General features: G+C 46.5%; 1 protein-coding gene, 1 non-coding gene and 1 pseudogene across 4 annotated transcripts; all 3 read left to right on the top strand.

Moving 5' to 3' along the window:
- Positions 1 to 21332: 21332 nt before the first annotated feature.
- Positions 21333 to 44304, top strand: LOC129694947 (uncharacterized). 3 transcript variants are annotated; one of them, XM_055631688.1, is made up of 5 exons: positions 21333 to 21455; positions 25994 to 26050; positions 32950 to 33056; positions 36748 to 36880; positions 41029 to 44304. In XM_055631688.1, exons 4-5 carry the CDS (start codon positions 36822 to 36824, stop codon positions 42116 to 42118), a joined length of 1149 nt encoding a protein of 382 aa, XP_055487663.1. In that variant the 5' UTR covers positions 21333 to 21455; positions 25994 to 26050; positions 32950 to 33056; positions 36748 to 36821; the 3' UTR covers positions 42119 to 44304. The 3 variants fall into 3 exon arrangements, with proteins under 3 accessions (XP_055487663.1, XP_055487665.1, XP_055487664.1); XM_055631690.1 differs by lacking the exon at positions 32950 to 33056; XM_055631689.1 differs by lacking the exons at positions 21333 to 21455; positions 32950 to 33056 and having other exon boundaries at positions 25846 to 26050.
- Positions 44305 to 47200: 2896 nt separating this feature from the next.
- LOC129694948 (U1 spliceosomal RNA) lies at positions 47201 to 47364 on the top strand. Its single transcript, XR_008723087.1, has one exon. It is a non-coding gene; the product is annotated as a U1 spliceosomal RNA (small nuclear RNA).
- Positions 47365 to 66248: 18884 nt separating this feature from the next.
- Positions 66249 to 66352, top strand: LOC129694949 (U2 spliceosomal RNA; annotated as a pseudogene).
- The last annotated feature ends 1748 nt before the right edge of the window (positions 66353 to 68100 follow it).

Raw genomic sequence — 68100 nt, forward strand, 5'->3', positions numbered from 1 at the left:
GAGACAGATCCCATCTGTATTGCGAAGTGCCCGTCTGATGAGGCAGAAGGGAGGAAGGCAAAGCAGAAATTCCCCCTTCCAGCGTGTAGGCATCTATCGCTGCTGCCTCTAATCTGGTTCCTAAGTCACATACATAGGTTACTGGTGATTCCATCTTGTGCAACCAAATTGATATCTGGCTTTCAAACTGCTTAATACCTTTAGCAGATATTTTGGGTTTGACATCTATTCAATGTAATCATAAATTTTACCCCGTGACATGGTGTCTCCCACTGTGTTCTAGCTTCCTAGGACATAGGCAGCTGATAGTTAAAATGTCTTTTGACACACCATTGCCAGATTTGTTTGACCAATTTGTTGCACAATAATGATTATTATGCTCCCCATATGGTTGATGTAAGCCACCACCATAGTATTATCAATCCGTAACCACATATGTGCGTGCTGCATTTGAAATGCATATGCTTTTTAGCCCAATAGGCGATCACCAATCCCAAGTAGTTGATGCCCGGTATGTGTAGTAACGATGTTTGTGACTTGGTCCATCTGTTACCTGTGCTGGATATGGAGTTTAGTTGCTCCCCAGCCTAAAGTACTGGCATCGGTTTTTAATAACCAAGTTGGGATTGGTGATGATAATAGGGCTGAGAACTATGCCAAATATATGTCTGCCCACCACCTTAATTGTGATATAGCTTCAGTGGGTACATTCATGATTTGATTATAGTGACCCAAGTACCTTGGCAAAGTAACAGTCATATGGACGGAATTATTATTGAAGCCCAGATAATCCTTGGTAGTTAACGCTTCAATTCTGGTATATCTGGGCGTGGGATAAACCTCAGAGCTTTAGAGAGCTGTTTCGTAGCTAGAACTGCTCCCACAGCTAATTCCTTTGTTTCCCCTAATATGAGGATATCATCCAATATATGCCATGATTATGCTTGTTTTCTTAATATTTTCATGGCCATTTTTTAATATTTATAGTAGTTTAGGGCTGAGGTTAGACCATAGGGAATGCTCTATGCTCCCATGGTTGCCCTAACCGGGATATCCATTATCCAGGTAAAATTTTTTAGGTATCTATAATGATCCTAGTGTATGGGTATAAGATAGTTAGCATCTTCCATATCAATGCTCCCCATAGGTATCCTTGGGAGATCAGATGTCTGGCAGTGACAAAAACCCGTCTCCATCTTAAAGTGTATATACTCAACAGATTTATTTAGTGATATTAGATCAATGATGATGCTACATTCACCATCTTTTGTAGTTTTGGTGAATATATTCGATACAAATTCCAATGGTTCATGTTTACTCCCATGATCCGTTTAGTAATGAGCCTTTCTAGTTCAGCTTGACCTTCTCACTTCTCTTTTGTTAGAGGGAGAAAATGCCCTTTGGGCGCATTGCTGAACTGGCGGTAATATGCCCAATTTGAATTCGTTTTTATCCTCTAATACTGTTGAGTATATTTTTAGTTATTTGTGACAGCATCCCATGCTTTATCAACAAGTGTAAATGCCCCCCCCCCCGCAGTTAGTAGAACACCCTTATTTAGTGTAAACTGGGAGGAACCAGACTACCTACCTCCATGTTTATTGTTTTTTCATGAAGGCCTAGTTTGCTGGTATGCTGGTGCTGTCGGTGGGGCGGCGCATTTTCCCACGGCTCCGCTCTGGGCCCCTGTCTAAAAGAACTTTGGGGGTAATGTGAAGCGGTCGCCAGGCTTTCACCAGTCCTTGTTTGATATTGCTGGTGGATGCCGAGGGGTGCTGCCAGCTGGGTGTTGGATGCGATGTCCTGCTCGTTCCATGGCCTGCCCTCATGAGGCGCACAGGTTTAGCTGCCTCTCTTCCCGCAGCAGCGGTTTGCATAGCCCCGTATATTTGGGGTTGCGGGCAGGTCTATATGCACCATTGTTCAGTCGAGTATCCCAAATTTGGGAACATCTTAGGCGTCAGCACCCTGGTAGTGCAATCGGGATAGTCTCATCCTGGGAGAACCACCTTGGTGATCATGGCGTCTCGCCTGCCAGGTGAGTATGATCCGTGGAAAAACGAGCAAAGGCGGTAACATCTTACCCTTCTGTTAGGAGCTTCAGAATTCGCTGCTTGTCTGCGAGTCTGCTGACCCAGCTGCCTGCGGATTTGCCTCTAGAAAGGCCTGCTCCTGCAGGGCTTTGTTGGGAAGATGGTCGCGTGGAGGAGCCATGTAGTGGCCCACGACACCCAGTAGCTCTTCCTGATCCTGCTCCCCTGGCATACTGCTGTTCTCGTCCGCCTGCCCAGCGTTTAAGCCAGCCCAGCCCTGGCCTCCTTAGCTAGCCTCAAAAGAGGGAGCAAAAGGGTGTGCTATAAATTGGAGGAGGCATAGCTCAAACTCCGCTGTTGCATCAATCCCTCGTCCAGGGAGATGGCTAGTGCAATAGCACTGGGGTAGGAGTGTCAGCTCCCTTGGCATTCAGCCAGTGCCCCTTTTTTCCTGGAGGTGAACTCCATGACCTCCTCTGGCTTGGGGAGACAGACATACTTATTTTTGCTGTCTCCAACCTGTTCCAGTTTTGGAGGAAGTTGGCTCCTGTAGAACCTGTTAAATTGGGAAGATTTTTATCTTACCTGTATGTAGAGGCTGCCTGCCGTTTTTCAGGCGGCATTGTAGCGGTTCCCGGGCGGCGATTCTCCTTGTCAGGAGTCTGCAGGGCTGCCGGTCGGGTTTTTAAACTTCCCGCCGGTCTGCTGCTGTTCACCAAACAGCTGTTCAGCGGACCGGCATTAGCGCAGCTCCCTGCAGCGGTCCGCAGCGTTTGCGGTCCGGGTAGCGCCTTTCCCCCTCCACTGTCGGCTCCTTCGCTGGAGTCGAAACGGGGGCCGCTGCCTCTCTACTTTGCTCCCCCTGGAGCAAAAACCACAAGGCCCGATTAAGGTAAGTACTTACCTCACGTTCCTTGGATGCGGGAGCTGCCGACTCCCGCTGGCCGCGTTCTGCACAGCTGTGCGATTATGCCGCACATGCGCACTGCGCTGGGGTCTTCACGGAATCACTCACGTGACTCCGAAGTAAAATTGCCAGTCAATCTTGGCCAATTCACATCACATACCCTCATAGTTACCTTTCTTAAGTTCAGAACCATTGTTTCTGAATTAACAATGTCACTCTCCATCCTAATGAAGAACTCAACCATATTATGGTCACTCTTGCCCAAGGGGGCACGTACAACAAGACTGCTAACTAACCCTTCCTCATTACTCAATACCCAGTCTAAAATAGCCTGCTCTCTCGTTGGTTCCTCTACATGTTGGTTGAGAAAACTATCCCGCATACATTCCAATAAATCCTCTTCCTCAGCACCCCTGCCAATTTGATTCACCCAATCTATATGTAGATTGAAGTCACCCATTATAACTGTTTTGCCTTTGTCGTACGCATTTCTAATTTCCTGTTTGATACCATCTCCAACTCCGCTACTACTGTTAGGTGGCCTGTACACAACACCCACCAGCGTTTTCTGCCCCTTAGTGTTTCGCAGCTCTACCCATACCGATTCCACATCCTCCAAACTAATGTCCTTCCTTTCCATTGCGTTAATCTCCTCTGTAACCAGCAACGCTACCCCACCTCCTTTTAATTTCTGTCTATCCCCCCTGAATATTGAATATCCCTCGATGTTGAGCTCCCAGCCTTGGTCACCCTGGAGCCATGTCTCCGTGATCCCAACTATATCACAGTCATTAATAGTTATCTGCACATTCAACTCATCCACCTTATTACGAATGCTCCTTGCATTGAGACACAAAGACTTCAGGCTTGTTTTTACAACGCTCTTACCCCTTATACAATTATGTTGAAAAGTTGCCCTTTTTGATTTTTGCCTTGGATTTGTTTGCCTGCCACTTTTACTTTTCATCTTGCTAACTATTGCTTTTATCCCTATTTTACACCCCTCTGTCTCTCTGCTCACACATTTAAGAACCCCACCACCTCTTATTCTCTGTTTATTATTGTTTTCTTCTTTCCCCCTACATATTGGGTCTGAGTGCTTCCCTTCTCTGCCTCCTGCCTCACACACTGTCAACTAGCTTTCTCTATTTGACTCCGCCCCCCCAACTGTTCTAGTTCTAAATGGATGAAGGGGTGCCAGTGGATGTAGTGTATCTAGACTTTCAGAAACCCTTTGACAAGGTCCCGCACGGGAGACTGGTGACTAAGATTAAAGCACATGGTATTGGGGGTAGGGTGTTGACATGGATAGAAAATTGGTTGGCAGACAAGAAGCAAAGAGTAGAAGTGAACAGGTCCTTTTCAGAATGGCAGGCAGTGGCGATTTGAGTGCTGCAAGGCTCAATGTTGGGGCAGCAACTGTTTCCCATATATGTTAATTATTTGGAAGAGGGAATTAGGAGCAACACCAGCAAGTTTGCGGATGACTCAAAGCTGGGTGGCAGTGTGAACTGTGAAGCGGATGTTAGGAGGTTGCAGGGTGACCTGGACAGGTTGAGTGAGTGGGCAGATGCGTGGCTGATGCAGTATAATACAGATCAATGTGAGGCTATCCACTTTGACGGCAAAAACAAGGGGGCAGATTATTATATCAATGGGGTTAGGTTAGGTAAGGGGGAGGTACAGCGAGACCTGGGTGTCCTTGTACACCGGTCACTGAAAGTTGGCATGCAGGTACAGCAGGCAGTGAAGAAAGCTAATGGAATGTTGGCCTTCATAACAAGAGGATTTCAGTATAGGAGTAAAGAGGTTCTTCTGCAGTTGTATAGGGCTCTGGTGAGACCACATCTGGAGTATTGTGTACAGTTTTGGCCTCCTAATTTGAGGAAGGACATCCTTGTGATAGAGGCAGTGCAGTAGTAGGTTCACGAGATTGATCCCTGGGATGGTGGGACTGTCATATGAGGAAAGATTGAAAAGACTAGGCTTGTATTCACTGGAGTTTAGAAGGATGAGAGGGAATCTTATAGAAACATATAAAATTATAACAGGACTGGACAAGCTAGATGCAGGAAAAATGGTAGGATGGGGACCCATAGTCTCGTTTATATTAACGGGTCAATGGTGGAAAGGGTCAAGAGCTTCAAATTCCTGGGCGTGCACATCCCTGAAGATCTCTCCTGATCCGAGAACACTGATGCAATTATAAAGAAAGCTCATCGGAGAGTCGGTTTGTCAAGGAAGACTCTCTCGAACTTCTACAGGTGCACAGTAGAGAGCATGCTGACCGGTTGCATCGTGGCTTGGTTCGGCAACTTGAACGTCCAGGAGCGGAAAAAACTGCAAAAAGTAGTAAACACTGCCCAGTCCATCATCGGTTCTGACCTCCCTACCATCGAGGGGATTTATCGCAGTCGCTGCCTCAAAAAGGCTACCATCATCATCAAGGATCCACACCATCCTGGCCACTCACTCATCTCCCCGCTGTCTTCAGGTAGAAGGTACAGGAGCCTGAAATCTGCAACATCCAGGTTCAGGAACAGCTCCTTCCTCACAGACATCAGGTTATTAAACTCCTCAAACAAAACTCTGATCATTAATAGCCCATTGCCCTTTATCTGTTTATTTATGTGTGTGTATATATATATATTCATTGGTATATGGACACACTGATCTGTTCTGTTCTGTATTTATTTATGCCGACTATATTCTGTTGTGATGAAGCAAAGCAAGAATTTCATTGTCCTATCTGGGACACATGACAATAAACTCTCTTGATTCTTAATTCTTCTTCTTGTTCCCAATGTTGGGCGAGTCCAGAACCAGGGGCCACGGTCTTAGAATAAAGGGGAGGCCATTTAAGACTGAGGTGAGAAAAAACTTCTTCACCCAGAGAGTTGTGGATTTGTGGAATTCCCTGTCACAGAGGGCAGTGGAGGCCAAGTCACTGGATGGATTTAAGAGAGAGTTAGATAGAGCTGTAGGGGCTAGTGGAGTCAAGGGATATGGGGAGAAGGCAGGCACGAGTTATTGATTGGGAACAATCAGCCATGATCACAATGAAGGAGCAGTTTTGATCGATCGTCACCTACTCAGGGATTTTCAGCACGATCTTTGTCAGTAGACAAGTGTTAAAAACTTCCCAACATCCAACCCAGTGCAGCAAAATAGTAAGCTATCTGTCACACTATTCTGTATTTAGGCACGGCTACTGGAATAGAATGACATTTCCAGTTCTAGACACATGTCTTACAGCAACAATAAACAATCTTCAGGGCAGAAAGCACCGTCGAATCGGTAGTCAGGAAGGCAGATGCACTGCTAACATTTATTTTGAGAGGGCTAGAATGCAAAAACTATCTTTAATCAGACTTTACCTTGAACTAAATGTTATTCCCTTTAACCTGTATCTGTACACTGTGGACGGCTCGACTGTAATCATGTGTAGTCTTTCTGCTGACTGGATAGCACGCAACAAAAAAGCTTTTCACTGTACCTCGATGTGTGTGTGTCCTAACCTTGTACCTTGAGATCCCTCTGTTCCTCCACACTGTTCAATCTCTCCCTCCCTCCCTCTCTCCTTCTCCCCCCTCCCTCCTTCTCCCTCCCTCTCTTTCTCTCTCTCCTTCCCATCACTTCTCCGTCCCACCTTCTCTCAACCCTTTCCTCCTCCCCTCTTCCCACCATTATCTTTCTCTTCCTCCCCTCTCTTTCTCTCTCCATTCTCTCTCTATCTCTCTCCCTGTCTCTCTCCCCTTCTCTCCCTCACTGTACCCTTCCCTCTCTCCCCTACTGCTCTTTTCACTCTATCTCTCTACCGCTAGCTCTCGCCCTCTCTCTCCATATCTCTCATACACCCTCTATCTCTCCTTCCTCTCTCCTCCCTTTCTCCTTCCCCTCTATTCTCCCTACCTCCTGGCAACCCTTCCCTCTCCCCCTCACTCTCTCCCTCTCCCCCCCTCTCTCCCCCTCTCGCTGCTCTCCTGACCTCCCCCTCGCCCTTCTCCCTCCCCTCCCCTCTCCCCGTCTCTCTTTCTACCTCTCCCCCCTCTTTCTCTCTCCCTCCCTCCACCTACCTCCCCCTTCTCCCTCCCTTCCTCCCTCCACCTCTCTCCCACACAGACAGACACCAGACATTATTTTCATGATGCTGGGGAGGGGGGGGGAGGGAGGGAGGGCAGGGAACCCTCTCGTTACATTTTCCAGCAGGAACCCGAGTCACAGGTCAAGTCGGGGGTGAAGACGTCTTTTGGTTCACTGGTTCCTTCACGACACTCACAAACATGACCATCCAAATTTCTCCGCTAAACTGTGGAGAGACAAGACAGTCAGACCCTCTCTCTATCTCCCTCTGCCCCCCTCTCTCCCCTCTACACCCATCAACCCACCACTCCCTCTCTCTCCCCATCTCTCTCCCCCTCTTTCTCTCTCCCTACCTCTCTTTCTCCCTCTTTCTCTCCTCCTCTCCCTCCCTATCTCTCTCCCCTCCCTCTTCCCATCTTTCTCCCCACTTTCACCCTCTCCTCTCTCTCTCTTTCTTCTCCCTCTCTCCCTCCCCATTCTCCCTCTCTCAGACCCACTCATTCTCTTTCTCCTTCTCGCCCTCCCTCTTTCTCTCACTATCCTTCCCCCACAGCTCTTTGCTCTCTCTCTCTCTCTCTCTCCCTCCCCCTATTTATCCCACTCTCTCTCTCTCTCTATTAAAGCTCTCCTCCCCTCTCCCTTTATGGATTCAGAGAACGGTGTGGGGGAGAGAGATGGGCAGGGAAGGGGGGGGGGAGAGAGAGGGGGGGGGAGGGGGGAGAGAGGAGGAAAGGGGGAGAGGAAAAAGGGGAGGGGGCAAAGGGGGAGGGAGAAAATGCAATTGGGGAGAGAAGGGGAGAGAGAGGAGTGGGGGAGAGAGGGAGAGCGTGGAGAGAAAAAGGAGGGAGAATTAGAGGTGTGTCTGGAGGTGCGCCAGGCGAGATGAAGAATAGGGAAGAGAAAGGGAAGAAGATCGGGGGGAGGCAAGAGCAGGGAAGATAGAAGAGAGGAGAGGAGAGGAAGCGTGGAAGACGAGAGAAAAGATGAGCGAGAGAACCGAAGGAGCGGAGAAGAGCGTGAGAGCGGGAGAGCCCACAGAGAGCCCGTGTGGTGCATTAGAGAGCGTGGACGGGAGCGAGAGAGAAAGGAATAGAGTGAATGGGGAGAATGAAAGAGGAAGAGAGAGAAAAGGGGAGTGAGAGAAAGAGGGGGGAGAAGGAGCTGGGAAAGGTAGAGTGAGTGGGGAGTGTAAGAGAGAGAGAGAGGGTGGGGGAAGAGAATTACCAGCCGGGTCCAGGGTCATAGAAACATAGAAACATAGAAATTAGGTGCAGGAGTAGGCCATTCGGCCCTTCGAGCCTGCACCGCCATTCAATATGATCATGGCTGATCATCCAACTCAGTATCCCGTACCTGCCTTCTCTCCATACCCCCTGATCCATTTAGCCACAAGGGCCACATCTAACTCCCTCTTAAACATAGCCAATGAACTGGCCTCAACTACCCTCTGTGGCAGAGAGTTCCAGAGATTCACCACTCTCTGTGTGAAAAAAGTTCTCCTCATCTCGGTTTTAAAGGATTTCCCCCTTATCCTTAAGCTGTGACCCCTTGTCCTGGACTTCCCCAACATCGGGAACAATCTTCCTGCATCTAGCCTGTCCAACCCCTTAAGAATTTTGTAAGTTTCTATAAGATCCCCTCTCAATCTCCTAAATTCGAGAGAGTATAAACCAAGTAAATCCAGTCTTTCTTCATAAGACAGTCCTGACATCCCAGGAATCAGTCGGGTCCAGGGTCGGGTCCAGGGTCGGGTCCTGGGTCGGGTCCTGCATGGACAGTTCCCTGGGTCAGCAGTGTCGCTCCCACCACCACCAGTAGCAGCGCTCCCCACATCTTGTCCAGTCTCTGCTCAGTTTCTGGATCCTTCCGTCTGTGGCCACCGGGGTGGAGACAGTTCTGTGTCTGGGGACGGGACGGGAGTCGGTCTTTATATCCGTCCTAGTCCCAAATTCTCCCGCCCTCTCTCCCTCCTTCTCTCTCCCACCTGACTCACCTGACATTGTTCATCCCTCCAGGCCTGGGCAGAGTTTGAGCACTGTGCAAATTCCCCTCGAACTTTGAATAACGTTCGGGACCGGACTGCTGAGCAAGTCTGAGCTGTCTAACACTCGAGCACTTTCAGGGAACTGTGTACCTGTGCTCCAAGTTCCCTCTGCTCTACAACTCTCCCCAGAGCCCGACCATTCTCTGTGCAGGTTCTGCCCCTAAATACAACACCTCACATTTCTCTGTAGTAAATTCCATCCACCATTCCTCAGCCCACCCGCCCAACCAATCAAGATCAAGAGCAGAGTTGGGCCGAAAGGCCTGTTTCCGCACTGTATTAATCTATGACTCTATGACCCCATGAACCCGAGGGGAACCTTTTCATTCAGAGAGTGGTGGGTGTATAAACTAGTTGCCGGAGGAGGTGGTTGAGTCAGGGACTATCCCTCTCAATATACACGCTTAAGAAACAGTTCGACAGGTACATGGATAGTAGACACAAAATGCTGGAGTAACTCAGTGAGTCAGTCAGCATCTCTGCAGAGAAGGAATGGGTGATGTTCTCGCCAGAGATGCTGCCTGACCCGCTGAGTTACTCCAGCATTTTGTGTCTACCTTCGATTTAAACAAACATCTGAAGTACATCGATAGGACATGTTTGGAGGCATATGGACCGATTGCTGGCAGGTGGGACCAGTGTAGATGGGATATATTGGTTGTTGTGGGCAGGGAGTGTTGTAGAGCAGAGGGATCCAGGAGGGCTAGTACACAGTTCCCTAAAGGTGTTGTAGAGCAGAAGGATTTTGTTTAGTTTAGAGATGCAGCACGTAAACAGGCCCTTCGGCCGACCGAGTCAACACTGACCAGCGATTCCCGCACACTAACACTATCCTGCACACTGGGAACAATGTACAATGTTACCGGCCAATTAACCTACAAACCCGCACGTCTGTGGAGTGTGTGTGTGTGACTCCGATAAGTATGTGACGGGACGGTACTGATGTCCCTTATTACCCCACACCCCCTCCCCTCCATACATGCGGATGGAACAGAAGTGATCGCACTATCTCTGAATCATCTGAATTTGTTTATCCAGCAGTTCATGCCTCCAGGTGTTGGTAGAGTTTGAACGCTGTGCAAATCACCCTCGAACTTTGAATAATATTCGGGACAGCAAGTCTCACTGGGGGAGAGTGCGAGAGGTCATGGGGTTTGAGGATAGACACACGACACAGAGCATCACGATGGCACAGAGTTGCTGCATCACAGCACTAAGGATCTTGGTTCGATCGTGACTACGTGTGCTGTCTCTCGCTCTCGTTGTGTATCTATCCATCTCTCTCTCTTTCATAAAATTTAAAAAACTGACATTTCTTTATTTTTTCCTCTGGCTCGCAAAAATGTTGCAAATATATGACGTGGCCCTCATGCTGAAAGTATTGGAGGCCCCTGTTGTAGAGCAGAGACATCTTGGAGCGCAGGTACACAGTTCCCTGATAGTGGTGTCACAGGTGGGTAGGGTGGTCACAAAGGGTTTTGACACATTGGCCTTCATCAGTCAGAGTATTGAGGAGAGACGTTGGGAGGTCATGTTGCAGGTGTACAAGACGTGGGTGAGGCCACATCTAGAGTATTGTGTTCAGTTCTGGGCACCGTGTTTTCGGCAAGATATTGTCAAGCTGGGAAGGGTAATGAGAAGATTTAAGGTGAAGGGGAATAGACTTAATAGAATCTAATGGGTAACTTTTAACACAAAGGGTGGTAGTTGTATGGAATGAGCTGCCGGAGGTTTGGAGGAATATGCACCAGATGCAGGCAGGTGGGACTAGTGTAGTTGGGACCTATTGACCAATGTGGGCAATTTATATAATTTTACTTTGGAGTCACGTGAGTGACTACGTGAAGAAGGCCGTCAGCCCGCATGTGCATCATTACGTCGACGCAACGACTGGCTGGCAGGCGCGCTGCTCCTCCAGCGGTAAGTTTCAAATCCTAGAGGTAAGTTTAAACTTACTTTTCAGGTTATTTCATTGTTGCAGGAATCTCTGCTCGCAGAGTTTCCTGTTGGATATTGTATACAGGCAAAACCCGGTCGGACCGTGGAAAACCAATTGGACCGCGGGGATGCCGGCTACGGACTGCGGAATTGCGGATAGCGGGTGGCCGTCGGATTTACTGCTCGAGTCGCTGACAATGCGGTCACCGACTCCCGAGGGTTTTATAGTTCGGGCCGCGGGGTACTTCGGACCAAAGATCTTATAGCGGAGCAAGATGACCTACTCCTATGCAAAACACGTAGGACGGTCATGGGCAGATTCATGGATAATTATAGAACCCATTTTAGCAACCAGCCTCCGCCATCTTGCTTCCGCCATCTTTGCATCCGCCTCCGCTCTGGAATCCAAAGAATCTTCTCTTTGTCCGTGGCAGCATCCACATCTACTAGTGTTGCATTCTGCTCTGCTGTAAGTTGCTCCAAATATCAATGTAGGCGACCCGACTTGTCTTTCTTCAGGTTCCCTGTTAAGGAGGAATGGTAAGAAAACATTTATTACTTCCGTGGCATATTGAAAATTTTATTTAGTCTGTTCAATCTCTCACTGTTAGATCATTGAGCTCAGATAGTCGAGTCTCATTGCAACATCCTTGTAAAAATCTTCACCTCAAGAGCATTTTATTTCTACATCCGTTTTATTATATGCAGAATATGAACATATTGACTCTTTTTTTGTACTGGGAATTTTATTAAGTCTGCCCGAACTTTCACTATAGTTCAGATCTTAGAGCTGGGTGCTCCCCTTCGTCTCAGACACAGTCGAGGCCTCATGGCAACATCCTTGTACTGAGAATTTTATTAAGTCTGCCCAAACTCTCACTATAGTTCAGATCTTAGAGCTGAGTGCTCCCCTTTGTCTCAGGTACAGTCAAGTCAAGTCAAGTTTATTTGTCACATACACATACAAGATGTGCAGTGAAATGAAAAGTGGCAATGCTCGCGGACTTTGTGCAAAAAGACAAACAAACAAACAACCAAACAAACTATAAACACAATCACATATTCTTTTACATATTAAATGTTGTGGGTGGAAGGAAAAACGTTCAGTAGAGTTAGTCCCTGGTGAGATAGGAGTTTACAGTCCGAATGGCCTCTGGGTAGAAACTCCTTCTCAACCTCTCCGTTCTCACCGCATGGCAACGGAGGCGTTTGCCTGACCGTAGCAGCTGGAACAGTCCGTTGCAGGGGTGGAAGGGGTCTCCCATGATTTTATTGGCTCTGGAGTTGCACCTCCTGATGTATAGTTCCTGCAGGGGGCGAGTGAAGTTCCCATAGTGCGTTCGGCCGAACGCACTACTCTCTGCAGAGCCTTCTTGTCCTGGGCAGAGCAATTCCCAAACCAGATGGTAATATTTCCGGACAAGATGCTTTCCACAGCCACTGAGTAGAAGCACTGGAGGATCCTCGGAGACACTCTGAATATCCTCAATTGCTGAGGTGGTAAAGTGTTTCCTCGTCTCCGTTCTAAATGGCTTACTCCTTATTCTTAAACTGTGGCCCCTGGTTCTGGACTCCCCCAACATCAGGAACATGTTTCCTGCCTCTAGCGTGTCCAAGCCCTTAATAATCTTATATTTCAATAAGATGCCCTCTCATCCTTCTAAACTCCAGAGTGTACAAGCCCAGCTGCTCCATTACCTACATGCTTACTTTCATAGACTGATGTACAAGGAACCCCAGATCCCGTTGTATTACCCCTTTTGCCAACTTGACGCCATTTAGATAGTGCTGGAATAGGTGCAGGAGTACTAGTTGCCTCATGGCAACATCCTTGTAAAAATCTTCTCAAGAGCATTTTCTTTCTACCTCTCTGTTATTTAATGCAGAATAAGAACATATTGACTGCATGATATTTTCTGTAATTTCAAATGTCGACAGTGTCCAGAATACTCGCCGACATGATCTCCTACACTGAACTGCGGAGTATTTGTCAAATAACTGCCATCTTATGCACATTGTGTGAAATTGTGATTTGTTAGCTGCGCAAAATAATACAAATGGTGATTTATTTATTATTGTATCTACGTTGGACGATTGCTCTTTGGTGTAAGCAGGGGTGGGGCTATCATTGTGTTACATACGTATACATCAATTGTACATCACTTTCACTGGTTAGCTGATATGCTGATCACTGCAACCCTGTATATCTCACGCACAGAATAATGTGAATTATGTAAATATTACTATGTATGTCAGAAATAAAGTGTTAGCCATGTTAATGGATTTCTATTATGAATTATTTAAAATTGAGTGGGTTGGTGCAATATTGGTGCCATATGCTGCTAATGTGTCATTATCAGATATTCAGTGTAAAAAGAGAAATAAATCACAATAAAAGCGAAAAGATGTTCCTTCCACAGCGTGCGGGGAGTCTGGCCTGGATCAGCACTGCCGAGGCACCAAAGTTAAGTTGCGGGGCAGTTTAAAATGTTTTTTTATTTAATGTTGTCCCTTGTCTAGTCTGAAATAAAGTTCATCATTGGATATAAAAACCAGAAGAAATATAAATGTGTGTGTTATATTATTATATACATCTATAATCACATTCATATATGTGTGTTCTTTCCAGCACAATTTAATCAGTTGTATGCTCGCTGAATAAAACCACCCTTAAGTTATACATCATTTGTAAATCTTGCTCTCACTGAATTTAATTTTGTGAAATACTTAATTTAGATAGTGCAAACAGTATAGGGGGGTTGCACGAAAGGTCACTGGGTCATAGGGCTTGACGCACGGAGCCGCTAAATCCATCTGGAGGACATCCGTCACTTCCGGTATATGTTATTAATGCAAGAAACGCGTACTTTCCTACCTGTTAAAAACCGCCAAAATGTTGAAATGTTGAATCACTCCGGTGGGCGGCGCGACTCACATCGCAGCGGCCTCTGCAGTCCGTCTGTCTTTTTGTTATTTTTTGTCCCATTTTAATGTAGTTTTTATTTTTTTGATGGTGTGTGTGTGTGTGTGTGTGTGTGTGTGTGTGTGTGTGTGTGTGTGTGTGTGTGTGTGTGTGTGTGTGTGTGTGTGTGTGTGTGTGTGTGTGCGTGCGTGGGGGGGGTGGGGGGGGAAACTTTAAAAAATTTTCCCCTGCACGGAGAACCCGACCTTTCCCTGTCGGGTCTCCGTTGTCGTTGGGGCTGCACCGTGGAGAGGCCTCCAGCAGGAACGTCCTGGGGCTCCAGTCACGGAGCTGCGGAGCTACTCACCATCACGGAGCTGGCCGAGTCCGGAGCGGGAGGAGCGGTGGTGGCGCGCTGCTGCAACCCGACCCTCGGAGATTCGGAGGCTTACCGCAGGTCTGGTGGACAGTGATATCGGGAGCCCGCGGGTCCCTGCTGGGAGACCGCTTTTCGGGGCTTCCGCAACGGCGACTTCTCCTGCCCAAGTAGCGGGGTCGAGGAGTACCTGGAGCGGGGGCTTACATCATTGCCCGGCGTGGCTTCAACGGCTGCGGGACTTTGCTAGCGCCCGCCGGGGCTCCAACAACAAGACCCGGAGCGCGGCCTTGCATCACCCGGCGCAGCGTTAATGGCCGCGGGACAATTGTTATCGCCCGCCGGAGGCTCTGACTTTGACTCTGACATCGGGGGGGAGAGGGAAGTGCAGGGGAGAGATAAGTTTTTTTTGCCTTCCATCACAGCGAGGTGGAGATGTGCTGTGATGGATGTCTGTGTAAATTGTGTTGTGTCTTGGGTCTTTTTTTTCTTGTATGTATGACTGCAGAAACAACATTTCACTTGAGCCTCTATGAGGTTCAAGTGACAAATAAATTGTATTGTATTGTATTGTATTGTAATTTTTGCGCTGAAAAAATTGTGGAAGTCGGGGTAAGTGTGAGAGACATGTACCCATCTTCAGAATTCCAAAAGTGAAGCGAAATGAAGGTAAAGAGAAGCAAGAGCTGAAGGGACAACAGCAGCTAAAGTGCTTGGCAAACATTGGCTGTGCAGATATCGGAATTGAAAATATTGGGAATTATCACGTTTGCTCACTGCATTTCATCAACAGTAAAGCATTATTTGTGGTTTTTCTTGATTCCTTTGGTATCTAAAAAGTCTCAGAAGTGATAAATCTGGCTGTAAATTATTCTTCAGATGCGTTTTCATTTTGTATGTAAAAACCCACTTGAGAACCATGGGCGATTTACAGCCAGATTTATCACTTTTGAAACTTTTTAGATGCCAAAGGAATCAAGAAAAAACACAAATAATGCCTTAGTTGATGAAATGCAGTGAGCAAACGGCCAATGTTCGCCAAGCACTCTGGCTGTTGTTGTAATTGTAAATCTTTATTGTCATTTCCTGAGTATTACCTGATTGTCCCTGTTGTCCCTTCAGCTCACGCTTCTATCTACCGTCATTTCTCCTCACTTTTGGAATTCTGAAGTATGCTAAATGCAGTGGTGTAGTCTAGTTTTATGTAGTGGGTATACTGTGATGATTCCCTCCCAGCCTCTTCCACACCCGTCCTATAAACACCGCCACACTCACTGTCGCATGCAGTAGCCTACAACCACCATAAGTGATTGAGATTATTCAACACTCGACATTGTCATCAGTTTCTAGGACAATAAACAGTCAAATTAAAATCACCATTAGGCACTAGCATCAAATAAACTATAAAGCATCAATAAATAACTGTTGGCTATATAAACGCTGTACTACTGTATATGTAACCGGCCTGGCCTCAGTACTAACGTACTAAGGAGACGACGGGATACTTGAGTCTTTTGCACAGGACATTTATTGCTGCTGCTGCTGCTGCATGCTCTGTTTAGAGTTTTGAGACAAGAAAAAACAGAGTTAGTCATTTGTCAGAAACAATTGCAACTCAATAAAATAAAATACCATATATAAGAAACAATAAATGCAAAAAATACAAAATAAAAACATGTTACAGAGAAAGGTTGAACAAGTTAGGGCTTTATTCTTTGGAGCGCAAAAGGTTAAGGGGGGGACTTGATAGAGGTCTTTAAAATGATGAGAGGGATAGACAGAGTTGACGTGGATAAGCTTTTCCCACTGAGAGGAGGGAAGATGCAAACAAGGGGACATGACTTAAGAATTAAGGGACAGAAGTTTAGGGGTAACATGAGGGGGAACTTCTTTACTCAGAGAGTGGTGGCTGTGTGGAATGAGCTTCCAGTGAAGGTGGTGGAGGCAGGTTCGTTTTTATCATTTAAAAATAAATTGGATAGTTATATGGACGAGAAAGGAATGGAGGGTTATGGTCTGAGCGCAGGTATATGGGACTAGGGGAGAATACGTGTTCGGCACGGACTAGAAGGGTCGAGATGGCCTGTTTCCGTGCTGTAATTGTTATATAGTTATATGGTTATGTTCTTTAGAATTATGTTTCCCATAGAAAAATACTTAAATAATAAATTTAAATAAATAAAACATATCAGCAACTGTTCTAAGATGTCTCGCACTCATACTTAATACAGCAATCACACAGCATCACAAAATACACGTTTTCAATCACAGTAAGTCCTATGCAAATAACATCTGTTCAGTGTTTAACAGAGAAGAAAAACAGTACATCCGCAAAAACGACCAGCGGAGGGCGCACAACCCATGCAAAATAAAACAAACGCCACAATCCCTTCATTGTAAAAAAGTAACAAACAAAGGTGAATACACAGTTACATGAGGGATATTTAGTGGAATACAAACACTTTTCCATACTTGCTACTGTAGCAGGTATGGAAAAGTGTTTGTATTCCACTAAAAGGGATTTTGTCAACAATTGTTTTTCACTTTAAATGTAGCAGCCTGCTAGTTTACAAAACTTTCCAAATTTGCTTGTACTCAGGCATCTGAGGTGTGCTCTGCCTTCTTGCTTGCGTGGCAGAGCGATGGCTTCATAACCATGTTGATACATATTTGCTTGGCTCAAAAAGGCTTACAGGGGGCCCATTGATGCTGATCATCATCAAATTGCTGACACTAGACAACAACATTCTAGATCTTTGGTCTGTGTACACAATATTCATCAGACTGAAGCCCCTTTCACACTCTGCAATGCTGCAAGGGATGGTCTGCATGCAGTGGATGAGTGGTTTGAGGCATTCAGGTTCACTCTCTGGGTGCTCGATGAAATCTCTCATTCCATTGACAGCTTGCTCTTGACAAAGATTGAATCGCCTGCACAGTTGTTTTACCTGTGACTCACCGTGCCGTATGCCAGGTGTTGATGGCCAGGTGCTTGAATCCAGAATGCTGAGATCATGAAGAATTTCATCCTTAAATGAGAGCCGCTTCTCCATGTTGTTGATCAGACTTTGTAGGAACTGCTTTGTATTGATCGGCATGAGCTTAGCATTTGACTCCAGGGACACTGATCCAAACTGTCCCAAAGCCTGTGCTTTCAATGCTTCCTCCAATTTCTCTCCTGGAGACTCTTTAAATGATGCCAGCACTCGGATGGTGCGCTTCAGCAGCTGTTCTGCTCTTAAAAGTGTGATTGAATGGGCCTGTAATTGCTGGGACAGATTTGAAAGTTCAGATAGTGCATCATACATGAGTCCAAGGTCACAAAGAAATTCCTTGCTTTGCATACGACATGCCGGGCCTCTGTAGGTTTGCCTCTCTTTGCCGTTTCTTGTTTGGTCTCCTGCAGCATTCTCAAAGTGTCTGGTAAGTGCTTTGTATGACCTCCACACAGCCTTTACAGAACGGAAACTGCTGGCAACCCATCGGGTGTTTAAAACTCTGCCAATCTTCAGGACTTGTGAGCCCACTTCTTGTGCTGCTTCCATAAGTTCCCGTGAATTTTTATTGGACTGACTGTAGAGATTGTGGAGTTTGTCCATGAAAACTTTGAAGTGGTTGACTGCCTGAACCTCATCCACAGCATCATTTACAGCCAGTTCTGGACGGTGGTTCAAACAGTGCCATGTGAAGAGGTTAGGGTACCTTGCAGTCAGCCTGGTTGCCACACCAGAGTTTTTGCCTAACATAACACTGGCTCCATCAGAAACAAATGAGATCCAGTTGTTTTGAAGCCACCCTTCACTAAAGCCTGCAGTGTCCAAACAGTTTAATAGAGCTTCCTCCATAGACTCTGTCCTCTGGCTTTCCAGCTCCACCAGGTCAAAAAAACAAACAAATTCAGGAGTAGCTCCATCTAAAGAGGCCTTCACATTGACAATCATGGCGGATTTATGGCTGAGAGAAGTTGCCTCATCAATGAGAACAGACAGATGACACAATGCTGTCAACTATTTTTGCCTGCATCTTTTTTGCTATGTATTCCACAATTTTTGTTGAACTGAACCTTGAATGCAGACTTGTGCCCATGTTGACACCGTTTTTTTCCTGAAGCTCAATGAGATTGTCATGGTCAGAGAAAGGTCGGTTCATTTTGGCAAGATAATATGCTGTTCTGAATACAGCATTTATCTCAGCTAACACAGTGTCTGACACAGCTCTCACAAGATTCCCAAGTAAATCCTGTCCACCCTTTTCAGTGAGCTCCTGAGCTATTTCGTGTGCGATGGACATCTCATGCCGTCTGATCTTATTTCTCAAGGAGGCCAGGGCTGTTGGTCTGCTTGAGCCTGATGACTGGATCTTAAACATCGCCAACTCCTCAGATATGGAAATTCTTTTCTCTGTTAAGACGCCAGTAGATTTTGTTGAGCTGCAAATAGTACAACCTGGAAGTAAACAAAAACATGACTAATTAACATCATACAAGTAGTCTTTTTTGAATCTATATTAGCAATAACACCTTCTGAACTGGATAAGAATCTATTCAAAATAATTGAATGAACTGTAAATAAGCTTCACTGTGACAATATCATTATAATTTAATTGTATAAAAGTGCATTTAATGTATCTTTAAGATGAAAATAAACCAGCTATACTCTCATTTGCATAAAGTTGACCATGTGTTTATACCAGCTTTACAAGTTGGCTGATATTTACCTAACTTTCTGTCCTTCCATTCTAACCAAGAATGCCTGCTTTTAAACTCCCTAGCCTGACTCTCAGTCCATAGGGCTGGCCAGGATTTATCATCTAGAAGCAACAAGGAGATATTCAGCACACACACACTCACACTCACACTAAAATGTGTAATAACAAGGCCGTTTAGTGAATATATGTGTGGTATTCATTCAGTTTGGGAAATCTCTTATAAGCTAGTAGCTAGTAGTCTAATATCTGCTAAAGTTCACTTGTATACGACTTTCACTTACCCGATACACTGCTGGCATCAGGCTCCACTGTAGTTCCCGCTTCTTCATCTAACGTCCTAGTGACTGCTGGAGTGTTGTCCGAGGCAGCAGCAGGCTTGTTTTTTGTTTTTTTAATGGCTAAGGGTAGTTTGTTGCTTCCGCTTCATATTTACTGTTGAGCCGCTGGACATCACCTCGGCACCGACTGAGTTGATATCGCTGTCGTCTAGGTGACGTGACGTCAGGTCTAGGTCATGGGCGGTCACCATGGACACGGGCCATGGACAGAAGCCTCTTTATGGCTATTATAATGCTGCGTTCCATTGTACGATGGACTTTCCGACTTCCGACAAGGAAAAGTGCGACTCTGACAGAGACACAGCGCACAGGTTGAATTTATGAATGAAAGTATGACAGTTCTGTGACAGAACTATCATACTTTCATTCATAAAATAAACAGAACTTCTGTCACGATCGAAGTTGATACGTGTCATTGTGCATTTCTAAGTGGGCATACGGAAATGCTGGAGCTTTCTTAGTGGGTATACGGCGTATACCTGCGTATCACACCTCTGGCTAAATGTCTCGCACGCTTATCCCGATTTCCATAATTATTTACAGCGCAACAATTGACATTTTCAGCGGGTTTAAACGGGCCCGCTACGCTGGAAATAATGGTAAGTGCTTACCTTCAGTTCATCGCGTGTACTCCATCGCGTGTACGGCCTTTACGGAGGCCCGATGTTCCAGGCCGTTCTCGCCGGATGAAAGCGCTCCGGCGTCGGGAGAATCCTCCCAGCGGCTTGGGACACCTGGAACGGCCGCATCCTTACTGGAGACCGTGGCTTCCGAAGCCAACAGGTCGCGCTGGATGGAGCTCCACCACTGGCGATCTCGGCAAGAGATCCCAGGCTCCCGATGTAAAGTTCACAGTCCTGCAGCTCCGCAATGTTTCATCGGCGGTCTTCAGCTCACCGGAATTCCAGCGCGGCGACCCGGGCAAGGCATCACCCGCTCCGCTCCACGATAGCGCTCCAGCGCTGAGCTGCCGCCGAAGCTGAGATTCTGGGCGGTCCCCTCAGGAAACGCCACTCCAGACCCGCTGGTCGGGTCAAAGGTGCAGCCCACAGAAAGACCGCCTCTCCGACCAGGTAGGGACCCTAGAAAGCAGTTTCCCCCCCTTCCCCCCCCCCCCCCCCCCACATAAAAAAGACCGAGAACTCCGAAAAACAAAAACTCAACTAACTAAAAATTAAAAAGAGATGAAAAAACGGACAGCTGCAGGCTGGGCAGCCATACCCATACAGGACGGCACCCCCTGTAAATTCCTGTCTCTGATTGTAAGGGGCCTAAATTTGTCTTCACTCAGCTTTTCCTTTTTAGATATCTAAAGAAGCTTTTACAGTCAGTTTTTATATTCCCCACAAGCTTTCTTTCATGGCCTTTATACCCCCTCTTAATTACCACTTTGTCTTCTGTTGAATTCTAAATGTCTCCATTCTCCGGTTTGCTGCTTCCTCTGGCCAATTTGTATGCCTCTTCCCTGGATTTAACACTATCCTTGATTTCTCTCATTAGCCACCGTTGAGCTGCCTTCCCCGTTTTATTTTTTCCCCCAAACAGGGATGAACAATTTTTAGAGTTCATCCATCCAATCTTTAAATCATTGCCATGCATCTCCACGTCAATTTGCTAGTCTATCCTAACCCCTAATTCCCGTCTCATACCTTCAAAGTCTCCTTTCTTGAAATTCAGGACCCTAGTCTCTGAATTAACCGTGTCACTCTCCATCCTATTGCAGATTTCCACCATGTTATGGTCACTGTTGCCCCAGGAGCTTTGCACAAAGAGATCGCTAATTAATCCTTCCTCATGACACAATACCCAGTCTAGGATGGCCTGCCCTCTAGTCGGTTCCTCTACATATTGGCTTAAAAAACCATCCCGTAAACCAAAGATCTTATAGCAGAGCAAGATGGGTTACTCTCGCGCAAACGTGTAGTACGCTCATGGGCGGATTCATGACCTGTTTGACCAGTTTTACCAGGGTTCCTTCATGCCAGACTAATTAATCTGCCTTCCTGTTAAGGGCAGTCAATCATACATCCCCTCTGGAATTCAGCTCTTTGGTCCAGATTTGAATCAAGGCTGCGATGAGGTATGGCGTCCAGTGGAACTGGCAAATCCCAAACTGCACATTAACGAGTAAGTTATTGGGGAGTAATTGCTACTTAATAGCACAGCTTCCATTACTTTGTTGTCTCTGTACTGTACACTGACAATGACAATTAAAATTGAATCTGAATCTGAATCTGAATCTGATGACTGAGAGTCGACTGTTTGGGCAGTAATTAGCTGGATTGTACAGACTTGCCTTTTGTGAACAGGACACACCTTGGATATTTTCCACATTGTCACATAGATTTCTATGTTGTAAACGTACCATAGTTGGTTGGCAATATGCAAAACGTGTTCTGGAGTACACATCCTCAGAGCTAAACTGAGATGTTGCCTGCTCCCAAAGCCAGAGGTCTCAGCCATTGCTTGATGTGCCGTGGAATGAATCTAACTGCTGCGATGGTGTTATCAGAGTTCTACCATCTATTCGGCACTCACATGCTCAGCCCCACTATCATTGAGAATGCCTTGGAGCCTCTTCAGCTGCTAATTATCCACCACCTTTAGCAGCAGATTGTGGCATTTTGGCCCATCAAGTCTACTCTGCTATTCAATCATGGCTGATCTATCCTGACCACCCCAATCACCCATCCTCATAACTCTCCTCTGCATGCCCACCAGTTTAATGACATCTTTCCTAATGCAGAACCACCAGCAACGTACACGGTGCTTTAAATGTGACCTTACTAACGTCTTGTTCTTGATTAGTACGGGTGTCAGGGTGATGGGGAGAAGGCAGGAGAATGAGGTTATGGGGAGAAGGCAGGAGAATGGGCTTAGGAGGGAGAGACAGATCAGCCATGAATGAATGGCGGAGTAGGCTTGATGGGCCGAACGGCCTAATTCTGCTCCTATCACTTATGACCTGATGAACATGACATTCCAACTCCCATTCTCAGTACATTGACCAATGTGTGTTAACCGATTGACCCAACAGACCAACATCCTTCCTACGGCAGAGCGAGCAGAAATGTTCACAGTAGTTTAAATGTTGCCTTACCAACGTCTTGCACAGCTGTAACATAACGTCCCAACTCACATGCTCAGTACACTGACAGAATCATAATCATACTTTATTAGCCAAATATGTTCTGCAACATACGAGGAATTTGATTGTCCATAGTCACACCAATAAAAAGTACCAACACACAAAATACATTTTTAACATCCACCACAGTGACTCCTCCACATTCCTCACTGTGATGGAAGGCGATAAAAAAGTTCAATCTCTTCCCTTCTTTGTTCTCCCACGGTCGGGGGCCTCGAGCGTTCTGTAGACAGGACGTGGCCGTAGCCGGCAGTCTGGCCCTCCGCGTCGGGGCGATCAAGCTCCTAATCGGGGGGGGGGGGGGGGGGGGGTCTCAGCTCCCCGCGCGCCGGGCGATCGGACCCTGGGTCGGGGTCAAACCGCTTGCGACTTTGGAGCTTCCCGACATCAGTCTCTACCCGTGACTGCGAATTCCTTCATGTTGAAATCCGCAGGCCGCATTTGGAGCGTCGATCCCAGGCAAGATTGGCAGCTTGCCCCCGCCAGGTCTGCTGGATCGACTAACATGGATTTAATAGGAATCTGAGGGGTGACTTTTTCACACAAAGGGTGGCAGGGTGCCAGAGGAGGTAGTTGGGGCAGGGTCTATCGCATCGTTAAAGAAGCGATTAGACAGGTACATGGATAGGACGGTTCAGAAGGAAATGGAGTAAACGCAGGCAAGTGGGACTAGTGTAGATGGGACAGTTGGGCCTGTTTCCATACTGTATGACTCTATAACCTCTCCCTGTAGCTAATACCCCGTAATCCACGAATCATTCTGGTAAACCTTTTCCACATCCCTCTTGTAATGGGGTGACCGGAACTACACACAGTACTCCAAATGCGGTTAACCAAAGTCCTATAAAGCTGTATCATGACTTTCTGGATCCTTATACTCAATGCCTTGACCTATGCTTGTAAGCTTGCCTTCTTTCCCACTCTATCTACCATTTCCAGGTAGTTATGAACTTGGACCCCATGATCCCTCAATGCCATTCATGGTATATTTTCCCCTTACATTTGATCTCCCAAATTGCAGCACCTCACACTTGTTCATATTAAATTCCATCTGCCACTTCTCCGCCCATTTCTGTAGCTAATCTATATTCCGCCAGACACCTTACGCCTTCTCACACTCAAAACCCAACAATCTTAGTGGCATCTGCAAACTTAATAACCAACCAGTCTACATTTACATCCAGGTCATTTTTATGTATCATCAACAGAAAGTTATGTTAACATTGGAATACATCTTGGGTCAGTCAGCTCTCGACTATATGTCACAATATCAGAAAACTATACATAGCAAAAAATCTGATCGTGCTCTTCCAGTTTGCGTGATTTTTCTATTTTGCGCAAAATCGGTAGAGCTACAATTTTTCTCCACATTACTCACCTTTCTCATGTGCTCAAGTGCAACAAGTTTTGTTCCAATCAATGGTTTAACGAGGTTAATTCCCGGGATGGCGGGACTGTCATATGTTGATAGAATGGAGCGGCTGGGCTTGTATACTCTGGAATTTAGGAGAGGGGATCTTATTGAAATGGAGATGAGGAAAAGCTTTTCAACACAGAGGTTTGTGAATCTGTGGAATCTCTGCCTTAGAAGGCGGTGGAGGTCAATTCTCTGTATGCTTTCAAGAGAGAGTTAGATAGAGTTGTTTAAAGAGAGTGGAGTCAGGGGATATGGGGAGAAGGCAGGAACGGGGTACTGATTGTGGATGATCAGCCACATGATCACGGTGAATGGCGGTGTTGGCTCGAAGGGCCGAATGGCCTTCTCCTGTACCTATTGTCTATTGATTATTTCAAAAGCTATTAAGGTTTAAAAATCTTCAAAAATCTTCAAAACCGCACATTGGTCTCCTCACCTGTCAGTCACCCGGGACAGCGACGCCCCATCCTGCGCTGCCACAGCCTCTCCCGCATCACTCACTAACTCCTCTCTCCGCTCCTCACAGTAACTTGTCTATCGTCTCCCCCACCACCGGCGTCGGCCGCGGGGATGGGGGGGGGGTTCAGTGGAGGCCCTGATCCCGTCTCTCTCTCCCTCACTCACTCCTCTCTCCCCGCCCGCTCTCTGCGGTAATGGCGGTCCCATCTACCCATCTGGTACATCCAGTTTCATGGACAGCTTCTTCCTCACAGTCATCAGGCTATTAAATACGACATCAAACAAACTCTGAACAATAATTTCGGCCCGAAACGTTACCTATCTCCTTCGCTCCATAGATGCTGCTGCACCCGCTGAGTTTCTCCAGCATTTTTGTGTACCTTCGATTTTCCGGCATCTGCAGTTCCTTCTTGAACACTCTGAACAATAACAGCCTTTTGCACTTTTATCTGTTTATTTATGTGTATATAGATGGTCTATGGTATATAGACACGCTGAACTGTTCTGTGTTTATGCTTACTAAATTCTGTTGTGCTACAGCAAGCAAGAATTTCATTGTCCTATCTGGGACACGTGACAAAATACTCTCTTCACGACTTGGCTTGAGGAAGGAACTGCAGATGCTGCTTTTTATGGAGGGAGGGAGGTGGTGACTGAGGGTAGGGGAAAGGAGAGGGAGGGAGAGATGAGGGAGGGATTGGGGAAGAGGAGAAGGAGAGGAGAAAGATCTTGGGGAGGTGAGGAGGGAGAGTGGGGGGGGGATTGAGGGTGAGGAGGGGGTAGGGAGGAAGAGGGTGGAGGGGAGGAGTGGGGGAGGCAGGGAGTGGGGAATGGAGAGGAGGGCAGTGGGGGAAGTCAGGAGGGATGGTGGGGGGGGTGGGCGGGAGGTGAGGAGTAGGGGATTGATGGATAGGAGGGGGGTAGGGAGAGAGACACGTTATGGAGGGAGGGAGGGAGTGACTGACTGGGTAGGGGAAAGGAGGGCGGGAGGGATTGGGGAGGAGAGGAGGAGAGGGGAAAGAAGAGGGAGGGTGTGGAGGAGGGGGGGGGGATGAGGGAAAATGAGCCGCGCCTGCGCAGTTGGGGCTATGCGTGAGTGGTGGAATATTGCGTTGGGGTAATGGGTTGCTTTGGGGGAACGGGTGAGTGGTGGAATATTGCGTTGGGGGAGCAGACCCAACGAGTCTGCACTTGGTCTAATGCACAATAAAACCTGTTGCCTCTTCCAGCATTTTCTAACTTCATTTCTTGGTCATTTTATCGAGATGGTGCGGAGGGTGGTCTGTGTGATGGACTGAGCTACCCCTTCACTACTTGATCTCTTTCGCTTCTCACAGAAAATTGAAATCTCCCAATGTATGTGTGTGAGAAGGAACTGCAGATGTTGGTTTAAACCAAAGATTGTTCCACTGATTGTGCTCCACGGTTGCCTAACCTCTATTATCAGCAGGTACCGTGCATCAGTTCCAGTGACACACCCAGTACCAGCTCAACAACATTGCTGACACTCTAAAAATGTATGCATTTACATGTTAAAAATATCTTGATCAGGTGTATGACATGGCAAGAAACTGGTTGCACAGCAAAGTTGCCCTATTACATACAGACCTGTACAGCAGTAGGTTTTTCTTTATTTTCCAGGTCAGTGTTTTATCGGGATTTTGCTTCCTATTCCAAATTGCCCTGGGGAAGGTGGTGGTGAGTTGATTTCTTAAACCATTTGAATGGATTTTGTCTATACAGCTATCGTGCTACAATGCTGAGAACTATATTCTGAACTCTGGATCTTCCTTTTTGCTCTATCGATTGTATTTGAGTTAGACTCGATTGTGTGGGTGTAAGGTGTACCTGACCAGTTTGGATGGCATGAAAAACAAAGCTTTTCATGAACCTCGGTACATATAACAATAACAAACATAAAGTGAAACTTCCTGCTGGACAGGGACCTCTCAGTGATGTTGGATACAGATCTGGTGGCAATGAGGAGTGGCAGTGCTCTCCCAAGTCGGGATAGTATGTGATATGAGGTTAGCTGCAAACGGTGGCATTCTCATGCTGTTGCTCTATTTTTTTTAATCAAGACTGACATATTTTTGTTTATAAAGTCGGAGCATTACCAAACATTTGCTTCACCCACATTAGGTTCAGTGTGGTCGGCTGCCCAGCGGGGTTAGAGCACATGGGGTCCACAGAGAGATAGTGTTAAAAAAAAAATGTATGGGCAAAAAAGTGGCTTCATGAAAGGAAACAGATGGTGGAAGACTGGGGACATCTCCGATGCCGTGGTGTCGAACACCTCATCTTGGGCCCAGATACGACGTAGATGGAGAAATTGGGAGTCGGGGACAGAGTATTTGCAGGAAGCCGGGTGGGAAAAAGTGTAGTTGAGATAGTTGTGGGAGTCAGTGGGTTTTTAATAGACGGCAGTGGTAGTCTATTTTGTGTGATGAAGACTGGGAGATCAAGAAAGGGGAGGGAGGTGTCTTCAACCTCTTCACCTCTCAGCAAACCCTTCCCATGACTGCAAACAATACTCTAAACCTTTCATAGAGCCTCAACATCAACCTTTCATGTGTAGAGTGGTAGAGTGAAAAGCATTTGTTGTGTGCTAACCCGTCAGTGGAAAGACAATACATGATTTTCTGATTCTTATACTCAATCAATCAATCAACCTTTATTGTCATCTTGCAAGCAACAGTTGTACAGTGCAAAATGAAAAGATGTTTCCCAGGGAATAGCAGAGCATCGCACATGAAATTTAAAACGTTTCACACATAATAACACTAAAAACAATCCAGTCCCTGATGGAACAGTATAAATAAATAATTAAAAGCAGGTAAAACACAATGTTAAAATACAGTAAAACCAATCATAAAAATGTCCGGGGCAGCTGATTTGAGTGGCCAGTGCCAGTTATTAAAGTGTCCGTGCCAGCCGCAGAATCAGGTGACTGTGAGTACAGAGTGACTGTTTAGCAGCCTCACAGCCTGTGGCAGGAAGCTGTTTAGCAGTCTTGTAGTCCGGGCTTTGATGTTATGTTATCTCTTGCCTGATGGCAGGAGATCCAGGTGTATGTGGAGGGGGTGCAGTTTGTCCTTAGCAATTCTCTGAGCTTTTTTCAGACAGCGGCTCTGGAACAGTTCTTGTACCGAGGGTAGGGAGACGCCAATGATCCTCTCTGCTCCCCTCACTACCCTCTGCAGAGCCTTCCTGTCCGAGCAGTTGCAGGTGGAGTACCACGTATTTATGCAGTGTGTGAGTACAGACCCCACCGTGCCCTTGTAGAAAGTCCTGAGGATGTTGGTGGGGAGTGAGGCCTGTTTTAGTTTCCTCAGTAAGTGCAGTCGCTGATGGGCCCGTTTGACGGTCCCAGTGGTGTTCCTGGACCAGGTGAGGCTGTCTGTAATTTGCACACTGAGGAACTTTATGCTCTCCACTCTCTCCACTGCAGTGCCACTGATGTTGAGGGGTGTATGCTTTGGCTGCGCCCTCCTGAAGTCGACAACCATCTCCTTCGTTTTGTCGACATTTAATCGACATTCAATGTGCCTCAACGATGGAACCAAGCAAACCATATTCCTTCTTTACCACTCTATGAACTTGTGTTGCCACTTTCAGACACATATTTCTTATGGTGATTTAAATTGCACAATACTCCAGCTGACAATGTTTTTTTAATGAATTTGGAGCATAACCCTACTTAAAGTCATAGACCAGTACAGCACGGGAACAGCCCTTCAGCCCATCTTGTCCATGCCCTCTAACTACCCTCTGAGTGAAAAGGTTGCTCCAGAGGTCAATCTAAAATATCTCTCCTTTTATCATAACCTATGCCCTCCACCTTCAATCCTCTATCCTGGGGAAAAGACTATTTAAGCCCTCGCCTCCTGCACTGCAAGAAAAAAGATCCGATCTATCCAAAATCTTCCAATATCTCAAGACCGCTAACCAAGTAACATCATGGTGAATCTCTTTACACCCTTTCAACAATGCTACCCTTACTATGGCTGGTGATGGGAAATGCACACTGTACTCCAAGTATGGTCTCACCAGCGATATGTACAACTGCAGTATGATGTGCCAACCTTTCTACTCAAAACCATTTCCAAGGAAGGCAAGCATGCCAAACGCTTTCTTGATCACAATGTCCATCCCACTCGATACTTTTAGGGAATCATGCGCCTGAACTCCCAGATCTCCTTGTCTGCAACGCGCCCCAGGGCTCTACCATTTATTGTGCAAGTCCTGACTTGGTTTGACATACCAAAATACAACATCTCATACGTGTAGGAAAGAACTGCAGATGCTGGTTTAAATCGAAGTCTGAAGAAGGGTCTCGACCCGAAACGTCACCCATTCCTTCTCTCCAGAGACGCTGCCTGTCCTGCTGAGTTACTCCAGCATGTTGTGTCTACCTACTTGTCAGAGTCAAATTCCATTTGTAATTCCTTGACATACCTTCCCTTAAGTATAGCAGCGTGTCTTAATGACTACCGTCCAATGGCTCTGACCTCCAACATTATGATAGACACAAATGCTGGACAGCTCAGCGGGACAAGCAGCATGTTTGGAGAAAGAACGGATGACTTTTTGGGTTGAGTCCCCAACATTATAAAGTGCATTGAGAGACCGGTGATGGCGCACATTAACTGCCATCTTCCCGGCCCTAAACTCATTTCTGGAACACCTAGACATCAGGGTCAGACCATTGACTATAACTCTGCTTTCAACACCAAAATCCCATCCAATTTCCAGGACCTAGGAATCAGATCGGCCACTGGGTCTGCAGCTTTCTGGCCCTCAGATTTTAATCTCTGAGGAGAGGTGACAACTCCTCCTCCACAATAACATCAACACCAGTTCCCCACAAGGATCAGCCCCATACTATACACCATTTACACTCACAAATGTATGGTTAAATTCAGCTCTAATTCCATCTACAATTTTGCAGACAACACCACTATGGTGGGTCAAGTCAAGTCAAGTCAAGTCAAGTTTATTTGTCACATACACATACGAGATGTGCAGTGAAATGAAAGTGGCAATGCTCGCGGACTTTTGTGCAAAAAACAAACAACCAAACAAACTATAAACACAATCATAACACACATATTCTTTTACATAATAAATAATGGAAGGAAAAACGTTCAGTAGAGTTAGTCCCTGGTGAGATAGGCGTTTACAGTCCGAATGGCATCTGGGAAGAAACTGCTTCTCAACCTCTCCGTTCTCACCGCATGGCAACGGAGGCGTTTGCCTCACCGTAGCAGCTGGAACAGTCCATTGCAGGGGTGGAAGGGGTCTCTCATGATATTGTTGGCTCTGGAGTTGCACCTCCTGATGTATAGTTCCTGCAGGGGGGCAAGTGAAGTTCCCATAGTGCGTTCGGTCGAACGCACTACTCTCTGCAGAGCCTTCTTGTCCTTGGCAGAGCAATTCCCAAACCAGATGGTAATGTTCCCGGACAAGATGCTTTCCACCGCCGCTGCGTAGAAGTACTGGAGGATCCTCGGAGACACCCCGAATTTCCTCAATTGCCTGAGGTGGTAAAGGCGCTGCCTTGCCTTACTCACGAGTGCTGAGGCGTGTGATGCCCATGTCATATCCTCAGAGAAGTGGACTCCCAGATATTTAAAACAGTTCACCCTATCCACAGGATCCTGGGGCGATCCTATGCTCAGGGTGAGGGACTTCAATGTATTCCCTCCCATCTTGACTACCTGGGGCCTGGCAGTGAGAAAGTCCAGGACCCAGGCACACAGGGAGGTGTTGAGCCCCAATTCCATTATTCACAAACAATAATAAGATAGAGTACAGGAAGGAGATAGAGAATTTAGTGATAAGGTGCCAGAACAATATCCTTTGCGTTAATATTACCAATGATCTGTCGTGAAGCAACCACAAGGAGGGGATGTTGCTTCATTGATTAAGGTGAATGTTAAAGCTGTAGTCCAAAATTGATTGTTCATCCAGTGAGGCTATATGGGTGAAGCTGAGAAATGAAAAGGAGATGATCGCCTTGTCAGGAGTGTACTACAGGCTCCAAAATAGTCAACTGCATTGCATCTAAGATGTGCCATGTGTAATACTACTTTTACTAAACTGTACGTAAATATTAATGTCTCTGTATCTCGGTACATGTGACAATAAGGGTACCAGTGACCATTGACCAAATAGGGGCAGGAGATGGTTCTGGTGATTAACATTAAGGTAATGAGAAAGGGGGTGAATAGAGAGAAAATAGGGCCCAAAGCAGTCTTCTCCATGTGGAGCTACAGGAGATGGGTAAAATCCTCAGTCAGTATTTCTCCTGATTTTATTGTGGAGAAAGACATGAAGACTGGGGAGCTGGGACAGTTAATGGAAGTGTCTTGAGAACAGTCAGTATTACGGTCGAGGAGATGCTGAACGTCCTAAGGTATGGAGGAAGACAAATCTCCCGGGCTTTTGTCAGATATTGCAGGGACCCTGGCTGAGATATATGAATCATCATTAGTTTGTTTAGTCTAGAGATACAGAACAGAAATAGGCCCATGTTTTGCTTCCATTTAAGAAGGGCTGCAAGGAAACGTCTGGGAGCTATAGACCGGTAAGCCTAACATCCGTGGTAGGCAAGTAACTGGAGATTGTTAAGCGGGATTAGAAAAAATATATTTGGATAGACTGGTGCTGATTAGGGATGGTCAGCATGAATGTAGATCACAGTAAAGTGGGTGGTATTGTAGACAGGTTCTTGATCAGTTGGACAAGTGGGCTGAGGAATGGCTAATGGAGTTTGATGCAGATAAGTATGAGGTGTTGCACTTTGGGAAGTTAAACCACAGCAGGACCTTCACAGTGAATGGCAGTGCTCTGGGTAGTGTTGTAGACACTAGGATTCTAGGATCTAGGAGAGCAGGTACATCATTCCTTGAAAAGTGGCGTCATAGGGTGATCAAGAAGGCTATCGGCACGTTGCCCTTCATCGGTCAGGGTGACAAGACGTTGCTGAGTTACTCCATCATTTGGTGTCTCTCTTTGCTGTGTTATCCATGCCTTTTAAATATCATCCTAGGACCTGACAACTACCACTCTGCAGCTCTTTTCATATGCCACACCCAATGTGTGAAAAGGTTACCCTTCAGGTTCCTATTAAATCTTTCTCCTCTCAAGTGAAAAATGTGAGCCCTGGTTATTAATTCCCCTACTCTGGGTAAAAGGCACTGTGTAGTCACCATATCTAATCCCCTCCTGATGTCATACACCTCTATAAGGTCACCCATCAGTCTCCTACACTCTGAGGAATAAAGTCCTTTACATACATTACAGTCAGTAAGAGCCCCAGCACAGATCCTTGTAGGACACCACTAGTCACAGGCATCCAGTCGCAAAAACAACCCCCTAGCATCATCCTCTGCTGCATATTACCACGGTTCTTTTGGTTCAGTTTGCCAGCTTGCCCTGGATCTCTGCAGTAATGTCCTGGGGCTCTGGTGATTGCCTTTCCACAGCCACATCAATCTTCATTTGTCTGAGGTAGGACTTGAACCACTCAATTGTATCCATTGACTTTGCTGTTACCAGGGCCTCTTGACGTCAAACTCAGTCAAATGCTCAGTCCATGAAGTAAAGGGAAGACACTCTCACCTTACATTTCAAACACAGCTCTTGAATTCATGTGGTCTGAAGACAAATGACCTGGACTGGGCAATCTAATCACATTGGCACAGTATTTATTTGTGTCAGCGCCATGAATCATGCAGCAGGACAGACCAATGTGGTTATGTTCCTGGACTAATAATCAGAGCTTCAAACTATCCATCTACATACATCAATCCAATCCCACTGGTGCAGCTGAAAATTTGAATTCATAAAAATTAATAAACCTGATGGCTGGTTTGAACATCCCATCTGGTTCACCAAGTCTGAGAGTTCTGCAACATCCTCTCACTTCTCTCCCGCTGTCCGTGTTTTAACCTGGACTCGCTACCACAGCCACGTGTGTTCCTTGGCACTTGCCTGCGGCTCCAGCAGTCTGAAGAAGGGTCCCGACCCGAAATGTCACCCATCCTTTTTCTCCAGAGATGCTGCCTGACCCGCTGAGTAAAGTCCCTGTCCCACTTCCCCGAGTTCTCCCGAGTTTTCCCCTTCATTTGAACTCGGGGAATGTCGGGGAATATCGGTAGCCAGCTCGTAGGAGGCTGTAGGATCCGTAGATGTTTCGTAGCGGCTAGTAATGCCAGCCGCAGGAACTCGGGGCATCAGGTAAGCCGGAACCTGTTGAAAAATGTCCACGTGTAAAAAAAAAACCCTGATTACTTACAACTGGCTATTACCGTAATTCTCCGAGTTCGAATCAAGGGTAAAACTCGGGAGAGTTCATGGGTAATTCGGGAAAGTAGGACAGGGGGTTTTACTCCAGCACTTTGTGTCTATCTTTGGTTCACCAAAGTCCTTCTACAGTTCTGGTCTACATATGACTCCAGACCGATGTAGTTACTGATCAATAATTATGTTATTGAATGGTGGAGCAGATGCGAGGGGCTGAATAGTCCACTCTTGCTTCTATTTCTAATGTTTTCATATACAGGTGGGTCTTACCTGCTTCTTCATTCCAGCAACAGTTCAGGATCGACAATAAATACGTGTTGTCACCGAAGCCCACATCCTGTGAATGAACCAGTGATCGATGTTCAGAACTGACATCTTGCGGTGAGGAAGAGGGGTAAGGATGGCAAAGGTAAAGGAAGTGCTTGCAAGATTGAAGAGGATGGAATCTTCTGTGGAATTCTCTGCCACAGAAGGCTGTGGAGGCCAAGTCAGTGGATATATTTGGCAGAGATAGACAGATTCTGTCTCCTCAGATCCTGGTGAACTTCTACCACTCCACCATCGAGAGCATCCTTACCAACTGCATCACAGTATGGTATGGCAACTGCTCTGTCTCCGACCGGAAGGCATTGCAGAGGGTGGTGAAAATTGCCCAACGCATCACCGGTTCCTCGCTCCCCTCCATTGTCTGTCCAAAGCAAGCGTTGTCTGTGGAGGGCGCTCAGCATCGCCAAGGACTGCTCTCACCCCAACCATGGACTGTTTACCCTCCTACCATCCGGGAGGCGCTACAGGTCTCTCCGTTGCCGAACCAGCAGGTCGAGGAACAGCTTCTTCCCGGCGGCTGTCACTCTACTCAACAACGTACCTCGGTGACTGCCAATCACCACACCCCCCGGACACTATTATTATTTATTCAAATCATTTGCTATGTAGCTCTTCCAGGGAGATGCTAAATGCATTTCGTTGTCTCTGTACTGTACACTGACAATGACAATTAAAATTGAATCTGAATCTGAATCTGAATTCTTGATTAGTACAGGTGTCAGAGATTATGGGCAGAATGCAGGAGAATGGGGATATACGAGGGATAGATAGATCACGTTCACAAGTTAAGGGAATAGAATTGGGCCATTCAGGAAAAAGCAGGAACGGGGTACTGATTTTGGATGATTAGCCATGATCATATTGAATGGCGGTGCTGGCTCGACGGGCCACATGGCCTGCTTCTGCACCGATTTTCTATATTTCTATGCTTCTATTAGTAAGAAAATCAATTGAAATCAATTGAGTAGATCACAGTGTAACCATTTCTGAGTCCTTGTGGTAATCGTGAGAATCTACCTGGAACTTCCCATCCTGAGTCACCCTTGCCACCCTGATTCAATTTTCACATCAAAGACCAGCATTTGAACTAGTTCCCCAAATGCAATGCTCCTTTGGAAGGGTTGCTGGGAACTTGCACCACACTGTGCTAGGGATGCCTGTAATGCAGGTGCAACAGGGTATTAATCTTGCAGTGCTCACAGGACATTCATCCTGTAGCAAAGAGCGGCTGCAGAAGATTGCAAGGGTCCTTGTCATGGATCATCCCGACTGACTTAGGACTTTTGGACTTCGGACACTTTCTTTATTTTCTTCCTTGTAAACCTTACAAAAATATGGTGACTGAATTTGTGGGTTGTGCAAAAGAATTTAACCGTGCACATGTGACAATAAAGAACCACTGAACTATTGATGTGGGAAGGAACTGTAGATGCTGGTTTACACCGTAGACACAAAATAACTCAGTGGGACAGGCAGCATCTCCGTAGAAAAGGAATGGGTGACGTTTCGAGTTTAGACAGAAGGGGTTTTGTTTTTTATATATTTTTATTTTGAATATAGTTTATTTTTGAAACTGAAAAAAAATCTGCAGTGCCTACTGGTGCTCATCTGGAAGACCTTCAGGTGATTGAGAAACAAATCTAAACTGTGCTCAGCGGTAATCTGCACCTCCCCACCACAAACCCCACCATGATCAGATCCTCCAATCCGTGATATCCCACTACCCATCCTCTCCTGGCTGACACTTCTAATTGCCTCATCATTTCCAGCCTACCCGTTCCTTCTCTTCCATGAGAAAGGCTGGTCTCTCTGAACGGCTCTGCTCCACAATGACGCCACAGTAATTTGGTTTGTCTACCTTTGGAGCATTGTGTGCAGTTCTGGTCGTCCCATTACAGGAAGGATGTGGAGACCATGGAGAGGGCGCAGAGGAGGTTTACCAGATGCTGCCTTGACTACAAGAAGAGGTTGGACAAATTTGTTTCGTTTTCTCTGGAGCTTCAGAGGTTAAGGGATGACATGATAAAAATTAATTAAAATTATGAGAGGCAGTCAGAATACTTCCCCCAGGATGGAAATCTCAAAGACTAGGGGGTACAACTTTAAGATGAAAAGGACAAAGTTTAAAGGAGATGTGTGTGGCAAGAGGCGATAAGATAGGCGCATGGGTAGTCAGGGAATGGAGGGGAATGGATCACATATAGGCAGATGCTGCCTCACCTGCTGAGTTTCTCCAGCAGCTCCATAGATGCTGCCTCACCCAGAGTTTCTCCAGCATTTTTGTCTACCTTCGATTTTCCAGCATCTGCAGTTCCTTCTTAAACATATAGGCAGTGATTAATTAAATTTGGCATCATATTCCGCACAGACATCATGGGCTGAACAATCAGTTGCTGTGATGTACTGTTCTATGCTCAATTACTGAGAATATCACTACCTCTCTCTCCATTCTCTCACAGAAAGCCCACCTGTCCCCCCAGATCCTGACCAACTTTTACCGCTGTACCATCGAAAGCATCCTGACCACCTGCTTCACGGTATGGTACAGCAGTTGCACCGTAGCGGACAGGAAGGCACTACAACGGGTGGTGAAAACCGCGCAGTACATCATCGGTGCCCCGCTCCCTGCCATGGATGCCCTCCACCGAAAACGGTGTCTGAGACGGGCCAGGAAGATCATTAAAGACCCCTCCCACCCCAACCATGGACTGTTTGCCCTCCTCCCATCAGGGAGGCAGGACAGGAGCCTCAAGTCACGTACCAGTAGGATGAGGAACAGCTTCTACAACAACACAATCACATTGCTGAACTCGGAGTCCCGACGATAGACTTCTCCAGTCTCTCCGTCCACATTGTTCGATTATTGTTTGATTATTCTGTATTCTTATTTTTATTTCTATATTGCACTATACTACGGACTGACGCTAAACTGCATTTCGTTGAACCCATACTCGTATTTGTGCAATGACATTAAAGTCGAATTGAATTGAATTCCCACCGTTCAACCTGTGACCAATCAAAGAAAACCGATGACACATTTTCAAATAACCTGTGGCCTCACCTATAGTAAAGTCTTATCAAAGTACGATACAAGTGAGATGGTCGTAAACTCCATTGTACCATAACCGTCAAGGTGCCCTGGAACTCCCAGTCATTGGAATCCATGATTCCAGTTAATGTTTCCCTTCGGTCAGATTCTGGTTTACTCATCATGAGGTTCAGTCTGGCCTGCTCCTGGTTATTTCTTAACATATTTTTCCCAGAAGATTTGATAGAAACTGAAACTGGACCTGCTCGATGTGTCAGACAGCCTCTATGGAAGAGAAACAAAGTTAACGGTTCAGCTCAACGCTGCTTCATCAGAACATGAACTTAACTATTCCTAAATGTGGGATATATTAGGGTTTGTGGTGAACAGCAACACAGCTGCTGCCTGGCACTCTGAGTATTTCCAACACTTTGCTTTATAATTCAGATATCCAACAGTTACTTTGCTTTTGTATGAACTGAAATTTGAGTTACTTAGAAACATAGACAATAGGTGCAGGAGTAGGCCATTCGGCCCTTCGAGCCAGCACCGCCATTCAATATGATCATGGCTGATCATCCAGAATCAGTACCCCGTTCCTGCCTTCTCCCCCATATCCCCTGATTCCTTGACATCAAATGAACTGAAACAGTACATGAATGTTTCATTATAAGATACATCCCTGTAATATCAACACATATTAATATTTGTTAACCCTTCTGTATTTCAGATCCATGATCACAGTTCAATGCGATGGATGTAGGTTTGCGCAATTGAAATGTTTCAGGATCCAGGTAACAAAGAATGCAACATGAGGAAATTGTGAAAATGTCAACAGCTCAAGTGCCAGATCGCTTTTGTTGGTAAATTATCAGTCATTTTCTACACTTGATAATCACCACGAGGATCGTTATTAAATAGATAGTCATGGTCATCAGTAAAGCAACTGACGTAGTCATTAATACATAGACTATGTAATCAATGAAGAGGGCCAAATAAATCAATACATTATAACATTGATCACTAAAAGTAAAATCACATTCGTCAATGGTAAGATTTTGAAGAGCTGGAATGAAGGAACCAATACTGATTGTATTCTCAGGTTCTTGAGCACCAGTCACAAAATGTCCATGAGCTCCCATCTGAAGCTCAATGGGGGGGTTCTTGCTATCATCCTGACCTCAGGCCAAGTGTACCAACGGTTAAACAAAAAACCGTTGGTCAGCTAATTTAGCAGCACCGTATATGGAACCCTGCTTAGGAAAACAAGTAGATGTTTTCAAAGAATGCTTGGGCTAATTCAGAGACCATTCGATCATGAGGACGCCTGCACAGTCACTAAGATAAGCTTTGCTTTCCCAGAGACATCCAAGGTGTCTGATAGGACACATAACTCATGCCATTATGGTGCGATGGTGAATAGCTAGCTGACACATACCCACCGTTATTCTTAGTGATAAAAATATTATATAAATACATGCTTCTGTCCCAACCTCAACTACCTCCTCTGGCAGTTTGTTCCATACTCCCACCACCCTTTGTGTTAAAACAATACCCCTCGGATTCCTATGAAATCTTTTCCCCTTCACCTTGAACCTGTGTCCTCTGGTCCTCGATTTCCCTACTCTGGGCAAAAGACTCTGCATCTACCCGATCTATTCCTCTCATGATTTTGTACACCTCTATAAGATCTCCCCTCATCCTCCTGCGCTCCATGAAATAGATATCCAGCCTACTCAACCTCACCCTATAGCTCACACCCTCTAGTCCTGGCAACATCCTCGAAAATCTTTTCTGAACCCTTTCAAGCTTAACAATATCTTTCCTATAACATGGTGCCCAGAACTGAACACAATATTCTAAATGCGGTCTCACCGACATCTTATACAAATTGCAACATGACCTCCCAACTTCTATACAATACTCTGACTGATGAAGGCCCAAGTGCCAAAAGCATTTTTGACCACCTTATCTACCTCTAACTCGAATTTCAAGGAACCATGCACCTGTACTGCTAGATCCCTCTGCTCCACAACACTACCCAGAGGCCTACCATTCACTGTGTTGATCCAGCCCTTGTTCAACGTCCCAAAATGCAACACCTCACACTTCTCTGTATTAAATTCCATCAACCATTCCTACGCCCCCCCTGGCCAATCGATCCAGATCCTGCTGCGATCGTTCACAACCATCTTCACTATCTGCAAAACCGCTAACTTTTGTATCATCAGTAAACTTGCTAATCTTGCCCTGTATGTTCTCATCCAAATCAGTGATGTAGATGACAAACAGTAATGGGCCCAGCACCGAACCCTGTGCCACACCAGGCCTCCAGTCTGAGAAGCAACCTTCTACCATTACCCTCTGCTTCCTTCCATGGAGCCAATTTGCTATCCATTCCACTATCTCTCCTTGGATCCCATGCGATCTATTCTTTATTGATGTTGATACTCGAGTTTCAGTTTTAATTGTGTTTGCTTTAATAAATAATTAGTTGTGCTCTTCACCCTATGCTTCCTCCATTCATTGATCCAAATCCTTGAATCCTGCATATATTTCATTACAATGATCAAGGCAGTACTGACTGGATTGATCCAGGGACAGACAAAATATAAATAACAGGTCATTTCATAAAACAACTCCGGTGAGGACTATGATCAAATGGATCTTTGTCCTTCCATAAACCACATTCTCTCCAGCCCAATTATCCCACACCCACCAAGATGCCCCATATACATTAGTCCCACTTGTCAACATTTGGCCCATATCCTTCTAAACCTTTCCTATCCCTGTACCTGTCCAAATGTATTTTAAATGTTGTTACAGTACCTGCCACAACTACTCCATACAGCAGCTCGTTCCATGTACCCACCGCCAACTTGTGTGAAAATTATCCCTCAGGTTTCTATTAAATTTTTCGCCTCACACCTGAAACTTATGTTCCCCGCTTCTTAATTCCCGTACTCTGGGTAAAAGACTCTGTGTATTCACCCTATCTATTCCCCACATAATTTTATACACCTCAATAAGATCATCCCTCATCCTCATGCGCTCCAAGGAATATTGCCATTAGTTCTATTCTACGAATGCCATTGCTTTGATGCCAGGAGCAAAGGAAGTAAAACGGTTGTTGCTAAAAACATCAATTTCAAAATTTTGTTCAAGTATCTCCCAAATTGACTAAGGCTCTTATGTTTAATCCCCTCTTCATCTACACTAAAATGATTTCAAAGATGAAAGTATGCTTTTGAATATTCTGCATAGAATATTTGTATCATGAATTGTCTTGCACACAAACCACATTTCATACTATTGTTTGTATACCAGGTATGTAATGAACATTAGACAAAAAGTGCTGGAGTAATTCAGATTCAGGCTGCATCTCTGGAGAAAAAGGATAGGTGACGTTTTGGGTCGGGACCCTTTGTCGGAATGAAAGTAGTGGGGGGGGGGGGGGGGGGGGGGGGAAGAGAACTAGAGGTGAGAAAAATCAGGACAAATCTGGGCTGGTACAGATGACCTCAGGCAGGGTGGTTCCCTGGTAGGCCAATTGTTGCATAGGGAAGGTACACAAAAATGCTGGAGAAACTCAGCGGGTGCAGCAGCATCTATGGAGCGAATGAAATAGGTGACGTTTCGGGCCGAAACCCTTCTTCAGACTGATGGGGGGTGGGGGGGGGGAGAAGGAAGGAAAAAGGGAGGAGGAGGAGCCCGGGGGCGGGGGGATGGGAGAAGACAGCTCGAGGGTTAAGGAAGGGGAGAAGACAGCAAGGGCTAGCAAAATTGGGAGAATTCAACGTTCATGCCATCAGGACGCAAGTTACCCAGGCGGAATATGAGGTGCTGTTCCTCCAATTTCCGGTGTTGCTCACTCTGGCAATGGAGCAGACCCAGGACAGAGAGGTCGGATTGGGAATGGGAGGGGGAGTTGAAGTGCTGAGCCACCGGGAGTTCAGGTAGGTTATTGTGGACTGAGCGGAGGTGTTCGGCGAAACGATCGCCCAACCTCCGCTTAATCTCCCCGTTGTGTGACGGTTGCATAGGGAAGGTGTGATCTCAAAACAGACTCATTGTTGCGAATTGTAGATCTGGTTAAACAACCAGGGTGGAGGAAGGGGACAACGGGGTGGGGAGTGTTATAAGAAGTTATTTAAAATTTGAGAATTCAATATTCATACTGCTGTGTTCTAAGCTACCCAAGAAAAATATGAGGTGCAGTTCTTCCAATTTCCGTGTGGCCTCACCCTGGCAAATGGAGGTGGCCCAGGAAGGTCAGTATGGGAATGGGAGGTAAACTGGTTAGCACCCACAAGATCTAGTACACCTCAGCAGACCAAGCATATGTGTTCAGCGTAACAGTCCCCGAGTCCACATCGGGGACTCTGCTTTTGCATCGAGTTTGCATCGGGAACAGCGGTGGCAATAGATCGGGGCCCTTGTTAAAACTGACGGTTGATGACGTTTCAGGTCAGGTCGCTTCTTCGGACCGATAACAGGTGACGTTTCAAGTCGGGATAGTTCTTCAGACTGACGACATTTCAGGTTGGGGCTCATCTTCAGATGGATGATAGGTGAAGTTTTGGATCAGGACCCTTCTTCAGACGGTTTGGGGTGAGGTTTCAGTCTTTTCAGGCTCTGGAGAAGGGTCCTGACATGAAATGGCACGTGTCCTTTCTCTCCAGATGCTGTCTGACCCGCTGAGCTCCTCCACATTTTGTGTTTTGCCCACTAACTTCATTAAGTTACAAACAGAGCAGAACTGTCCCCTGAGGCATTGGGAAAGAACTTTGACCCTTAGACGAACACACTGGCTCTGAACGCTCATTATTTCACTATGACATTTTAATGTTTTTTCAAATGTTCTCTATAAATGCAGGATCTAGCTAGTATTAATCTCTGAATAGGTATTCAAATATCTATGTCCTGATGTTGTTCAGTTTCTGTCATTGCAATTTTAAGAACTTGTGTGATTGCAAACATAAGATAAAATTATATTTTTTATTCATAACAGGGACCAACATGAACTAGAAAAGAGAACAGAGACCATACAACACTTTGTAAATCAGTTTTCTAAGTGGCAATGTCGAACAACAGGATACATACGTGAACTACAAGAGATTGCGAACAGTATTGATCGATATCACAAAGGTGCCACAATTGCAAATGTCACAGGGTCGTCTGCAGGTGCTGTAGGAGGTGTGCTTACGTTTGCAGGAATAATTGCTGCTCCTTTCACTGCTGGTGGCTCCCTGATACTCACTGCTGTGGGCGCGAGCATAGGAGGAGCTGGTGTTATTGCTAACTTGACAGCTGGCATCACTGAATATGTTAAACGGTCAAAGAAGCAGAAACGGGTAGATGAGATCATCAGGCAATATAAAAATGATCGGAACGAAATGTCAGCACACTTGAAGGACATCGACCGTGATCTCCAGGCCTCGAGTCATCTTAGTGAGGAAGAAAATACCGAATGTGATTACAATGAAGGCACAGCAGGAGATTGCCGACGGAACAGCAAAGTAAAGCAAGTCACCAGTAAACACAGGGGGAAATATTTGCCGAAAGTTAAAGATAGATTATATTTACAAGGGATTAGGAAGGCAAGGAATATTTTCAACAAATGCAGGAAAAAGTATTTGGATGAGGTTAAAGCTGGATTACAATCTGGTTCCATCAGCATGAAGACATTTAAAGTGACAGCATCAATCATGGGCAAAGAAGTCTTAAGCAAATCTCCTGGCCTTAGCACAGTAGCTGAGAAATTGACAACTCTGAGTCGCAATGTTCAAAGAACAAAGTATGCCCTGGAAGCTGGGAAAGTGAAAAAGCTGCTTTATGGAACTCCTCTAGCTTTGTCCAAAACTACAAGAGCTGTTTCAGGAGTTGTGGGAGCACTCTTTATAGTGTGGGATATCTACTCTATAGCTAAGGGTTCGATTGAGCTGAGCAAAGGAAGTAAATCTGAAGTCGCTAAAAAGTTACGAGATGAAGCTCAGAAGATAGAGGATGCGTTAAAACTGTATGAGGACATATGTCAGTTTCTAAAAAGGTTCTTGAGAGAGACTGGGACATTGGATAATGAAGTCCAGAGAGAGGCTTGAACAGAAAAAGGATGAAAATTGTTTCTTCATTTCCAGTGGCATTGGACTTAGATCATCGAATGCTACACAAGGGGTAGAAACATAGAAAAATAGAAAATAAGTCCAGCAGTAGGCCATTCGGCCCTTCGAGCCTGCACCGCCATTCAATATGATCATGGCTGATCAAGCCCTTGGGCCCACAATGTCTGTGCCAAACATGATGCCAAGATTTGCATCTCATTTGATCTCATCTGATTCATACTCCCCCCCCCCCCCATTCTCTACATATAAATGTGCCTATCCAAAAACCTCTTAAACACCACTATCCTATCAGCGTCACCACCAATCCTGACAGAGAATTCTAGGCATCCATCACCATCTAGGCAACATTCCCCCAATGTCACCTTTGAACTTCGCCCCCCTCCCCCTCACATTAAAGCTATGACCTCTGGACATTGACATTTCAACCTGGTAAAAAGTTCCAACTGGAATCCCTCTCCAAGGTACTTTCTTTGTAGCTACAATTGTCACACCCGTCATTCCTTCTTATCCCCACTCCCATCAGGCAGAAAATAAGTTCATGTCACAGGAGTAGAATTCAGCCATTTGGCCCATCAAGTCTACGCCACAATTCATTCATGGCTGATCTATCATTCCCTCTCAAAGCTCTTAAAGATAGCAGAGTTAAGGGATATGGGGAGAAGGCAGGAACGGGGTACCGATTGGGGATGATCAGCCATGATCACAGTGAATGGCAGGTGCTAGCATGAAGGGCTAAATGGCCTACTTCTGCACCTACTGTCTATTGTCTAATGCCGAACCCATTCTCCTGCCTTCTCCCCATATCCCTCGACACTCTTGCTGATCAAGAATCTGTCAATCTCCACCTTAAAAATACCGAATGACTTGAACTCCACAGCCGTTTGAGACAACGACTTCCACAGATTCACCACCCTCTGACTAAAGAAATTCCTTCTCATCTTCTTTCCAAAAGTATGTCCTTTTATTCTGAGGCTATGTCCTCAGCACTCTTCCACTAGTGGAAACATCCACTCCATACTCACTCAATTCCGGCCTTTCACTATATGGTAAGTTTCAATGAGGAATCCCCCTCATCCTTCTAAACTGCACTGAGTACAGGCCCAGTGCCATTGAACTGTTATCAGAGATTATTCCAGTCAACCCTGGGATCATTCTCGTAAACATCTTCTGGACTCTCTCCAATCCCAGCACATCCTTATGGGGCCCAAACCTGCTAACAATACTCCAAATATGATCTGACCAGCGCCTATAAAGTCTCAGCATTACATCCCCGTTCCTTCCTCCAGCCTCACAATACATTTCTCTTCTCTCCACATCTGATACCCTTTTGTATTTTCACTCCGGTCCTTTTGTCACTACGCATCTGCCAATCACCCCCATACGTATCCACCAATGATCTTTGATCTCCATTCCCTTTGTCCTATTTTCACACTTTATACTTCCTTATCTATGTATCTCCCTCTCCTGACATCAGTCTGCAGGGTCTCGACCCGTAACGTCACCCATTCCTTCTCTCCAGAGATGCTGCCCGTCCTGCTGCACAGGACGCATGGTAGCGCAACGATAGAGTTGCTGCCTTACAGCGAATGCAGCTCCGGAGACCCGGGTTCGATCCCGGATAGGGGTGCTTGTCTGTACGAAGTTTGTACATTCTCCCCATGACCTGCGTGAGTTTTCTCTGAGATCTTCAGTTTCCTCCCACATTCCAAAGACGTACTGGTATGTTGATTAATTGGCTCGGTAAATGTAAAAAATTGTCCCTAGTTGTTGTGGGATAGTATTAATATGTGGGGATCGCTGGTCGGCATGGACCCAGTGGGCCGAAGGGCCTGTTTCCCCGCTGTATCTCTAAACTAAACTCAGTGATGCTAGACACAAAATGCTGGAGTAACTCAACATCTCTGTAGAGAAGGAAAGGGTGGCGTTTTGGGTCGAGACCCTTCTTCAGACCCTTCCTCAGAGATGCTGCCTGACCCACTGAGTTACTCCAGCACTTTATGTCTTTTTCTCAAGTTTCCAGCATCTACAGTTCCAAGATTCAAGAGTGTTTTATTGTCATGTCCTGAAGTTGAACAAAATTGGAGCAGCACAACAGATATGTAAACATAGTAATCTGTAAAACTCATAATAAACAACCACAAAAAGATCAGTAGATATATATATATATATATATAGATCAATATATATATATATAAATATATTGATCTTTTTTGTTGTTTGTATGTATATGTATAACGAAAAGTCTTTGTCTTGTTTGTATGTGTGTGTCAATCTGGTTAATTCCTTTTTTCTTCCAAAAGTTAGGCCACAGCCTTCCCATTTTCACACATTCTAAGCACATTTTTCCCCTGGTGGCGATAAACATCTCATCGGCTCACACCCACCCCGCCCCGCCCCGCGCCCCCGAAGCAAACCCCCCCATCCCTCACCCCCACCCCCACCCCTCACTGCCCCCCCACCCCTCACCCCTCACCACCTCCCCTCCCCCCAGGAGTGAACACTGACACGGAACCCCCCCCCAAACGGGGCCCAACGGGTTCCATTTGGTCTAGTATATATATAAAATAAACAAATCAGTACCCGTAATGGACTGGACAGTGTTCATCACTTTTTGCAGTCTTCTTCGTTCCTGAGCGTACATGTTGCCGAACCAGGCCGCGATGTGTCATTATGTTCTCTACTGTACACCACTGAAGGTGGAAAAACAGCGGAAGTGCTTAGCAGACATTTGCCGTAGAGATTTAAAGAACCAAACTATCGGGAATTATCGCATTTGCTCGCTGAATTTCATCAAAAGTAAGTTAATAATGCCTTACTTTTGATGAAATTCAGCGAGCAAACGCGATAATTCCCGATATTTTGGATCTTTAAATCTCCACGGCAAATGTCTGCTAAGCACTTCTGCTGGATTGGCACCTTCAGTTCCCTCTTGTAATTACCTTACTTTCTATCTTATTTTTTGCCTGAAAATTTAGGTCGCTGTGCTTCACGGTCACCCCGACTAGCACAGAAAATATCAGCTCAAAAATCGGCCGTTTTCCATGTTTTTAACGGGTGTGAAAGTGCGTGTTTCCCCATTCACTAACATGTACCGAAGTGACATATGTCCTCCAGTTAAATTTTTCGGTCACGTGAGGGGGGATCTACGCTCATTTGACCTTTGGTGAAATCACCCTATAGACACCTTGCAGGTCATCTGATGCGGGGGGGGGGGGGGGGGGGGGGGGGGGGTTCCAGTCGATGTAATTTGTGGCTGGTCCTAATTGGTCTTTTCTCACCTCCAGTGCTTCACCCCCCCACCCCCAACTTTCAGTTTGAAGACAGGCCCCGAACCGAAAAGCCACCCATCCTTTTGCTTTGGAGAAGCCGCCTGACTCACAGTATTACTCCAGCATTCTGCGTCTCTCTGTGGTATAAACCAGCACCTGTAGTCCCTGTTGCCTGACCCACGGTGTTACTCCAGCACTTTTTGTCTATCTTTGGTATAAGCCAGCATCTGCAGTCCATGTTGCGGGTGGGGGAGTGGGAGCAAGAGCGGAGCTTCGGGATATCAAGGAGACACATGCGACAACCTCCATGATAGAAAAGGCGAACGTCCCTAAAGACAAAGACATCTCGGATGATGCTTTACAAATTGGAGGAACAGCACCTAATATTTCGCTAGGACAACTTACAACCTAATGGTATGAACATTGATTTCTCCAACTTAAAGTAAACTTGCATCCCCTCTCTCTCCGTCTCCACCGTAACCCTCGTGGTAATTTCACCGTTTGTATTCCTTCGTTATCACCGCGTCCCCATTCCATCATGGGCTCCACCTTTCCTGAGTCATCGATACAGGCTCTGCTCCATACCTCTAGTTTCCCCTTCCCCGACTCTCAGTTGGATGAAGGGTCTCGACCCGAAATGTCACCTATTCCGTTTCACCAGAGATGCTGCCTGGCCTGCTGAGTTACTCCAGCATTTTGTGTCTATATTAGGTTTAAACCAGCATCTGCAATTGCTACTTACACAAGTATACTTCGCCATTCATTGATTCAATCGCGGCAGATTTATCTCTCTCGTCTAACCCTATTCACCTGCCTTATCCCCATAACCCCTGGCACTCGTACTAATCCATAACACCCGTACAAAACAAGTACACTGGATGAGGTTAGAGGGGGTAGACGTGAACCTCAGTCTAACGTGCAAGTTCCTTCTTACACAATTTATCTGCAGTTCTTTGTTTCTACTAATAATATGCAGTTCCATGTTATTACATGATGAGACCCGTTGCACAGTCTGTGACCTTGCGTGTAGACACAAAATGCTGAAGTAATTCAGCGGTTGAGGCAGCATCTATGGAGAGAAGGAATTGGCGATGTTCCGGGCCGAGAGCCTTCTTCAGACTCACTGTAACCTTGCGTAACTGGTGGCGTTAAGTGCCTTGAATCTGTGTGTCCTGGTGGGGTGCCGAGGCACGGAGAGGCCATGACCGATGGATTGGATTCGCAGCGACATCCTCTATCCAACGAGAATTCTGCAACACCCTCTCTCGCTGCACCCCCTCTATGATTCCTCCTGCTTTTGCGAATCTTTCCATTCATTTGTTCTACGTATAGACATTTGTCTATATTTCTCGTTTCCCTTTCCCCTGACTCTGTCTGAAGAAAGATCTCGACCCGAAACATCGCCTATTCCTTCCCTCCAGAGATGCTGCCTGTCCAGCTAAGTTGATGCTCCAGCTAAATTGTTACTCCAGCATTTGTATCTAACTTTGGTGAATGAAACGTCGGCGGTGGAGCAGACTGCCACCCATAGGCGATGCGCAGTAATTACAAGTCGACAGCAATTTGCCAAACCTGCTTCCTTTAAAGGAAGAAATGCAAATGAAGTGAGCAGCAGTGAAAAGCGGGCAAATATGAGAAAGATCAGAGGTAAAATGAGAAATGAAAGGCGAAAATATGTCCTTTTTTCTGTTTTCGGCAATCAAGTGCAATATAACATGTTAAATTTTTGGCTCGTACTGACTTGAAAGAGTAATGGTAGAGGTTGGTTGGGAGAAAGCGACGCTATTCTAGCATACTTACCTGGCAGGGGAGACACCATGATCACCAAGGTGGTTCTCCCAGGACGAGGCTATCCCATTGCACTTCGGGTGTGCTGACGCCTGCGATGTCCCCAAATGCGGGATACTCGACTGCAAAATTTGTGGTAGTGGGGGACTGCGTTCGCGCTCTCCCCTGATTTACAAATGAAAAATAGAGTTATCGTGCGCAAATCCCATATAGGCTGGAGGATCACTGGTGTAGCCGTAGAGTTGCTGCCTTACAGCGCCGCACACTCCGATTACATTCGGGCGAACTGCAGATGTGCAAGAAGTAAAGGTCCTATAGCGGAGTAAGATAGACTGCTAAATCCAATGGGTTGACGTGTAGAACGCAACGGAGCGGAACGTCAGTCATCTCAGTAAACCCGACTCGACTAGTTATCCCTCTCACAGTGTAATCGACGTTGCGGGGGAACAGTTTGTGTGTGTGATAAAGGGTTAATTTCATAATTCTGTTATGCTAATAAATTATAATTCTGTTAATTTTCTTTTTTTTTAATATTTTTTAAAACACCCCTTTTTAAATGGCTCTGGAGTTTAGAAAGATGAGAGGGAATCTTATTGAAACCTATGATTGTTAAGGGATTAGACACACTGGAGGCAGGAAACATGGTCCTGATGTTGGGGGAGTCCAGAACCAGGGGCCACAGTTTAAGAATAAGGGGTAAGCCATTTAGAACGGAGACGAGGAAACACTTTTTCTCAGAGAGTTGTGAGTCTGGAATTCTCTGCCTCAGAGCAAAGATCTTATAGTCTGCTATAAGATCTTTGCCTCGGAGGGCGGTGGAGGCAGGCTCCAGTTGCTCTACTCTTGGAATGTTCCTTAATGTTTTTTGTGTCTATGGAATTGTTTTTCAATAATGAAATGTGTGTGGTCTTCCCAATAGCCAGAGAGTGGAATGAGATCTGTCTAATGGTGGGGTTATCTAAATGAAGTATTTAACAAAATTAAAATTTGTTTTGAGCAAGATTTATTTCGGACTCAAGGCCCGGACAACATTACATAAAAATACATTGCAAACCTCTCCACAACTACCCTGGTGGCCCAGCCGTGTTGATCCGGGCCAGACTCCCCACACGCTGTGGAAGAAACATAGGCATCATTTTGCTTTTTATTATAATATATTGATCTTTTTAAATGTTAATATCTTATAACAACACATTAGCAGTATATTGCACCAACCAACTTAATTTCAATTAATTCAAAATTGAAATCCATAAACAAGGATAACAATTTTTATTTCTGTCGTTCATGGTAAGATTTAAATGTGAATATCTCATAACGACACATTAGCAATATACTGCACCAACCCACTCAATTTTAAATAATTCAAAATCGAAATTCATAAACAACGATAACACTTCATTTCTGTCATTCGTGGTAAGATTTACATAATTCACATTATTCTGAGCGCGAGATATATAGGGTTGCAGTGTTTAGCATATCAGCTAACCAATGAAAGTGATGTAAAATTCAACGTTTTCAACACAATGATAGCCCCACGCCTGCTTACACCAAAGGACAAAATGTCCAACGTATACACAATAATAAATAAATCACCATTTGCATTGTTTTGTGCTGTTAACAAATCACAATTTCATAAACTAGTCTATTTCTTCAATAAATAATTTAACGGAATTACGTAGATTAATGGCTCATGCTATGAGTCATGAAGTGAGAAGTTGTATTGCTTGTACCTAATAAACTATATAACCTGACATGGTGTGAGGCCACTGTTATTATAAGGACCACAAATCGACACGGTGTGAGAGTGTATGGACTTACTCTTCAATTGATTATATTGTTTTTATCTTGGGTTTTTTTTACTGCGGTTATGGCTGCTGCTCTCAGGAAGCCAGAGATCTTGGTGTTTGATGCAGACCTTGCAGAGCAATGGCATGTATTTAAGGAAGATTTCTCAATCTACATTGATGCAGCGTATACAACTGTTGCCCCTGCTCTCCGTGCAACAATCCTACTTAACTTGGCAGGCACTGAACCTGCTCGACGTGCCAGAAGATTTCACTATGCACCAGCTGGAGTCGACGCTAATGGTGTACACATTCCAGCAGAGTCTGACCGTGATCCTGACTGTCTCCTACGCAAATTCAGACAACTATGTGAGTTATAAATTAATGTGAGCATTGAACGACATAAACTTTTCTCAATGTGTCAAAAACAAGGAGAACCTGTCAAGCTATATGTCAGTGCACTGAAGCATGTCGCTAGGGAAATTGAACATAGTTTGATACGCTTGATACATGGCATATTGAATGATAAACTACGCGATGAATTGTTATAAATTAACCAATGCCCACATTAAAACACTTACATGTTCTGCTGCTCGTGAAGTCAATGCAGCCAGCGTGACTAATCAAACTACTGCTCGCCCATTCCAGGGGCCAGTTAACAGCCCAAGATGGATTGCTAATTGTGGCAGTTCACACACTGCAGTTCGCGACCGGTGCCCTGCGTATGGAAAGCTCTAGATTTTGCAATAAAATAAATTTTGCAAAACGCTGCAGGTCACGACACAACAGATTTCAAATGAGACAGTCCGTCAACTCGTTAAACGAGGATGAGTATCCAAGCTCGACGTTCGCACAAACAGACGGTGACAGCACAGAGATTAAAGTGCATGCTTTGTCTGGTTCAGCGTCCAAACTGGATCCCAAGGTCGGATTGCTCATTAACGGCAAAACTCTTTGTCTTAAAGTTGATAGCGGGGCTCGCTGTAACGCAATTTTGCTGGCTGTCTTCCAACAGCTGCAAAACACAGCAACTCTAACTTAGACGACTGCATCACTTATCTCCTTTAATGGTGCAGCACTACACCGTATAGGCCAAGTAAAGTTACGTTGCCGTCTCAACGCACGTGACCACATCCTGGATTTCCACGTGGTACGCGAGAAGGTACCATCCATACTGGGTGCCGATGCACGCCATGACATGGGTTTGATTTCCTTCAGCCCTTCAGTCTGTCCACTGACTATAGGCTGTGATTTTACACATCACATTTTAACACAATACAAGGATTTGTTTAACGACGAGCTGGTCAGGTTGCCTGTGAGATACACGATTACTATTGACCCTGAGGCAATCCCAGTTGTTCATCCGGCTCACAGGATCCCCCATGCTATGCGAGATCGTGTACAAAGTGAACTTAACAGAATGGTGGCTCTTGGTGTGATCACTCCCGTAACTGAACCCTCAGACTGGATCTCCTCAATGGTTGTCGCTACTAAGAAGAATAAAGGTGAGATACGGATTTGTATTAACCACAAGGACGTAAATAGAGCAATTAAGAGACCATGTTATCCAACGCGCTCTGTGGACGAGATTGCGGCGCAGATGGCTGAAGCAACTGTATTTACAGTGCTAGATGGCAGATTCCACTGGAACATAAATCCTCCAAGCTGACAACTTTCAGTACTCCGTTCAGACGTTATAATTTTTTTTAGGATGACCTTTGGTATAAGTTCTGCCAGTGAAGAATTTCAACAATCCATGGAGCAATTGTTTGCCGGATATCCATGCTCCATCGTAGTGGACGATATCCTCATTGCTGGAAAAACGATCGAGGAACACGATGCCAATCTGACAAAAGTAATGAAGCGTGCCGAGGCCATCCATCTCAAGCTCAATCCCAAAAAATGCAGATTCACAGTGAACGAGGTAAAACATCTAGGCCATATTTTTACCATGGACGGCCTGGAAACTGATCCAGCGAAAAACCAGTGTTATTAATGAGCTTCCAGCACCCACGGATGTGCCCAGTTTGCAGAAGTTCCTTGGCATGGTGAACTATTTGAGCAAATTCATTCCAGGTTTCAGCCCCATTGCGCCATCGCACACACAGACATAGAAACATAGAAATTAGGTGCAGGAGTAGGCCATTCGGCCCTTCGAGCCTGCACCGCCATTCAATATGATCATGGCTGATCATCCAACTCAGTATCCCGTACCTGCCTTCTCTCCATACCCTCTGATCCCCTTAGCCACAAGGGCCACATCTAACTCCCTCTTAAATATAGCCAATGAACTGGCCTCAACTACCCTCTGTGGCAGAGAGTTCCAGAGATTCACCACTCTCTGTGTGAAAAAAGTTCTTCTCATCTCAGTTTTAAAGGATTTCCCCCTTATCCTTAAGCTGTGACCCCTTGTCTTGGACTTCCCCAACATCGGGAACAATCTTCCTGCATCTAGCCTGTCCAACCCCTTAAGAAGTTTGTAAGTTTCTATAAGATCCCCTCTCAATCTCCTAAATTCTAGAGAGTATAAACCAAGTCTATCCAGTCTTTCTTCATAAGACAGTCCTGACATCCCAGGAATCAGTCTGGTGAACCGTCTCTGCACTCCCTCTATGGCAATAATGTCCTTCCTCAGATTTGGAGACAAAAACTGTACGCAATACTCCAGGTGTGGTCTCACCAAGACCCTGTACAACTGCAGTAGAACCTCCCTGCTCCTATACTCAAATCCTTTTGCAATGAAAGCTAACATACCATTCGCTTTCTTTACTGCCTGCTGCACCTGCATGCCTACCTTCAATGACTGGTGTACCATGACACCCAGGTCTCGCTGCATCTCCCCCTTTCCCAATCGGCCACCATTTAGATAATAGTCTGCTTTCCCGTTTTTGCCACCAAAATGGATAACCTCACATTTATCCACATTATACTGCATCTGCCAAACATTTGCCCACTCACCCAGCCTATCCAAGTCACCTTGCAGTCTCCTAGCATCCTCCTCACAGCTAACACTGCCCCCCCAGCTTAGTGTCATCCGCAAACTTGGAGATATTGCCTTCAATTCCCTCATCCAGATCATTAATATATATTGTAAATAGCTGGGGTCCCAGCACTGAGCCTTGTGGTACCCCACAAAGATTCTGCTTGGACCTGGCATGAGCAACAACAGACAGCTTTTGACACTCTTAAACGACAGATGTCGGCTACCCCTACTCTAACGTACTTTGATCCTAGACTGCCCGTTACACTTACATGTGACGCCTCACAACACGGTCTGGGCGCTGCATGCCTTCAGAACGATGGCCATGGCAATAAACCTGTCGCCTATGCCTCGCGCACCATGTCTGACACAGAACAACGATACGCTCAAATTGAAAAAGAGCTGTTAGCGGTTGTGTTCGCCTGCAACAAGTTCAACGATTTCATCGTTGGTCGCACAGTTACAGTTGAAACCGACCACCAACCTCTTATCAGCATTTTCAATAAACCTATTCATAACTCTCCAGCGTGCCTACAACGGATGTTACTACAACTTCACAAATGTGACATTGTCCTGACCTACAAATGTGGAAAGGATATGCACCTGGCGGACACTCTTTCACGTGCTCCTTGGAAGACCTGCGAGGATCTGCCCGCACAGGATGATGACTTTATTGTGATGTTGTATCCTTCATCCCTTCATCTTGGATGGAGGACTCAGTTGCCCACATTGCCACCGACAAGACCCTCCAGTCGCTAACCTCTGCCATTAAGCGCGGCTGGGCAGACAATGTGGGGGGTAGGGGGTAATAATATTTCTAGGTCCCTACCTGGTTGGTGAGGCAGCTTTTTCTCCGGGCTGCCCCGTCGACCCATCCTCGTGGCCTACCAGCGGGCGTGGAGCGCTGTTTCCTGGCGGGGACCGCCCAGCACCTCGGCTTCGGTGGCGGCACAGCGCTGGAGCGCTATCGCGGAGCGGAGCGGGCGATGCCTTGCCTGGGTCGCCGCGCTGGATCGACGCGCTGGAGCTCCGGTGAGCTGTGACCGCCGAGATCTACACCTCCGGGCTGCGGGTCTGCGGAGTGGAGCGGGCGGTGCTGACTCTACCATCGGTAGCCTGGGAGCTCCAAACCGGCGCGGCCTTGTCGGCTTCGGAAACCGCGGTCTCCAGTTAGGAAGCGGCCGTTCCAGGTGGCCCAGCCGCTGAGAGGACTCTCCCGACGCCGGGGCAACACCACCCGGCCAGAACGGCCAGGAACATCGGGCCTCCGTAGAGGCAATAGCGGTGGCCTCAATAGGCTTGACTTTGGGAGAACTGGGGATGGGGACTGGACATTGTGCCTTCCCCCACAGTGGTAACCATTGTGGGGGGATGATTTTTTTGTGTGTAAGTTAATATGTTAGTCTGTGTCCAAGATGGCTGTCGGAAGGGAGAGTGGACGCTGGCGCGCTTTAGCTGCCGCTGCTCTCTCTTCACATTGTGTTTTTGATTTTTTGTCTTTGGAGCGATTTCTGTCTTTAATTTGTGTATTGGTGATGTCCTTATTATTTATTTTACTCTGACTATAGGGTGATTTCACTAAAGGTCACTGGAGCGTAGATCCGCACCCACGTGACCAAAATTCTCAAGTGGAGGACACTCGAGGGTTCGGTACATGTTAGTGGATGGGAAAAAACGCATTTTCCCACCCGTTAAAAACATAGACAACGGCGAGGTTGTGAGCTGCAATTTACTGTGCCAGTCGGGGTGACCGTGAGGCACAGCTACCTAGATTTACAGGGGAAAAAAAAGATAGCAAGTAAGGTAAATTCAAGAGGGAACTGAAGGTGCCAAAGCGGCGGAAATGAACAGCCGACATTTGCCGTGGATATTTACAGGTCCAAAATATCGGGAATTATCGCGTTTGCTCGCTGAATTTATCAAAAGTAAGTTAATAATGCCTTACTTTTGATGAAATTCAGCGAGCAAACGCGATAATTCCCGATATTTTGGACCTGTAAATATCCACGGCGAATGTCGGCTGTTCATTTCCGTCGATTTGGCACCTTCAGTTCCCTCTTGAATTTACCTTACTTGCTATCTTTTTTTTTTACTGTAAATCTAGGTAGCTGTGCCTCACGGACACCCCGACTGGCACAGTAAATTGCAGCTCACAACCTCGCCGTTTTCTATGTTTTTAACGGGTGGGAAAATGCGTTTTTTCCCATCCACTAACATGTACCGAACCCTCAAGTGTCCTCCACTTGAGAATTTTGGTCACGTGGGTGCGGATCTACGCTCCAGTGACCTTTAGTGAAATCACCCTAGATGTTTTTTCTCTCTTGTTAATCTCTGTAAGGTGTCCTTGGGACTTTAAAAGGCGCCCGCAAATAAAATTTATTATTATTATTATTATTATTACAATGTTCCATTGCCAGTCCGACCTTTCTTCCCAGTGGCAGAAGGGCAGATTTTAATGGGCCGTGATTAAACTATTCCGTCTGTGCGGCATTGCCAGCTCTCTCCCAGATCCCCACAAAGTCTGACAGAAAATGCTCCCACTCATATTACGGGTTGGCTCCGCCTTTGCCCACTCACGGGGCAGGCAGCGCCTCCTTCAAAGAGAGCGGGAACAGGTCCCGTCAGCTGGAGAACCGCAACCCACACCTGAGTGAAGCCTCTAGGTAGGCTGAGGTTCAAATGGCTGCAAATTCTCATAATTATCGCTGCCCGATCACCCGGACCCGGCTCCAAACTGTGCGCCCTGACACACTGGAACCAACCCCAGAGCTTAAAGCAACAGTTTAGTCGTCTGAGAAACGACTACTGGAGTTTTCAACAGATCTTGAAGAAAGCGAATGGTATGTTAGCTTTCATAGCAAAAGGATTTGAGTATAGGGGCAGGGAGGTTCTACTGCAGTTGTACAGGGTCTTGGTGAGACCACACCTGGAGTATTGCATACAGTTTTGGTCTCCAAATCTGAGGAAGGACATTATTGCCATAGAGGGAGTGCAGAGAAGGTTCACCAGACTGATTCCTGGGATGTCAGGACTGTCTTATGAAGAAAGACTGGATAGACTTGGTTTATACTCTCTAGAATTTAGGAGATTGAGAGGGGATCTTATAGAAACTTACAAAATTCTTAAGGGGTTGGACAGGCTAGATGCAGGAAGATTGTTCCCGATGTTAGGGAAGTCCAGGACAAGGGGTCACAGCTTAAGGATAAAGGGGGAAATCCTTTAAAACCGAGATGAGAAGAACTTTTTTCACACAGAGAGTGGTGAATCTCTGGAACTCTCTGCCACAGAGGGTAGTCGAGGCCAGTTCATTGGCTATATTTAAGAGGGAGTTAGATGTGGCCCTTGTGGCTAAGGGGATCAGGGGGTATGGAGAGAAGGCAGGTACAGGATACTGTTGGATGATCAGCCATGATCATATTGAATGGCGGTGCAGGCTCGAAGGGCCGAATGGCCTACTCCTGCACCTATTTTCTATGTTTTTATCTTTATTCATAAGTGATTTCCAGTATACAGCTTCTTCAGACACGTCTGCCCACAACGGTGGTCAGCGCTGAATTAACGCGCGCAAGTGAAAACTGTGCGGAAACAAGCGGCCTCTGCCGAGTCACGTGATCGTGGCTTCCGAACGCCGGGTTCGATCTCTGCGTACGCCAACAGGCGCCGCTACAACAGCATCTTTATTTAAGCCAACCCACCTCGAAAGTTTAACCAGCCTGTTTGAATCCAATCTGAACTTTCCAACCAACTCCCTGCACAGCACATTCTCTTTGTTTCCTTCAATCCAGGAAGGTTGTTTAGATGGTACACAAAAAAGCTGGAGAAACTCAGCTTTTTTGTGTACCTTCGATTCTCCAAGCATCTGCAGTTCCTTCTTAAACAAAGGTTGTTTAGATAGTAATGTAAGGACCGTCTTAAATTGGTTGACCACACAACTTGGAATTTTAATGGCTGTGACCTCAGGCTAATGCCAGGGATTTGATAATCGACAGGTTCGTTCCAGGCATTCTTGCGTTTTCAGGACTGGTGCGATATTGAGTCAATAATTTAAATAGATGCAATTGTGTATTTGTGCAGCTTGCCGTACACTGTGGCCTACTGCTGACATATTTGACGGATAAATGTATTTATAAATCTCATTGAAGTGAATAATGAATCCATACACCTACAGTAGCTCAGCTGGCGAGAATGTTTAGCCCGAATGCCCCATGGCCTGGGGATGCGCAGTTGTAATACCAAACATTCACAGTTGTAATGCCAAAAAACTTTTTCACCCAGAGAGTTGTGAATCTGTGGGATTCTCTGCCACAGAAGGCAGTCGAGGCCAGTTCACTGGATGTTTTCGAGAGAGTTAGATTTAGCTCTTAGGGCTAAAAGAATCAAGGGATATGGGGAATAAAGCAGGAACAGGGTACTGATTGTGGATGATCAGCCAAGATCATATTGAATGTCAGTGCTGGCTCGAAGGGCCGAATGGCCTACTCCTGCACCTATTTTTTATGTTTATACAGAGTAAGAGAACAGTTCAGCACACAAGCAGGCCCAGGAACTGATGCTCTCCAATGCTCTGTATCTTGTACTGTGCGCACCACCAGACTCGGGAACAGCTCCTTCCCCTCTGCTATCAGACTCCTGAACTCGTGTGAACTGGTGACGGACTCAGTGGGCCAAAAGGTCTGTTTCCATGCTGTATCTCTAAATAAAAACCTGAAACATCATAATCCAAACAGGCAACTGAACCATCCTACCAATAACTAGACAGGGCTCCTGAGCTACTACCTACCTCATTGGAGACCCTCAGAATTTATTTGATTTTAACTTGCATAAACACCTTGATTGAAAGGTGGAGAATACTTGATGGGCCGAATGGCCTAATTCTACACCTATTCCTTATGACCTTATGACTCAACATTATTCTTGTTATCTCCTTTATCCCATATCTGTACACAGACGGCTCGATTGTAATCATGTATTGTCTTTCTGCTGATAGACACAAAATGCTGGAGTAACTCAGCGGGACAGGCAGCATCTCCGGAGAGAAGGAATGGGTGATGTTTCAAGAGAGAGCTAGATAGGGCTCTTAAAAATAGCGGAGTCAGGGGATGTGGGGAGAAGGCAGGAACGGGGTACTGATTGGGGATGATCAGCCACGATCACATTGAATGGCAGTGCTGGCTCGAAGGGCCGAATGGCCTACTCCTGCACCTATTGTCTATTGTTTTGGGTCGAGACCCTTCGTCAGACTGGTTAGGGATAAAGGAAACGAGAGATATAGGCGGTGATGTGGAGAAATAAAGAAGAATGAATGAAATATGCTAAAAAGTAACGGTAAAGGAAAAAGGATGAAAATGAGATGCTGGTGCAACTTGGGTGGGGGAGGGATAGAGAGAGAGGGAATGCCGGGGCTACCTGAAGTGAGAGAAATCAATATTCACACCACAGGGCTGTAAACTGCCCAAGCGAAATATGAGATGCTGTTCCTCCAATTTGCATTTAGCCTCACTCTGACAATGAATGAGACCTAGGACCGAAGGGTCTGTGTGGGAATGGGAAGGAGAATTAAAGTATCCAGCAACCGGGAGATCAGGTTGGTTCTCACGGACTGAGCGAAGGATTTCCGCAAAACGATCACCCAGTCTGCGCTTGGTCTCGATGATGTATAAGAGTCCACATCTTGAACAATGGATACAGTAGATCAGTTGGAGGAGGTGCAAGTGGACCTCTGCCTAGCCTGAAAAGTTCAAGTTCAACTTTACAATTATTGTCACATGCACCAAATGGTACAGTGAGATTTGGGTTGCCATACTGCCATACAAATAAACCAGGAACACAACACACGATAGAATTTAACATAAACATCCCCACACAGCAGAATCAACGTTTCCCACTGTGAGGGAAGGCAATAAAGTCCAGCCATCTTCCTCCTTGTTCACCCACGGTCGGGGGCCCCGATGTTTCAGTCCCTCTCGCCGCAATGATCGAAACTCCGACATTGGAACGGAGAACACTCTCAGCGGTTTGGAGTTCCGAACCGGCCACTTCCTACCGGAGACCGTGGCTCCCGATGTCCACAGGCCGTGCCGGGCGGAGATTCACACTGGTGCCCGTGGCAAAGGGACCACCAGGACCCCGTGATGTTGTTCAGCGCCGCCCGCGGCTGGAAGCTCCGCACCTCAGCTCCACGATGTTGTAGCAGCAGGCCCGACACTCCGGAGCTTCAACAAGTGATCCCCAGTAAGGCACCGCCCGCTCCGCGATGTTAATGCAGTGCTGCCGCTGCTGAAGCTTTGGCCGTGTCCCCGGCAGGAAAGGCCGCGCCAATCCAGTTGGTAGGCCGACTTGGAGAATAGTCGCATCCTCGCCAGGAAGAGACTGAGAAACTGTTCCCCCTTTACCCTGCCCCACTCCCCCACATAAAAAGACTAAGAAAACCTCCAAAGCATACTTTAAAACGGACTAAAAATAATAAAAAGATGGGGGGGAAAACAGACATACTGTAGGAAGAGGCTGCCTTCAAATGGCGCCCTCATTGCCCTCAAATGACTGTCGGGGTCCCTGGACACAGTCGAGGGAGGAGGTATAGCGACAGGTGTTGCATCTTCTGCAGTTGCAGGGGAAGGGACCTGGGGAGGGGTTGGTTTGGGTGGGAAGGGATGAGTTAACCAGGGAGATGCGGAGGGAACAGTCTGTGTGGAAGGCGGAAAGGGGTGGAGATGGGAAAATGTGCCAAGTGGTGGAATCCCGTTGGAGGTGGAGGATTATGTGTTGTATGCAACAGCTGATGGGGTAGAAGGTAAGGACGTGGGGGACTCTGTCTCTGCGCGACTAGGGGGAGGAGGAGCAAGGGCGGAGCTGCAGGGTACCAAGGAGACATGAGTGAGGCATCATCCATGATGGGAGAGGGGATCCCATCCCCCTGCACTCCTGTTCACCCTCCCTATTCTTTCCTCTCTCCTCCTCCCTTCCGCCACTCCCTCCCCCACTCCCTACCTCACCTCTCCTTTCCCCGACCCTCAGTCACTTCCTCCCTCCATAACTCCTCTCCCCTCCCTACCCCCCTTGATGTCGTGAGACAGAAGCTGCTGTATTTTTTATTTGTAAATGAGATCCCATTGTAATGTCATTGTGGGGTGGAACACTGCTGAGGGGCAGTTTATGTAAATGAGACCCCATTGTGACATCATACACTGCTAACTGCCAGTGCAGATGGAAGAAATGTTGCTCGTGGGGTTTTATAAAGTTAAAAATGTGAATAACTTCTAAAATATACCATCAATCTGAACAAAACTTGCAAAAATACACGACCAGACAATGGTGAGTAAGGTGGGCTAAAAATTGTAGCACTCTCATGTACCGTTTTGGCAGTCGTCTTGGACTCCATGCCACTGAATCCTGACCCAGATCTGTCAAGGACCGGGGGGTGACTGTCTGTGCACCAGTCACGCACAGGCGTCCTCCATATAGGGAATAGCACCTTGGAGACACCCATGGTCAGCCATGACCGACGGGGACCTAAGAAGGTATAGAAAGGATGTTGTTAAGCTGGAAAGAGTGCAGAGAAGATCTACGAGGATGTTGCCGAGTCTTGAGGGCCTGACCTATAAGGAGAGGTTAAGTAGGTTAGGACTTTATTCCTTGGGGCACAGGAAGTTTAGGGGTCATTTTATAGAGGTGCGCAAGATCATGAGTGGAATAGCTGGAGTAAATGCGCAGTAACTAAGGGCGCTGCATTGATGGCAGCCTCTGCCTACCGTCTGTCTGGGTTTTGCTATCTTTTTTAAATTTTAGTTTGTCTAAACAGTTTGTTTTGGGGATACTTTAGCTTTTCTATGTGGGGGAGGGGGGTAGGGTAAGGGGGAAACCGTTTCCCAGTCGCTTCCTGGCGAGGATATGACTATTCTCCGAGTCGCGTCCTCGCCCCCCTCCTCGCGGCCTACCAACTGGATCGGAGCGGCCTTTCCTGCCGGGGACCGGACCAGAGCTTCAGCAGCGACGGCGCAACACTGGATACGCCGCGGAGCGGGCAATGATATGATATGATATGCCATTTATTGTCACTATACATGTACAGTGAAACTGAAAGCTGCTCGTACTCGGTGCATACATACAATTTAGCACAAAAAACAAGAGACAGAAAACAAAAAAAAAAAGGGAGAGGGAGGGGGGGGGGGGGGGGGGGGGGGGGGGGGGGGGGATAGGTGCACAATTTCTGCGGCGCTACATACCGGACTGCGATCTGTATACATATATACAGATGGAAGTCCGTGGTGTTGGGCGGTGTAGTCAGTGCATGTGTGAATTAGAATTAATAGTAGTTATAATTCTCGGAAAGCAACTATTTCTGAGTCTATTTGTCCTGGATTTGATGCACCTATAGCGCCTTCCAGAGGGCAGCAGGTCGAACAGTCCAAACGCAGGATGGGAGCTGTCCTTGATGATCTTCTTTGCCCTGCTAAGGCAGCGGGAGGTGTAGATGCCTACCTGGATCGCCGTTTGAAGCTCGGGAGCGTGGGGCCTGCAGCATCGACATCGCGGAGCTGTGGTTGCGGAGCTCCCAGTGCTGGCGGCGCTGGACAACATCGCTGAGCCCTGGGATCCCTTGGCCGAGGGTCGCCAGCGTGAATCCCCGCCCAGCGCGGCCTGTGGACTTCGGGAACCGCGGACTCTGGTAGGAAGCGGCTGATTCGGAGCTCCAAGCCGCTGAGGTTGTCCTCCCGTTCCGACGCCGGAGTTCCAACATCCCGACGAGCGGGCCGCCCATAGCGGCGACTGCGAGGACTCCGGAGGCCCCGACCATGGGTGAACATCGGGAACATCAGAGGAAGATGACTGACTTTGGTGCCTTACCTCACAGTGGGAAACACTTGATTCTGCTGTGTGGGGATGTTTTATATTGGGCTCTATATCGTGTGTTGTGATCTTTATTTTATTCGTATGGCTGTATGGTGACCACACATTTCACTGTACCAACTGGTACATGTGACAAATAAATGTATCTTGTATCTTGTCTTTTACCAAGAGTAGGGGAATCAAGAACCAGGGACATAGATTTAAGGTGAGAGTGGAAAGATTTAATAGGTACTTGAGGGGCAACATTTTGTTACACAGAGGGCGGTGGGTATATGGAATGAGCAGCTGGTGAAGGTAGTTGGTAGTGAAGGAGACCTGATAGAGGTCTTTAAAATGATGAGAGGGATAGACAGAGTTGATGTGGACAAGCTTTTCCCTTTGAGAATAGGGAAGATTCAAACAAGAGGACATGACTTCAGAATTAAGGGACAGAAGTTTTAGGGGTAATATGAGGGGGAACTTCTTTACGCAGAGAGTGGTGGCGGTGTGGAATGAGCTCCCAGTGGAAGTGGTGGAGGCAGGTTCATTAGTATCATTTAAAAATAAATTGGATAGGCATATGGATGAGAAGGGAATGGAGGGTTATGGTACGAATGCAGGCAGGTGGGACTAAGGGGAAAACATTTGTTCGGCATGGACTTGTAGGGCCAAGATGTTTCCGGGCTGTAATTGTTATATGGTTATAAGTACTATTACATTTAAAAAAACATTTGGGCAGGTACATGGATAGCATGTTTAGAGGGATATGGGCTAAACGCAAGTAGTTTGGACAAAGTGTAGATGGGGCATGTTGGTTGGTGTGGGCATGTTGGGCAAAGTGCCTGTTTACACACTGTATGAATCTCTGGCCCTTCTGTGACTACTTGATTATAATCATGCTGTCCACTGTGCACAGATAAAGGATACAACATTTAGTGCAAGATAAAGTCCGATTAAAGGTAGTTCAAGTTCACATTTATTGTCACATGCACCAATTACGGTGCAGTGATATTTGAGCTACCATGCAGCCATACAAGTAAAGAGAGCACAATACACAATAGAGTTTAACATAAACATCCATCACAGTGGAATCAGCATTCCTCACTGTGATGGAAGGCGACAACCTTCAGTCAATCTTCCCCCTTTGTTCACCCGTGGACAGGGCCTTGAACCCTCCGCAATCGCCGCTATGGACGGCCCGATGTACAAGCCCTCTCCGTCGGGATGATCAAAACTCCGACGTCGGGACGGATCAGAACAAAGGTCAAAGATCTACGAAGTAAATAGGAGGTCAGGACCGAACTCTAGCTGATTACAGGACTGTTCAGTAGCCTGATAACCACTGGGAAGAAACTGTTCCTGAATGGAGGTATGTATATTCAAACTTCTCTACCTCTGTCGTCTATGAATAGAAGACTTGACATAAGTGTCCTTCTTATCCAGGTGTTCCAAGGTGAGTACAGGGGCAGAGGGATGGCATCAGCCATGGACCAGTTATGGCGGTAGGCGAACTGCAGTGGGGCATAGCTGCTTGTTCGGCTGGGTTTAATGAGGCCATAACTGAAAAAGTTACTTTTCTTAACTACTAAACCAGGTTCGCTTCTTAATAAACAGACACCACACAAACTGTTTGGTAGACCAGTCCAAAACTTTACTTAACATCGGCCGATGGAAGGGAGCGAGAATTCCAGCTAAGTGACCAATGTAGACACTCAACTGTCCCCGGTCCTCTTCTCTGAACAACAGAATTACATTGCCTTAAATAGTTTTTTTTTGTCCCCTTAGCACATTCCACAGACATTAGTCATGGTCAGAGGTCCAGGAAAAGGTTTCCACAGAATGCATCACATCAAAGGCCTTTTGTTTACATGGTACAAGATATACTAAAAACATTGGCCATTTGCTTTAGGTCATTTTATCTCCAAAGAGATCACCCTAGCTTGTTCGCTGCTTCTTCTTTGTCATTTGGTCCCTCATAAACATAGGCCATTTGCTTTATTGCATCTCACTTCAAAGATGTGACCAACTATGTCTCTCTTCCTCTATCGCCTCCTCCCCCATAAACATTGGTCATTTGCTTTATGGCATCTCACTTCAAAGATGTGACCAGCTATGTCTCTCTTCCTCTCTGTCACTTCCTCACTTGGGAGACAATGTTATGGTATTTATTATCCCACACACTGCAACCTGAGACAAGCCTAATTTGGCACTAAATATAAACTGTAAGCTAGCCCTGAAACCTATTTTAATTTTTTCTTATTTTTGTAACTTTATTCGGCTTCATCATAACCTGCCTCTCAAAACACTTCATGATGGTGGATGTTAAGGCCACAAGACGGTGGTCATTAAGCCATGAGATCTTGCTCTTCTTATGCGTGCACGTACACGGTTGCAGCCACCTCACCTCACCAAACCCTCCACTGTGGGATTCACACAAACATTTAGTAAAGCAAGAACTTCTCTGCACAGATAGGCACAAAATGCTGGAGTAACTCAGCGGGACAGGCAGCATCTCTGGAGAGAAGGAATGGGTGACATTTCGGGTCGAGACCCTTCTTCAGACTGAGTTACCAGCATTTTGTGTCGGTTCAGACCAACATCTGCCGTTCCTTCCGACACACTTCTCAGCAGAGAACTAAAGCTTCCTATAACTTAGTCACAATGTAGTGAGCACAAGAGATCATGTATCGATGTGGATAGAGAACTGGCTGGCAAACAGGAAGCAAAGAGTAGGAGTAAACGGGTCCTTTTCACAATGGCAGGCAGTGACTAGTGGGGTACTGCAAGGCTCAGTGCTGGGACCCCAGCTATTTACAATATATATTAATGATCTGGATGAGGGAATTGAAGGCAATATCTCCAAGTTTGCGGATGACACTAAGCTGGGGGGCAGTGTTAGCTGTGAGGAGGATGCTAGGAGACTGCAAGGTGACTTGGATAGGTTGGGCGAGTGGGCAAATACATGGCAGAAGCAGGATAATGTGGATAAATGCAAGGTTATCCACTTTGGTGGCAAAAACAGGAAAGCAGACTATTATCTAAATGGTGGCCGACTAGGAAAAGGGGAGATGCAGCGAGACCTGGGTGTCATGGTACACCAGTCATTGAAAGTAGGCATGCAGGTGCAGCAGGCAGTGAAGAAAGCGAATGGTATGTTAGCTTTCATAGCAAAAGGATCTGAGTATAGGAGCAGGGAGGTTCTACTGTAGTTGTACAGGGTCTTGGTGAGACCACACCTGGAGTATTGCGTACAGTTTTGGTCTCCAAATCTGAGGAAGGACATTATTGCCATAGAGGGAGTGCAGAGAAGGTTCACCAGACTGATTCCTGGGATGTCAGGACTGTCTTATGAAGAAAGACTGGATAGACTGGTTTATACTCTCTAGAATTTAGGAGATTGAGAGGGGATCTTATAGAAACTTACAAAATTCTTAAGGGGTTGGACAGGCTAGATGCAGGAAGATTGCTCCCGATGTTGGGGAAGTCCAGGACAAGGGGTCACAGCTTAAGGATAAGGGGAAATCCTTTAAAACCGAGATGAGAAGAACTTTTTTCACACAGAGAGTGGTGAATCTCTGGAACTCTCTGCCGCAGAGGGTAGTCGAGGCCAGTTCATTGGCTATATTTAAGAGGGAGTTAGATGTGGCCCTTGTGGCTAACGGGATCAGAGGGTATGGAGAGAAGGCAGGTACGGGATACTGAGTTGGATGATCAGCCATGATCATATTGAATGGCGGTGCAGGCTCGAAGGGCCGAATGGCCTACTCCTGCACCTAATTTCTATGTAGTTGAGGCCAGTTCATTGGCTATATTTAAGAGGGAGTTAGATGTGGCCCTTGTGGCTAAGGGGATCAGAGGGTATGGAGAGAAGGCAGGTACGGGATACTGAGTTGGATGATCAGCCATGATCATATTGAATGGCGGTGCAGGCTCGAAGGGCCGAATAGCCTACTCCTGCACCTAATTTCTATGTTTCTATGTTTAACGTACCTACACCCACATAATCAGGGATCTTTCAATAGAGTTCTAAAGTGGTTTCAGGCCTACAGTCTGCAAGACTACAAAAAGTTGTGACCACTGCCCTGTCCATCACCGTCTTTGACCTCCCCATCGTCGAAGGGATCGTAGTTGCTGCCTCAAAAGGACAGCCAACATCATCAAGGACCCACACCATCCTGGCCACACACTCATCTCACCATTGCCATCGGGAAGAGGGTGCAGGAGCCTGAAAACTGTAACGTCCAGGTTCAGGAACAGCTTCTTCCCCACAGCCATCAGGCTATTAAACACAACAAATAAGCTCTGAGCTCTGAACTGCAAAAGACTATTATTTTACTTCGGAGTCACGTGAGTGACTTCGTGAAGAACCCGCTTACAACGCATGCGTGTCATTACGCATTGCAACTCGTCATTGTCGGGAGGAAGGACGTTCCTCCCAAACGGCGGGGTTTTCGAACCTGCAACAGTAAGGTAAGTGAACATGGTTCTTTACTTTACTTACCTTTTTTCTACAGAAGGCTGTTGGAAGCTGGCGGGGGAGAAGTCTGCAAGCGCCGACAAGGACAGCAGGCAGCCAGCAACGGCCGGTGGCACGACAGTCCCCCTTAGCAGGAGTTCGTGCGACTTCAGCTCCGGGAAGAAAATACCGACAAGGGAGCACTCCGGAGCCGACACAGCCCCAAAGACCGACGCTACATGGGCCTGGGGCTATGTAGAAAATTCCTTACCTTTTTCTTATTCTTTCCAGGAAGGCTGACGAGCTGCCGTTTCTACAGCAGCAGTCAGCCAGCAACGGAAGTCGGCACCACTGTCTCCCATAACGGGACCGAGTGCCAACTTCACCCCATACGGGGTGGAGGGAAAAAACAGAGCCAACAACCCACAAAACAGTGGGTTGTATTAGTGCTCTGGCATTTTTTTAAATTAGCGGGTCCCTAGGAACAGAAGGACCAGCCCCGTAAACACCGGGGTCGGTCCGAGCGGCTCGAACCCGACACGGAGGGAACGACGTTCACCAGGGGAAAAAATTAAAAGTCGGGAACAGCAGGTAAGAGACTCTGCGTTTCCTTCCACTTACCCTTTAGGTGCAGACATGGACCGGGTCCATGTAAGCTGCAGAAAGACCGCGGAGTGCAGGCAGCCGGCAGGAGAACAGCAACGGCAGCCAGCAGCGGCAGCGGCAGGAGCAGCAGCGGCAGCCGACAACGGCAGGAGCAGCAAAGGCACTTCGACTCCCGGAGGGGAAAACACCTGTGCCCGACTTCGCTCCCGCAACAGGGGGCAAATTCATTGCTGGGGCAGTATGCCAGTCTCGCTTTGGAAGCGAGTCTGGCTTGAAGCAGCGCTAACGGCCAGCGCCGAGGCCAAGGACATTGCAGTGCAGTTGACTGGCTGCAATCCACCGTGAGGGACCAGTAATGTGAGTACCGGGGTCGGTCCCAGCGGGTTTTTTAGTTAGAGTGATCGCTTCATGGCCTTTTGGCTAAGATCAACTATAGTAGCTGTTTATTATCAGTTTTAAATCTGATACGTCCCTTATCTAAGGACCATATAAGCAGGAGTCCCCAGAACTGAGGGCATTAGAGTGGAGTTGACCGGCTGAAACGACCGCGAGGGACCAGTACCGTGAGTACCGGGGTCGGTCCCAGCGGTCTGAGATAAACGAGCAGCCAGGAGCGCTGAGAGCGTTGGAGCCGGGTTAAAGGAATAGACTAGGTGGAATCAGCTGTGCCAGATGTCCTCCACACCGGCCATATCCACTCCACGGAAGGAAGGACAAAGCTGAAGAAGGAGGACCGTGGAGCAGCGGGCAGGGCAGCCAGCAGCAGCCAGCGGCACTTGAATCAACCGTAGTGGGATCAGCTGTGCCCAATGTCGGGCCTGCACCGGCCAGAGCCATGCGGCCGAGCGGTAAGGCTAGACACAAATCAAACAAGGTAGTGGACTCAGAAGGGTCCGACTTTGCATAACCGCCGGCAACCAGCGCCCGAGAGCGCTGGAGCGGGAAGAAGCGGTGTATGGAGCCTTGCTCCAACGTGATAAACCCACAGCAGTACCTCTTTGAGGGCTGCACAATGCTTCTACCCCATCAGAGGGGAGCACTGTGGGTCAGTTCTGGGCTGACCTGCAAGAGGGGTCCGCAGAACAAAAGACAAGTGGGCAGGAGGTAAGCCCCACATGGGTACCCCGTGCGGGACCCTAGAGATCTCTAACTCTATAAAAAGAGTAGGCAGGACCCTGGTGGGCCAGAGCCTGGTAAAACAACGTCCCATGATCCTAACACAGCAGGGACTCTGCTGGACATGGTGGCTGATTACTTTAACCAAGTCAAACATGGGTAGACTTGGATCCAGGATGGCAATAGTATTACTATATGTCTGGCCACAAACGCCAACAAGAAATATTTACAGAGACTGGCCAGACATCTGCCACCTGGCAACGGTGAGGCATTACAGGTGCCCAGTGTAAACCAATGCATTTGGCAGCATATGGGGACGAACATCAGGAACCAGGACCTCAAGATCCAGAGAACCTTAAAGGGATTGACGGAAGGCATCATAGCATACACCCGCACCCTGGACTAAACGTAGGTAACCAAAGACCATCAAGACGCACTAGCTCTGTTTAGTAATATGCAATATGACCTGAACTACATGTGGAAGGCTGCCAGCACTGGGACCCCAAAAATGCTACCATTTGCAAACAAAGAACCGTGTGTGGACGAAGCCAAGACACTGGGGCTCATCAAGGCCAGCGCAAGGGCCTATTTTGGAGCACGATACCAGCCACAGGCAAGGCCATAAAAAATGTGGCTCATACCAGTGGCAGTGCCAGAAATCAATATAACCCGCAGGATCCTTTTTTAGGGTATGGCCAGGGCGGCCACCCTGGAAGATGCGGAAGCCTCAACCTCCCACACAACCCCGAACAAGAGATATCAAACCAGAACCTCCTTTTCAAAAAACCAAGGAAATAACACAACCACCGGTAACCATGGAGGTAGGTGGGTGTAGTTTCTTCTGTTAAAAAGGGACCTACGATGGTGGGGGAGGGGAGGTTGCAACACTACAGTTATGTATGGCATAGAATCACTACAGATTCATATAATCTCAGCAGTATTCAGGGTTATCTGATAGGATTTACTCATCCCAATAACCCCAGTACAACCTACAAAAATGGTACCAAAAAGGTGTGATTGGAGCAACTTTTTCATTGAACATTCGAATTTGTATCCAACATATGTATTAAAAGGAAACTAGATTGTGGGTTGCAGGATTAATCAGTGATTTTTTCAAACCCTAAAGCCCTCGTTCC

Source organism: Leucoraja erinacea, unplaced genomic scaffold, assembly GCF_028641065.1.
Source record: "Leucoraja erinacea ecotype New England unplaced genomic scaffold, Leri_hhj_1 Leri_869S, whole genome shotgun sequence".
Classification (NCBI taxonomy): Eukaryota; Metazoa; Chordata; class Chondrichthyes; order Rajiformes; family Rajidae; genus Leucoraja; species Leucoraja erinaceus.

What these genes read in the sequence shown, in the direction of transcription:
- LOC129694947 (XM_055631688.1), top strand. Translation starts at nt 36,822, where the DNA reads ATGCAACATGAGGAAATTGTGAAAATGTCAACAGCTCAAGTGCCAGAT. An exon ending in GTGCCAGATCGCTTTTGTTG is followed by an intron (nt 36,881 to 41,028) that starts GTAAATTATCAG and finishes TATTCATAACAG; the next exon opens with GGACCAACATGAACTAGAAA.